Source organism: Pistacia vera, unplaced genomic scaffold (assembly GCF_008641045.1).
Source record: "Pistacia vera cultivar Batoury unplaced genomic scaffold, PisVer_v2 Contig39, whole genome shotgun sequence".
Classification (NCBI taxonomy): Eukaryota; Viridiplantae; Streptophyta; class Magnoliopsida; order Sapindales; family Anacardiaceae; genus Pistacia; species Pistacia vera.
Genome location: NW_022196212.1, coordinates 84,890 through 156,294, shown reverse-complemented (window position 1 = coordinate 156,294; position 71,405 = coordinate 84,890). Strand labels below are relative to the sequence as shown.

The window sequence follows — 71,405 nt, the reverse complement described above, 5'->3', positions numbered from 1 at the left end:
ATCTGAAGTCTTCATCCTCCCCCACACCCCCACCATCCCCCCCCCCCCCCCTCTTCCCCCCACCCCAAAAACCCCCCCCCCCCCCCCCCCCCCCCCCCCCCCCCCCCCCCCCCCCCCCCCCCCCCCCCCCCCCCCCCCCCCCCCCCCCCCCCCCCCCGGCTGCTGCCTTAGCCAAGATAGGGACAACCTCATATAACCAACCGTACATTGTAAAAAAATAGCCCATATCATAATTAAAACACATATAATATAACAAATACAACAAAAAGTTATTAATATTTACCTGCGTTGCCCATGGGAAGCCAAACAAATTGTACGTGCTCGGTCTATTCTTCTTGACAGATTGGCGCTGCTTTAACGCAATGTCTTTTCCTTGTAGGGAGTCCATGGTTAGCTGAAATGATACCCATCCCCACGGATAAGCATTAAAGAAGCCCATGTTGCTTGCAAACTTCACCCAATCTATATTAATGGCTTTTGTTGAGCAGAAGCCATTAGGATCGAATGCACGAACCATACCAGGCACATCTTGAACCTTTTTGAAGAGGTATACCCTCCTTCTTCTAACCTCTCCTCTCAATCGCGTCCCGTAATAGACGCCTTCCCCCCTAAAACCTTTTGAGCCAAGTTATTGGCTGCCCTACTCTTTTTTATTCTCTCTTGCTCTGTCGCATCTGGAAATGGCCCACATCTTAAGCCTATCATTAGGGCATATTCCATCATCCCAAAACGTAGTGGCTTTCCATCCACCATGAACCACATTTCCTTTCTTTTTTTTTTTTTTTTTTTTTGGGGCTTTTTACTGAGCGCAGCAACATATAATGCACTCCTTACCCCCAGAACGCCTTTTTCTAATTTTCTCCAATGTTCACAAAATAACCGAAACAACTCTTTTTGAATCAGTCCATACCCTTCTTTTGTTCCTCTAAAATATCCATTATTCCCATAAAAACTTGCCAACTCGACCTAATTGTCACCCTTACGGAGAAGTACGGTACCTTATCGGTTATAACCTCTAACCCATAATCTTTATAATTTACGCTTCAAAAAATCTGCACAATCAATATAAACTAAATATTAGCAAAAAAAAAAAAAAAAAAAAACCAATAGGTTGCTAATTTGGGGGGTATGGGCTTTGAGGGCATCGGGGAGTGGGTGTTTTTGGCCTCGAAGGAAGCAAATGCAAGCCCTATAGAGGCTATTGTGGTAGGTTCTAAGAGGTTGGAGGGCTGAGGATGGTAGGAGGTGGCAGAATAGGGGATTGGAGGGCTACCCTGCATATTGCAGGGCTTGCACGCACAAGGCACGCTATGAGTGGCCAACCCTACAATATGCAAGGCAGCCCTCCAGCCCCCCTATTCTACCACCTCTTGCCATCCCTAGCCCACCGACCTCTCACAAACAACCTCTCTATAGCCTCTCTTGCCTTCCCTTATCCTCTGGAACCCAAACAAAGCCACTCCCCCAATGTCCGCCAACTGCTCGACAAAACGCCACAACCACCATAACAATAAAATTTTTCTAAGTGTTTTTGCTCTCAATTCTTTCCCATTGTCGGAACTTCACCGGCTTCCTGCGGGCACGACTGGTGTCGAAATCTGATGATCCACCCACCATTGGAAAGAGCATGAAATGCTCTATCATGTTGTGTTGTCACTGCCTTGGTTAACTGCTCCGATCACCATGTTTTTTCTTGAAACTTCAAGAAAACTGTAGTTGTTCTGCTTTCCTACTATTGGAAATTTGCCGGCTTCTTCCGAGCGCGTCCTGCGTTAGAATCCAACGATCCACCCACCATTGAAAACAGCAGGAAATGCTCTATTGTGTTGCATTGTCACTGCCTCTGTTAACTACTCTGATTGCTAGTTATTTGTCGTGAAACTTCATAGAAACTGCAGATCTAGATTTATTTTTCTGGTGGGTTCCTTGACTGGGAATGGCGATGGATGGCGACAATTAACTCCTCTGGGCTTGCTTTTCAATCCCCACAGTTGTTTGCACCTTGTTGACCTCTGGTTCCTAGAAAAACCCTCTGTTTTCTTCCTGGAACTTGCTGTTTGGGTTGGGTTTTCTTGCCCATTTCATGGAATTGATTTTGGTGTTTTCTTCACCAGTTTTTTTGTGTGTTTTTTTTTTTTTTTTTTTTTTTTTTTTGCTATTTTTGTTGCTGCAGATTCCTGGGAAGAGTGGTTTGAATTTGGTGTACTTTGGTTGCCTTTTTGGGGAAGCTTTTATCATGCACTCCAACTGCTCGATAAAAGTCACCTTCCCCACAGCCTTTGGCACCCACGCCTGCTGCTGCCTCACCACTTTTTTTGCCCTCCTAACCACCTTTCCCTTTCCAACACCAAACCTCTTCACCCCTGGCAATTTTTTCACAAATCCCTGTTGTTTTCAACCTTTCAACTCACCTAAATCACACATTTTTTTCTTGCGACCAAGTGTTCGACAAAATGCCCGAACCAAATCCCTCACTCCCAAATAACACCATACCGCATCCAACCCAAGCCAAAACTTTAAACATTACCTCCATCACCTCTCAGCAGCCACAAACTTCCAAAAATTTGGGGAAATCCTTATGGATTGGAGATTTGGAGCCATGGATGGATGACAAGTATTTGTTATCCGGTTTCTCAAATGATGCGATTCAAGGAGCCAAGGTTTTTCATCACAAAAACTCTTCCTTTGGTTTTCTTGAGTTTGAATCTAATGATAATGCAGGTTCATCACTACAATCTTTTAATGGCTTAAAAATTTCAAACTCTAAAAAGCTTTTCAAGCTCAATTGGGCGTCTTCAGAGCCCCAGGAAAAAAAGTCAGTTTCTAAGCCAATTTTAGAAAAGAAAAGTGTGGGTAAGAGCACATCAGAAGTGTCTTCCCCTTGGGCGGATAAGGTTAGAGTGACAGAGGTTGGGTCCTATTTCACCTTTGAAGATGTGGACCTTGATATTAAGGATGACATCTTACATATCCCAGATGATGCTATTGACGACAATGATGTTGAGTGGCTTCGCTGTATTATGGGTTATTTCTTAGGGTATTCTATGCCATTTCATGCTGCCCACTCAATTGCTTTCCGTGCATGGGAAGCTGTGGGTTTGGAGGATGTTATGTCCACTGGTACTGGTTTCTTTATCTTCAGATTTAGGGACTAGGATGCGGTGCATTGAATCCTAGAGAGAGGGTCGTGGATGTTTGGGGGCAAGTCGATTGTTCTACAACAATGGCATGCTTAGTTTTCCTTTGATAAAAGCCGCATATCCAAGGTTTTGGTATGGGCTCGTTTGCATGGGTTGCCTTATCCTTTCTAGTCTCACAAAGGACTTTGCATGGTTTCTTCTATGTTAGGTCGGCCGTTGTCGAGTGATAAGAAAACTTCTGAATAGACCCGTTTAGATTATGCACGGGTATGTGTTGAGATAGATGTAGCCAAGCCTCTCAGGCACCAATTTGAATTTCAATGTCGGTTATCTACTGAACCCATTCAGATTACAGTGGAATATGAGTGGACCCCCAAGATATTCTCCAAGTATTGTGTTTTTGGCCATGTTTGTCACCAACCAGAGGTACCTATTGCACCTATGGCTCAGGGTAAGAGTAAGACAATTATTAGCTTCCAAAAGGCATCGGGAAGTGGTATTGTGGTGCGATCTGAGGACTGTGAGCCTTTAAGACAATCAACTACTATTGATTCGATTAAAGAGAGGGAGAGGGACAGGGAGAGGGAGAGGGAACAGGAGAAGGATGTTTCAGCACCAATTGGGGTTTCAGTCTCGGATGGGGCTACTACCATACATTCTAGTGTAGCTACAGTTGGGGATGTTTCTTTGGCTTTGATCCCGTATGAGCAGATGATAAGAGTGTAATTTATATATTTTTTTTATTCCTTCCATAATATGGTTTTGTTACGTTTTATGCCTAGTTGAGCTGACCAGAGTTTATTTTGTAAGTTTGGCATATTTGGATAGACTTTAGGAAATAATTGAGAAAAGATTAGGAAATTCCAGATTTTCCAGATTTTTTGTTATTCTGACCAGTGCTGCATTTTTCAGGTTTTTCATAGAGTCAGATTTCTTGATTGCAAAAGTGTCCTTCAAAAGAAGTAAAGTAGATGAATCAAGATTTCCAAGAAGGTATTATGGGAAAAAATCTGAGTTCTTTTGGGTTCTCAGTAGTTGTTGTAAAACCGGACTTGGAATCCTAGTCGCAAAAGGATTTCCTAGCTGAGTATTGAATCTTCGAATGGGCCTAACTGGAGCATCAGATATCGAAAGTGGGTGATTCAAAATCCCAGATTCATCTACAAATCCGGGACTACAATTTTTATGAAGTGACCAAGCCTAGAAAAGATCTTTTACATTGCGAGAATCCTGGTGCAAGCTGGAGACGAATTCTGGAATCCATATCTGATAAGATTTTGTCAAATCTGGAAGTCTATCTTTTAGGAAACGTCTAGGAAAGTAATTTCCTTGATTCCTAGGGTAGAATTAAGGAAAAAAATATGTTATTTATTCATGGGTTATTAGGTTAAACGGGGGAGAAAAAGAGACAGCAGTAGTTTTTAGTTTTTTTCCGGTTTTCTTTTACTTTCTACGTCAAGATGTGAGGCTGATCTTTCTTCTTCAGTTCAAGGGGATTTTGAAGCCTAAATTCATGTCATTGGTGTAGCCTAACTTCAGTAACGTTGTTCTTAATCTCTTTTTTATTGGAATTGTTTATGTTATTCTGTTTTAATTGTTTATAATTTTCTATTTGGGTGATTTAGTAATAGCCTGCTGAATTGTTTAATCGAAATTTTATCTGTTAGAATTAGGAATTGTGATCCGTAATTGTCCTTTTTCTATTCAATGAGTAACACATGATGATAGATGATTATGGACAAGTTTTCATTCTGTCATCTTGAATAACATAACCTAAGTTAAATAATCCGAGCTTGCGTGATTGTTGCTTAGATTGATCTATTTTCCTAATTCTTAAGGTTGCCATTGAATTAAACTTAGAGAGCTTATTCTAGGTTGTTCAAGGGTTAGGATCTACTTGAAGAGCTTATTTCAGTAGTGACGATTAAGGGAAAATTCGGGTAACAGAGCTTGTTGTTTCCTAGGGTCAGTAGTTCCATAATAACAAGATAGAATAGTGTTACGGTTAGTTCATGTCCAATGCATGTTTAGGTGGATCTTGAACCGAGAACTAATTGTTTTTAACCTGATATTTTATTCCATTAGAGATTTCTCTGTTTTACTTTAGTTTGCCTTGACTACAACCCCCTTTTCATTATTGTTGTCATGTTTACTGTTTAGGTTTTATTTTATTTCTCTGTTTTTTTCATTGTTTTAGAATTTAGAAATTAATCGAATCATTCCCTGTGGGATCGACCCTTGCTTACCCTATATAGAATTCAGTAGTTAGGTTAGGAAGGTTATTAATTTGGAGCATTCGGCACGCTTCCAAATTTTGGCGTCGTTGCGGGGGAATGTTTGATTTTTTTTATGTTCTATGTTCTTTTGTTATTTCATTTAATCAGTGTTTAGTTGTGTTTTTTTTTATTTGTTTTTTATGATACATGAGTAGTGATGACCATGCAGAGAGTCGGGCTAACGACTTTAACCAAAGGTGCTGCTTGGGAGGCAACCTAAGAATTCATATTTGATTTTCTTTTCCTTTGAATTTAGTTTTTTTAATTTGCTATATTTTTTTTTTATTTGTTTTATTTGCCTGTCTCTACATTTGGGTTTTACATTGGGGACAATGTAAGTTTTAAGTGTGGAGAGAAGTTAGGTTTTAGGTGTGTGTTTATGTTAAAAAAAAAAGAGTTTTTGTTTTTAGGAAGTTTTATGCTTGAAGTCATGTCTTTGAACATCTAGTGATGCATGAAAGAGTAACTTGACTTTGTTATTGAGCATATTCCTTGACTTAGGATGTTAGCAAGATTTCATAAAATAGAGTTAATCATATTTGAATCTTTGTAGTTTTGAAACAATATGTCTTGAGAAGTTGTGCGAACTTGGTGACGAAGCATGATTGAGGAGTGTATAACAACCCTTAAAGAAAAAAAAATTGTTTCTCTTAAGCTAGTCCTAAACTTTGGTTTAAGTAAATAGGGGAAAAAAATCAAAAAGAAAGGTATATGGTGAGTCGAGATGGAGCGTAAAACCCACTCACTCATAAACACAACCATGAAATGAGATGGAGCATAAAATGCACTCATTTTTTTTCAAAACAGAAAAAAAAAAAAAAGAAGAAAAAATTTCTAGTTTGCTACCCAATTTGTAGTAGTAAAGAGAAACAGTTGAGGAAAAAATTGAGAGGTGAGTTGTACATGAATTGGTTGTGATTAGTTCCCTTGTTTGCATTGACTGATTGAGAGTAATTGTGGAAAATGATGAAGAGAGATAAATGTCATTAACTTTATGTTATTTTATTTTGTTGCTTCCTAAGTTAGGTATGAATATGCATGGATTAAATATTGTTGCTTATGCATCATGATGGTGTTCTTGATATGACTTGAGTGTAGTTCGTTTTAGTGTTTGAATTAGTTTGCCCGAGGACGTGCAAAAGCTAAGTGTGGGGGAATTTAATAAGAGTGTAATTTATATATTTTTTTATTCCTTCCATTATATGTTTTTGTTATGTTTTATGCCTAGTTGAGCTGACTAGAGTTTATTTTGTAAGTTTGGCATATTTGGATAGACTTTAGGAAATAATTGAGAAAAGATTAGGAAATTCCAGATTTTCAAGATTTTTCGTTATTCTGACCAGTGCTGCGTTTTTCAGGTTTTTCATGGAGTCAGATTTCTCAATTGCAAAATTGCCCTTCAGAAGAAGTAAAGTAGATGAATCAAGCTTTCCAGGAAGGTATTATAGGCAAAAATACGAGTTCGTTTGGATTCTCAGTAGTTGTTGCAAAACCGGACCTGGAATCCTAGTCGCATAAGGATTTCCTGGCTGAGTATTGAATCTTCGAATGGGTCTAACTGGAGCTTCAGATATTGAAAGTGGGTGATTCAAAAGCCCAGATTCATCTACACATCTGGGATTACAAGTTTTATGAAGTGACCAAGCCCAGAAAAGATCTTTTACATTGCGAGAATCCTGGTGCAATCTGGAGACGAATTCTGGAATCCATATCTGATAAGATTTTGTCAAATCTGGAAGTCTATTTTTTAGTAAACGTCTAGGAAAGTAATTTCCGTGGTTCCTAGGGTAGAATTAAGGAAAAAAATATGTTATTTATTCATGGGTTATTAGCTTAAACGGGGGAGAAAAAGAGACAGCAGTAGTTTTTAGTTTTTTTTCGGTTTTCTTTTACTTTCTACGTCAAGATGTGAGGCTGATCTTTCTTCTTCAGTTCAAGGGGATTTTGAAGCTTAAATTCATGTCATTGGTGTAGCCTAACTTCAGTAACGTTGTTCTTAATCTCTTTTTTATTGGAATTGTTTATGTTATTCTATTTTAATTGTTTATAATTTTCTATTTGATTTAGTAATGGCCTGCTAAATTGTTTAATCGAAATTTTATATGTTAGAATTAGGAATTGTGATCCGTAATTGTCCTTTTTCTATTCAATGAGTAACACATGATGATAGATGATTATGGACAAGTTTTCATTCTGTCATCTTGAATAACATAACCTAAGTTAAATAATCCGAGCTTGCGTGATTGTTGCTTAGATTGATCTATTTTCCTAATTCTTAAAGCTGCCATTGAATTAAACTTAGAGAGCTTATTCTAGGTTGTTCAAGGGTTAGGATCTACTTGAAGAGCTTATTTCAGTAGTGATGATGAAGGGAAAATTCGGGTAACAGAGCTTGTTGTTTCCTAGGGTCAGTAGTTCCATAATAACGAGATAGAATAATGTTACAGTTAGTTCATGTCTAATGCATGTTTAGGTGGGTCTTGACCCGAGAACTGATTGTTTTTAACCTATATTTTATTCCATTAGAGATTTCTCTATTTTACTTTAGTTTGCCTTGACTACAACCCCCTTTTCATTACTGTTGTCATGTTTACTGTTTAGGTTTTATTTTATTTCTCTGTTGTTTTCATTGTTTTAGAATTTAGAAATTAATCGAATCATTCCCTGTGGGATCGACCCTTCCTTACCCTATATTCAATTCAGTAGTTAGGTTAGGAAGGTTATTAATTTGGAGCATTCGGCATGCTTCCAGCAGACTGTCCGTGCCAGTAGAGGTGAATTCACCAACTCTGATTCTGGGTCGGATCCTGACATGCCTTTTCCAATTGAAGATGAGCACGACCGCATTATGGGCTTCACAAACTACATGGAAAACACTCAGGCTTCCTTTTCAAGTTCTAGGAGCAGGCAATCCACTTCCTCCAATAGGTTTGCCTCGCTTGTTCTACATAGTGATGATCTCCAGACGCCAGATGCCACCTTATCTGGATCAGTTTCCCTGCCACCCCTAGTAAAGGGGAAAGGCTAGGGAAAGCGGGGGCCTAGGCCCAAGTGATTGTCTAGCTTGTTTCTTTCCCAATTCCAATGATAAGGAGTTGGAATATTAGAGGCCTTAACGGCTTCTCGAAACAACACACGGTGAGGAATTGGTTTCTGATTCTTCTTTGGGTTTGATTGGCTTGTTGGAGACTAAGGTTGAGCAATCTTATCTAAAGTCGATGGTCTCAGTAGTTTGTCCTTCATGGCAGTTTTTGTCAAATGCGACGGATTCTATTGCCTGGCGAATTCTAGTATGTTGAGATCTTTCTCTTTACTCTGTAAATAACCTTCATTTCTCTCTTCAAGAGGTCACTTGCAGGGTTACTCATATTTCAAAAGGGTCCTCCTTTGGGATTACTTTTGTGTATGGTTCTAATGACCCTGGGCATCGTCGCAACCTGTGGGATTTCCTTAGGGATCAAGCGACGGAGTTTCATTCAGAGGGGTTACCATGGCTTATGTTGGGTGATTTTAATGCCATTTTAGGAGCCTCTGATAGAGTGGGTGGTGATCCTGTGTGGTATGGTTATATGGATGATTTTGGCCACTGTATTCATGATGCTGAGTTGATTGGGGTTCCTTTTACTGTGCTTCGGTATACTTGGCATAACAGTCAGCAGGGCGATGTGATTATTCTATAGAAGCTCGATTGGGTCTTTGCATTGCTTTCTTGGTTCATTGATTGGCCAACCATAGTTTCAGAGTTTCAACCTCGGGATGTCTCAGATCATAGCTCTATGGTTGTCCGGTTTGGCTCTCGTCGTGGCAAGGTACCATCCCCTTTTAAATTTTTAAATTTTTGGGCTGATCATGCAGATTTTATGGATATTGTTCAGATAGTCTGGGACAAGCCAATTGTAGGCAATCCTACGGAGGCTCATCTCTACATGCTAGGGATTCCAGCGATATCTCCAGTAGGGTGATTGAGGCTTGTGCTCAATGGGTGACAACCCAAGCAAATTTGGACTGAGACCCCCTTTCTGCTGAGTGTATCTCTTAGGAGAGGAACCTTGCCAACCGGTATTTCAGTCTTTATCAAGATGAGAAGGCTTTTTTTAAGCAACGATCTCGTGTTCAGTGGTTGAACTTAGGGGATCAAAATACTAAGTTCTTTCATAAGTCGTTGATCCACAGGCAGGTTCGGAATCACATCCACAGTTTGAATGATGGGAATAGTACTCATATTATTGACAGTTAGGGTTTAGGGCGCTTGGCGGTAGGTTTTTTTCAGGATCTTCTAGCTACCCTTACTCAACCTCGGATCGTGGAGGCTTCCAGGTTTTTTTCTAGGCACATTCCTTCTGATATGATTTCTCCCTTGACTGCTGTTATCACTAATGATGAGATTAGGATTGCTTTATTCTCTATCCCGGATGATAAAGCCCCTGGTCTAGATGGATACACTTCTTTATTTTTTAAGCGGGCATGGGACATTATTAATACGGATTTCAGAGACACAGTGAGATATTTCTTTGTTACTAATGAAATACCAAGATGTGTTAATGCTACCACGATTGCTTTGGTCCTTAAGGTGGAGAACCCGAGTCGTATGACTGACTTTAGACCGATATCTTGTTGTAATGTACTATACAAGTGCATTACTAAGGTGATAATGAATTGGTTTAAAGTAGTGCTTTCGGATGTTATTGGGAGTTCTCAGTCGGCTTTTGTCCTGGGTCGAAGGATTTCTGATAATATTCTGCTGACTCAAGAGCTTTTGCAGAATTATCATCTTGAGGGTACTTCATCTCGATGTGCCCTTAAATTTGATATTCGAAAAGCTTTCGATACTGTGAGTTGGGATTTCATCCTTTCGGGGTTACGTACCGTTGGGATTCTCGAGCGTATGGTGAGGTGGATCATGACGTGTATCTCTACACCGTATTTCTCTGTTGCCCTGAACAGAGAGCTTCACGGTTTTTTTAGGTCCTCCCGGGGTGTTCGGCAAAGGGACCCTCTTTCTCCTTACTTATTTATGTTGGCTATGGAGGGGTTAGCTGGTATATCCTTCAAGAAACCTCTCAAAGCCTTAGGTTTCATTATCATTGGAGGTATAGGCTAGCAGCTATTTTCTCATTTGTGTTTTGCGAATGATCTCATGGTGTTTTGTCGAGCAGATACTTCCTCTGTTAGCCTGATAAAATTAGCCTTGGATTCTTTTGCCAAGGTTTCTGGGTTGGTGTCTAATGCAGAGAAGAGCCAGTTGTTTCTTTCTGGAGTTTCAGATGAGGAGCAAGTTGGTTTGCGGTCTATTTTGGGCTTCCAGCTAGGGGTGTTACCGATCAGATATCTAGGGCTTCCTCTGATCTCTACCCATTCTGATTGTAGGCCTCTGTTAGAGAGAATTCTGTCTCGAATTAGGCTATAGACGTCGATATCTTTGACCTATGCAGGCCGACTTCAGTTGATCAAGTCGGTGCTTTTCTCCATACAGGTCTATTGGTCATCCATGTTTCTTTTGCCGACAGCTACAGTGAGATGAATTGAGAGTATTTTGGCCTCGTTTCTCTAGAAGGGTGCTTCTCTGTCCCCTTTGGGTGCCAAGGTTGCATGGTCTTCTGTTTGCTATCCATTAAGAGAGGATGGTCTGGGGATTAAGAGGATCCAAGATTGGAAAAGAGCGGATATTCTTAAGCATGGCTGGAGACTAATTAATGATAGGTCTTCTGTATGGTCCTCTTGGGCCCGTTTGGTTCTCCTCCGTGGCCGATCTTTTTGGCATATTCGAGTTACATCTGGGGCTTCATGGGCTTGGAGGAAGATCTTACTCAGCAAGGATTGGTGTTGGGGTCTTATTATGACTTGTATCGGTGATGGTAGGGACACCTTGTTATGGCGGGATCATTGGTTACCGCAGTGACCTTTGTGTGACTTGCTCCCTTTTAGGATTTTGACTTCTACTGGTTTGCCATGGGATGCTTGGGTTTCGGATATTATTCAAGATGGTTCGTGGGATTTTCCTTTGAGTAGTGTAGAACTTCAGCATATCTGGGACTCTATTACAGTGTAGCCTTCAATGGGTCTTCCTGATCATCTTGTGTAGAAGGGTCACTCGTCTGGATGATTCTCTATTGATTCAGCCTGGAATGTGAACTTGATTCATCATCTCCTGTGGTTTCCAAGGCAGATTCCATGCCACTCTTTCATCATGTGGCTTGCTTCTCTTGGTCGGCTTCACACCATGGATCGGCTCAGCTCTCATGGTGTCATTACATCCTCCTTGTGTGTTTTGTACAGGTCGGCTACAAAGACCCATGACCATTTGTTTTTCATCTATGACTTCTCTAGTTATGTTTGGCGAGAGGTCACTGCAAGGACGCTCTCTACATGGCCTACTCTCTCTTGGCTTCCTTTGCTCCAATGGGCTGGCTTGCATCTTAGATGCAAAGGGGACTTCGGACACCTTCTTTCCTGGTTAGTCCTTTCAGCTACTGTTTATTTCTAATGGTTTGAACCAAATAACCGTGTGTTTCGTCAGCACTGTAGCTCTCGCAGAGATACGGTCTTAGCTATTTGTGATTTAGTCCAAGCCAAGATATTGGGTTTAGCACCCAAGTATGAGATCTCGGCCCAGCTCTGTGTGATATGGCATCTTACTGATTAGCTTTGTGGGGAGCCTGCGCACTCTTTTATGCCGGTTTGTGGCTTTGTGGTTTATGGCATCTTCTTATTTTGTTTTGTGGGGAGCCTGCACACTCTTTTATGCCAATTTGTGGCTTTGTGGGTTTCTTCCATGTGTTTCTTTTGACTGAGTTTTATCAGCCTTTCTCTTGGGGTATGCCCCTCGTATTTGTACATATTTTGTCTACTTTTATAGAAATCTGTACCTTCCCCAAAAAAAAAAAAAAAAAAAAAAAAAAAAAAAAAAAAAAAAAAAAAAAAAAAAAAAAAAAAAACCAAATACATCTCCCCCAAATTTGCACAAATCAATCAAATTTCTCATCCAATTAAAAAAAAAAAAAGTAAAAAACATACCCTTTCTTCACCGGCGTCCTCCTCCTCGCTTGAATTCTCGCCAGTATCCTCCTCTTTAGAACTGTTTTCTGATTCCTCTCTCTGTTCTTGTGCTGCCGTCATCTTCTCTACCTCTGGACCACCTTCACTCATTGGATGATCCACCAGAGCATCTTCTTTGACAACCTTTGAACTACCGCCACCACCAGAGTCTAGGATTTGGAGTGGGGCTGGGTTTTCCTCCTCTTTCTGAATATCAGTCATGATTTTGTGTAAGGAAGCTTTAGGATCGAATATTTGCCAAAATAGGGCACTTTCATTGCCAAAAATGGCAAAGAAATCAAAGGTGTTCGTCGGTCGTTTTTTGGGTATTTGGCTCAATTAAGCGATTTTGAAGGGTAGGGGTCGTTTTTAATTTTCAAAATTTAAACAAACTTTCGTTAATTAAATATTACCCACATATGTTTAAATCCTTTCACTTTAACCCGTTTTACATGTTTAATGAATCCTAAGTGTGCCATGTCAGTTTTTCTAAATTAAAAAAAATTGAAAAATATTTTCAAGGACATTTTTTAAATGCAAACTTGGGAGGTCTAGGGAGTTAAATTTCTTTTAGTCTTTTAAGGTAGCATAGCATATCACTCTCTATTGATATGATTAAACTGAGCATCAACTATTTAAAAGAGGTCTTACACTAGTCGGACTGCATTATCGTTTCATGTATGGCTGGATTTGGAGAATCTTTTTCAATTAAAATGAGCATCAATATGTTAAACTTATATTTTCTCTTTTTCATTTGTTTGATAACTAAAAGAAAGATCAGCTTTTTGGGATCCTTCCTTACGTTAAATCTATGTTTTAAAACCCGGCCCGACCCGGTCGGTTGAACTGGTTAAATCAGGACCAAGGCCTTCACCGAGCCAAATTACCAATTTTACTATTCATCAAAAACCCTAGAAATTAGGACGATGATCAGCGAACAATTGAAGGCTGGGATGTTGGGGATTTGGAAGAGAAAGGGCTGGTGAGTGGAAAGGTGGTGACGAAGTTGATTTCCCATGAGTGAAACAATCGGAAATCACAAAAATAAATCGGCGACAACAACGGGCTATTGTCGATGATTGGTGAGGCAAACAGGGGTGGGGCGAGATGGGTTTTGGTCAGGAGGCCGAGGCAGAGTTTTCAACCATAGAAATAGGCCCTATTTGGCATGGGTTGTCAACGCCGACGATTTAATTTGGAGTGTTTTTGCAAGATTTCAAATCTCTAGGGACTTATAGTAATTTTTAGGGGTGTTTTTACTGGATTCCAAACCTTTATTCATGTTGACGTCACCGGTTTGACTTGCTAGTTAAATCGGTTCAACTGGTCAACTCAACACCCGACCACTGTGCTACGTTTCACCCTAGGTCGGGTTTCAAAACACTGCTTCAAATGACAAATAAAATAGAATCAGACTTATTACCGAAATGTCTTTCTCAATTGTTTTGCAATTATGTTGATGGCGAGAAGACAATATATGTATTATTAATATTGAATGTAATATATAGAAGTTTAGTCATATATTATAATTTTCTATCATAATAACAAATATATATATATTCAAAAGGGTCCTAATTAATTAACAAAACAAAGTCATGTGCACATGAGTTCATTTAAAATTCAAAAGGGGTGTTATCAATACAATTCGATTTAAAATATTCAACTCTTAACTTTATTCTATATTTAATCCTATTTTATTCTATTTTAATGAAGATAAATAAAATTTAGGGGCTATTTGGTTGGGGGTTATCTCCCATTACTACAGTAATATCATCTTATATTATTGATATTTTCATGTTTGATTGTAAACTAATATAAGACCTCGGTAATTCTCTAATACCAATAATAATCATTGTTGGTTATATATGTGGTAATCGGATTACCACCATTTTTTTAAGTAATGAGATTACTTGATAATCTTATTTTTGTTACAATTTTATCCCTTGTTAATAAAATTTTAGATATCCTGAGATTACCTAGTTATCTAAATAATTTACAAGAACACCCTTTATTAATAAAAAGTTTAAATTTTAACAAAAACACTCCCACCTACCCAAGCCATTGCCACCACTTTGTTAGGTAATGAGATTACTTGAAATGCTCTATTACCAAAAAGTAATATTTTCCTCGATCAACTGGGTTTTTGATACTTTACATAGGATTTTGATTATTTTAAAAGGTGTATAATATTTTATAATATTTGTTGGTATGTTTCAAATAAACCAATATATACTCCTCTTAGAGGGTTTTTGACGATCTAGAGAGTATACAATATATTTTGATAATAATCTTCGATACATTTCATATTAAACCAATTGTACATGAGTATCTAATTACAACCCTAAAATTTAGCGTATTCTTATGAGAAAATCAACAAGCAAGAAAATTCTTTAAGAGAACACTTTGAAAATTTCAATTCAATGTGACCTTTCCCCCAATAAAGAAATGCAAACAAAAACCGCACTCCCCTGAAATTATATATATTTCAAAAATAAAAATAATGGTGGCGTTTGGTTCCCTATTATCATCCATATTCCCAATCATATTCTCTAAATAATGTTTGGCACATTATTCCAGAAATATTATCCTATTTTTTAATTACTTTTAGATCTCATAAGGTTGTTAATTTCATTAAATACCCCCTGAAAAAAAGTTTAAAAATTAACAAAAACACCCCCGTGACCCATACTTGCCAGATTCCGGCAACCACCGTCAGTGGTAGCTGGAATCTACCACAACGGTGAATTACCAACCGGAATTGGCCAGTAATTCACCGATCTGGCCTTTTCCAGCCAGATCCACAGTGGATCTGGCCGGAAAAGGCCAGATCTGCCCGTCAACGACGGCCAAAGAAATGGCCATTGTTGACCGAAAACGACGGCCATATCTTTGGCCATCGTTTTAGCCTTTTCCAGTCGTCGCGGCCACAGCAGGCTGTAAATCTGGCCTTTTCTGACCAGATTCTGGTGATGATGGCCGGAATCTGGCACTGTAGGTGGTGGGGGTGTTTTTGTCATTTTATATATCAGGGTCTTTAATTAAATTAGTAAACCTAAGGGCTTTTTCATAAATTTTTAAAGTTTATCTCGTAATACTCCTCTATCCAACAACCCAATACTATCCCCAAAATCTTATCCAAAATAATAAACCAAACGCACTCATAATAAATAGGGCACCGACCTTGGGCTCCACTGCTATTACTATTTGAAATTACATTATTACCCTTAATTGATGGCTTTTAAGGCAACTCAAACTCATGGTTTCAGAAACTAACAATGTCACTCTCATCTTTCTTTTGCTTACTTAAATAGACATATTTCTGAGAATTATAAGTTATATATAGTGTCAATTTCTAAGATCGGGTGAAGAGATTGTCCTGGATTGTCAACCCGAAAACAAAATCAAGGGCAGTTTCACCCTCCTGATTTCAAAAATTAACATTATCATCTTTGATTTCAAGAATGATCGTCATTCATTTCATGATTAATTTTAACACTTAGACTTTAAAAATTAAAATTACATTATTAATTTCTAAAAACCAAAAGGGTAAAGCGTTGTAAAATTCAGATGCTCCATTTGTCTTCCTTGTGGGTGTATTGAGTTCTATCAATGGTGGTGGCAGCAAAGGTGAAGCAATGACCATGTTCAAATCTGCCAATCGCTGCATAGGGAATATGGTCTTTAATATGCAAACCCCTAAATACATGTAATGAAACCACAAAAGAAAAAACAAGAAATTCGTAAAGAGGGTCTCCGAATTGATAGACATGCAAACACATTGTCCTCGCACAAGAATATGACAGAGTAAAATTCTTTCTCTTAGATCCCTTAACACATACACCTATTTTCTTTTTGGAATATATATCAAAAACTATATGATACAATTTAAAGCTTAGAGATGCTATAAGTAATTATGTGACTAATTCTTAGTAATCAAACTGAGGAAAAATAAGTTTAACAAAATGATGCTCATTTTAATAGAAGAAGATTCCCAAAATCCATCCAATGTGAAACAAGAATGCAGTTCGACTAGTGTAAGACCTCTTTAAAGTTTGAAGATACCTTCAACAAATGCAAATACCGAAACCAAATCAACTCATATGTCTCATCTAGTTAGAGTGCAAGTAATATAACCCGCGATGGAACCGGATGCTGCTGTACTTCTTGGACAAATCGCAGTCTCGTCCAAAGAACCTAGGTTAGGCCAAAATGACAATATTGCGATACACAATATAGACCTCTTGTCCCTTGTCAGTTTGCGATCATAATTGTATTTAAAGTACTGAATTACTGGCTAGAGAAAGCTAGTTGATAAATACCAATATTCAAGTAGGATTTCCTTTACAAATTCTTGTGTGCATTGGGCATACCAGAGGACTTGTCTTGCCTTAAAAGATACCAACTTTCTTACAAATTTTGGTACTCCTAGAACCTTTGAAATATATCCTTATACCCCAGCAATTGATAACAAAGCCTAATAACAAACAAATCGTGTAGTCATGGACACTAGTAGAAATAAATATGTGTGAAAATCAAATGAGGACAGGTTAAAGATGGAGATGAAAAGAAGACATATTGACAAGACCTTACATTTAGACCCTTCTCATCACTGACACTAAAGGAAAAATTTTCCTAACTTATCATCTATATCAAAGGGTGACAAGGGATCTGATGTATGGGGATGGGAGTATGAAAAATCTTCTTTAACTAAAGCAAAAAGGGAAAATATATAAAAAACTATTGCCATTACCCTTCGGGACTTCATTGCTGGAGGATTTATTTGAGATGTGCTTGGTAAAAATCTCATCCTCTAGAGAGAGTGCCCTTGGTTTTCTTGAAACACAACCTTTGACTCCTTCTGGGAACTTATCAATGTTATGGTTCGTTTCAGTAGTTTTTGCAGCTAGTTTTGTTTCTCCCTTTGGAGCCCATCTTTTCTCTTCATACCTGTAAAATCCATAGTATAATTAGTAGAAGATGATATTAACCAATGCTGTCTTCAAGTTCATTTGATAAATCATAAGCTTCAGTTGATAATTTACTTAGTGCGGATAAATTTCTCAATTCTACTTCTGTCAAAATTCGGTGGTAGTTCTGCCTCCCAGAACTTGTTCGACTTCTCATTACCTGTAGCTATAGAGCAAACAAGCAAATACAAAACTACATTTTCCAACCATAGATCTACTTGTACCTGGTTTTATGAATGAAGAAGGAGAAGAAGAAAAACGACGAATCAAGCTTTTAAGCACCATTTCAGTAGCGTCGTTTGTGCCTTGTGCATCACTCTCTTACAGACGACGAGTCTCCCTCATTCTTATCATGTTGTCTGACACGTACACTTTTTTTTATGGAGTTCCTTTATTGTTACATTAATCTTGTGGATTGGGTGATTGGTTCTACTTTTGGTTCTTGATTATCTTTTCTGCATTATTATTTCATAATGTTTGTTTCAGTTTTAATGTTCTGCAGTGACTGGCATTTGAAACCTAATTTTTCCTTCTGTTGTGCAGTCAAACATTATTTCCATATTTTCTACTTATATATAATGCCTCATATTGTCACTTAGTACTTGGAGATGTGTTTGCGATTTATATTTGGTACTGCTGAAGGTTGTTCTAAGAATTTGACTTTGTAATATATGATGATTTTAGTTAAATTTCTGTATATTGATTCCCTATTTGATTTGTTCATATTTTTGCTACTTGGTTAAATTTGTGCCTTCTGATAGGAGTTACATCCCCGGGGGAAAAATATCTCCACGTCGCTGCCCTGAAATGTATTTGGAGTAATGTAATGTATTGTTTTTGAGTGTCTACTCCTTAATCAAGCTGTAGTTAGTATCTGAACAACATTGAGAGAAATGGGAAGAGGTGAAGTGAAGTGAGGTGGGAGAAGTTTTAGATTCTGTTTAGATAGTTAAGTGAGCAGAGAAAAGGAGAGTAAAAGAAGATAAATAAATATTGGTAATTGAGACACAAATTCGTAACCTTTGATGTACATATTACACACATCTGTGTTGATTGTTTTCTTTTCTTTAGAGGACAAGCATTGTGTACCACTGCTGTTGTCCTTGGAGAAAAGAGCTTGGCATCTCAGATATCAGAGAAAATAGTAATCTTGGAAAATTTTCGCTGCTTGGTTATTGCTATTGTGGTTTATCCATGCTATCTATTTTATTGAGCAAATGTAACGGTTTAACTATCTTGGTGTAGGTTGTACTCTCAGGTGGAGTTCTCTTTATTGTTTTTGGACTCCGATCCTTCCTTTGATCATTGGAGTCATAAAATCACATTATTCATGGTTAGTCTCTACATAATTTTCAAAATATATTTCTCTAGCCAGATACTGAAATGATGAGAAGGAAAAAGCATTCAGCTTTCGTCGGCTCCATATTCTGGTATATGCAAAATTGCAAGATGTAGGGCAGACTGTATAGTAGTATCTTGTAATTTAGAAGCATTCAAATTTAATACTGAGTTTGTAGTATTGACTATGTATTTGTATTTTAAGTTTATATGAAGATGAAAGATTTTTTTGACTTCCAGTCGCTATTGAAATGGTGGAATTGTATCCCAATTTGTATGTTACTGATACCTTCCAAATCTTACTTTTTATGCTATTGAATTGGTGGAATCTTCTCCCAATCTGTCTCTCGCGTTTTCAATACCATTTTCATCAAAACATAATTGTCTTTCTGGGTTTAAATTATAGTATCTTGAATCCTACATATGATCCTGGTTTAGATTATGCAACTGAATCAAAATAATCAATTATTCAATTCGTTAAAAGTATAATCAGGATTATGGGTATTGGTTCTTGTATTACTTAAAGAAAAAACCTCATCAGTCAACCTATAAAAAACTGTTTTAATGCTTATTTTAACTCCCATTTATTTATTGAATTATACAACAATGACATTATTTGACATAGATATCCAAAAAATCCAAGTTGTTGTCAAGAATGAATTTCATTTGGACAAAATAATGTGTAAATATCTACAAGTCCTTCCTTTGTCACATAACCAAAACATGACACCAAATTTTTCTTCCTGGTTACATTGTACAACAAACACTTAACACAAAACCTACTAAACAATAAGGTATACGGAAATTTCAAGCGTTCTCATCCCAACTGTGTTGGGTTTTTCTTTATCATTTGAGTTACGGAAAAAAGGATGCTCAAGTAGCACCATAGCTGATGGCCGCTCTGCAGGATTTCTTCAAAAGTAGCATTGGAGAAAGCCCTTTCCCTCTAAAGATAATGTTTCTGGTATAGGCAGGGTTTTATGCAAGACCTTGAACATAGCTTGAGGCTGACAAATAGAAGATGAGACAATTAAAGTGATTGGTAGAGAAAAGATCATGTGCAAACCCTTACAGAAAATATAAGGACAAAAATGAGCATTTTTTCTCTTTGATTTTGTAAGTAAATCACCATACCAGAAAAGGTAATACTAGCTTTACAAAGAGGCATACAAAGAGACAAATTCAGCCCTTAAAAGAAGGGAAAGAGAGAGAGAGAGAGAGAGAGAGAGGCAATCATGAATTTTAAGGGTTGGATTTGTCTCTTTTTATGCCTCTTTGTAAGGCTAGTATTACTCTACCAGAAATCAAGCTGTAAGCCCATTCAGTAACATGCAAAAGAAAATCATTAACAAGCAGAATATGCTATCAGGAAAGCAAGATATGAAAAAATGTTTAAAATTCTTAAAGTAGAATCTCCCATGTCATTTAAAAGTTTGTAACTAATTAAATCTGGATGCATTTTGAGCAATTAACTATAGAACTCAGTACTCAGAGTGAAAAATTGTAAAAGAGTTGATTACATGAAAAAATGAGAAACTGTCCAAATTAATTCTTCAATGAAAAGAGAATTCGGACTGCAAAAAGAAAGGAGAAGCAATCAACAGTAGTTGCACCTGCTTATTCAGAGATCCAGTGACCTTATGCATGCTAATGAATATATGTTACAATGCATAATTCATTCTAGAAAAGATCTGCAAATAATAGTGCAGAGAATCAAATATACATAAATAAACATTAACTACAATTAATTTACTAATACAAACATTAACCCTTGAACACGATCTATGAAAAGATAATGTTAGAGAAGCATTCTCTCAAATTACAATAGATCAAACAAAACTAATATTCATTACTACATAGTGTTAAAGAATCTTAAAACTCACATGTTTTGCCGTCCCAAAGTCTGCAAGCTTTACAACACCAGATGCATCAACAAGCAAATTTGCGCCTTTAATATCCCGATAAATCATAATAATGTAGATAAGTATACTCATAGGCCAAAGCAATAAGTTTATAACTAAAAAATGTGCCACTTCTCCAACAAAATCCAAATTCAACAAGCAAGTATGTAAAAACAGTCAAGACAGTAAAGCAAGCAGTCATTCAATTCTTCCAAAACATCATTGATAATTTTACTATCGCCTTTTTACAAGATTAAGAATATTTATGGACTTTAGCAATCTGCAAAGTGTAATCATCAACTATAAACAAAGAAGTTGACTCTAATGCTCTGCTCCTTGTCAAGCACCAATTGTTACCTGTGAATTGTCTTTGTGCTATGCAGGTACGCCAGCCCAGAGAAAATATGTCGGGTGAAATTGCGAACTATGGATTCTGTTATAGCTCCAAAATGGTCACAAACATATTTATTAATAGATCTGGGATGAACATACTCCAAATATATGTAAAAGTGATCATAAACCTGTAGTGGAAACAATATTTTATGAACGAATTATATCTGCACTAATACAAACACAGTCAAATCTAGCGTATTCTATAGGAAGAGCCACACACCACTTCACTTCCATAATACTGTACTATATTTGGATGCTTTAAGTGTTGGAGAACAATAATTTCCTGCAACAATTACCACAAATAGGAATAGTTAGTTTTCAAGAAAAATGGACAAAAAAAAAAAAAACCTATGTCCAACTAATCTGACTGAAGTATGGTGCCTTATGTATCCACAATTAACACAGTTGAAGTGGTGATGAACAAGAATTGGAACTTCTAAACAGCATATCAGATTGGTATTATCCCTGGGGATTTAGCAAAGGGAGTGGTAGATTGGTACTGGTCTTAGGTGCTGAGCCAAAATGAGGAAAAGGGTGACTGAGTTTATGCATGCCGCTTATTTTACTGTGAACACAATGTTCAGGCTTGATTTCAATTGACAATCAACTATTGTGGCCAGAATTCATGTATGAAAAATACAAATTCCAATACCATATTGTTGGAATAGAATACTATTGGCAACAAATATTCTAGGGTACGACAAATAATTCAAATCTGCATATTTCTCAGTAAGTATTATTTTGTAACCAACTAAATTATTTGAGAAAGGACCTGAGATAGTGACCTGCTCCAACCTCCAACTACTTTATACATTCAGCAAACTTAGGGTCATCAAGGATGATATCAACCTCCTTCATTGCACAAAAAGCTCCAGTTTCTCTGGCAGCCCATAAAATAGGAAAAAAGATAAAGATTATATTTTGACTGACCACACTAGAGGTGAATGAAATAACCATAAAAATGTTCATGTAGGGTTTTTATGATACATGTCAATTATATTTTGAGTTGACACTTCAAATAAGTATGTCCCAATGCAATTTAACTAATTCTTGAAATTCTTAGTTATGTTAAGGAAGTTTTACATATTGACCATTTATTAATCATCGTATCGACAATCGAAAATTGATAAAACTATTGATAAGATTATCGACCATCTATTTATCATAGCATCGACACTCGAAGATTGATAAAACTATTGATACAAGAACTTAACTATTTTTTATTTTTTATGAGTTGAAAATTGACCCAAATCAATGATTCAAGAGATCATTTCACATATTAACAAATTTTTCAACAGGCTCCATTGTGTTTGCCAGTTTCCTAGAAACTTCCAACTTCTGAAAGTGTTAATTGAAAAATTAAGCAATTTATTAATTATTAAATATCAAATATATAAATATATCTAAAGAATTTGAGTAAAATCTTTGCTAAAGGGGCATTTAAATGAAACAAAAATGTCTATTTCCCCTAAGATTATCTTGAAATTTCCTTTAGATTAAACAGCAAATGAAAGATAATGTAAAAGAAGCTGTCAAAATGTTTTGTTTGCCTTTTGCAGTCTGTCAGAAAATCCCGAATTTATAATTAGAGGAATCAGAAATCAGATGTCACTTATAGTTTAAGGAACAAAAAAAATCATAAATAATCATTAAAGACATCAACAATTATGATTGAAGGACTCTACATATAAAGATAATGGGAACTTATAAAATTGAAGAGCAAAAGATCAGATCATAGGCTATCAAAAAAGATTCACAAATCGCCTCTTACCCGAGGTACCTATGCTAAGAGAGAACAGATTCGGCAGTGTCAATGAGTGAGGCCAAGCAGGGAGAATAATTTCATTCTTCTTAAAAACAAATGATTCCAGCATGCCCACATACAACATAGTTTTTATAGTCAAGTGCATTAGGCTCTTTTGAGGCAAATTGTGAAATATCTCTGAAGCAATTTCGATCCTTCCAGTTTTACACAACCCATAAATGAGGCTGGCAATTTTAAACTTGTAGTTCTCTAAGTGCAAAACAATTTTGCTAACTCCAGAACACCATTCTTACGTATCCCATCAACCAAAATATTATATGTAACTGAGTCAGGTGCGACATTGTAAAGTTTCATCTCATCAAATAGATTCCGTGCATCTCCAACTTTATTTGATAGAAAAAGACTGGTTGACAAAGTGCCACATATAAACACTGTTTGTTTAATTCCCTTTCAAATCATTTCCTTGTAAAGACTCATAGCATTCTCTAATTTCCAAACCTCTTCGGATCATAAATTCAAACAACCAATTAGCCTCCTTTATCTTTCCCTCCTTGCAAATCCCACTTATCATTGTATCATACATCAGTGAGTTAGGGTGCAAGCCTTGATCCGCCATCTCAACAAACAAGCCTTCAGCCTCCTCCAAATTTCCCACAAAACACCAACCATAAATTAGAGAGTTAAAAACAACCACATCTGGCTTAATTCTCTTCCCCTTCATTTCCAAGACCAATTCTTTTGCCTTATCAACCAATTCATCTTTACAAAGACCATCTATAATACTACAATAAGAAACAATATCAGGCTTAAAGATAACATCCCCTTCACCATTACTAGCACCCATTTCTTCATGCAATCCAACCGCAACGCTAGTATTCCCTGTCTGACACAACCCCTTGATCAAGGTCCTATATGTAATCGCATCAGGCCTGACCCCAAACACAGCCATTTTCTTGAACAACTCCATAGCCTCCAAACTCCTATTCTCTAAACACAAACCTTTAATCAAATAAGTGAAAGTCGCAACATTTGGTCTTAAACCCCGCCTCAAAATCCTTCGAAAAACAACAAAACCATCAGGCTTACAACCCTTACTCTCCATAGAGATTAGTAGCTCCTTTGCTTCATTAGATTAGTAGCTCCTTTGCTTCATTAGATCTATGCAGCAAGCAATAACCATCCATCAAAGTTGTATAAGTAACTATGTTTGGTTGCAAACCTCTTTGAATCATTAATTCTAACAATCCATTAGCTTCCTCCATCTTCCCCTCATTGCAAAGCCCACTTATCATTGTAGTAAACGTCACCACATTAGGCTGCAAACCTCTTTGAATCATCAATTCTAACAATCCATTAGCTTCCTCCATCTTCCCCTCCTTGCAAAGCCCACTTATCATTGTAGTAAACGTCACCACATCAGGCCACAAACCACTTTGAATCATCAATTCTAACAATCCATTAGCTTCCTCCATCTTCCCCTCCTTGCAAAGCCCACTTATCATTGTAGTAAACGTCACCACATTAGGCTGCAAACCTCTTTGAATCATCAATTCCAACAATCCATTAGCTTCCTCCATCTTCCCCTCCTTGCAAAGCCCACTTATCATTGTAGTAAACGTCACCACATCAGGCTGCAACCCTCTTTGATTCATCAATTCAAACAACCCATTAGCTTCCTCCATCTTCCCCACCTTGCAAAGCCCACTTATCATTGTAGTGAACGTCACCACATTAGGCTGCAAACCTCTTTGACTCATCAATTCTAACAATCCATTAGCTTCCTCCATCTTCCCCTCCTTGCAAAGCCCATTTATCATTGTACTAAACGTGACCACATTAGGCAGCAAACCTCGTTGACTCATCAATTCCAACAACCCATTAGCTTCATCCATCTTCCCCACATTGCAAAGCCCACTTATCATTGTATTATATGTCACCACATTAGGCTGCAAACCTCTTTGAATCATTAATTCCAAATACCCATTAGCTTCTTCCAATCTTCCCTTCCTTGCAAAGCCCACTTATCATTGTATTATACGTCCGCAAATCAGGCTGCAAACCTCTTTGAATCATCAATTCTAACCATCCATTAGCTTCCTCTATCTTCCCCACCTTGCAAATCTCACTTATCATTGTATTATATGCCACCACATTAGGCTGCAAACCCCTTTGAATCATTAATTCCAAATACCCATTAGCTTCTTCGATCTTCCTCTCCTTGCAAAGCCCACTTATCATTGTATTATACATCACCACATAGGTTGGAAACCTTGATCCACCATTTCTTCATGTATCCTAAGTGCGATACTCATATTCCTTGTTCGACACAACCCGCTAATCAAAGTCCCATATGTAATCACGTTAGGCCTAACCCCAAACACAACCATTTTCTTTAACAACTCCACAGCCTCCATACTCCTATTCTCCAAACACAAACCTTTAATCAAAGAAGTAAAAGTCACAACATTAGGGCTAGAACCCCACCTCAAAATCCTCCCCAAAACAACAAAACCATCACAAACTCCACCCACATTGCAAAAGTAATTAATCAAAATAGTCAAAGTAATTAAATCTGGCAACAACCCCATTGAATCCACTCGCTTGTAAAACAAAATAACGTCTTCATAAAACTTCTTCTTAGCAAGAGCTCCAAACAATCCGTTGAATGATGAAATTGGTGGTTTGGGCTGCATATGAATCATGTATCCAAAGAAATGTCGTGCTTCATCAAGAGTGACATTACCTTCTTTACAATCATTTTTGAGGAATTTCTCAAGCTGGGTTACTTTAAGCACTAAATCTTGTGGAATAGTTGTAGTCACTTCACCTGGTTTTGTGTATAAAGAAGGAGAAGAAGAAAAACGACAAATCAAGCTTTTGAGCAACATTTCAGTGGCACCATTTGTGGAAGCTAAACATTCATCTTTCGTTTTTATATATTTTTATTTACATTTTTATCTTAATTAAAATTGACATTGGGGACTTAATGGAAACTAGGTGGGGGCTATTTAGCATCACTTTTTAACCATAGTATGTGTACATCTAGCATTTCTCTTATCAATTTATATATATGATTAATTTTTTTTTATTAATATCATTTACACCTTAGAAGAAAATAAGTGAGTGCGTTTCGTCATCACTCTTTAATCTTTATCACTTGAAAAATAGTCTTTGTACATCTAGTATTTTTCTTATCAGTTTATATATATGATTAATTTTTTTTTATTAATATCATTTACACCTTAGAAGAAAATAAGTGAGTGCGTTTCGTCATCACTCTTTAATCTTTATCACTTGAAAAATAGTCTTTGTACATCTAGTATTTTTCTTATCAGTTTATATATATGATTAATTTTTTTTTATTAATATCATTTACACCTTAGAAGAAAATAGGTGAGTGCCTTTGGTTTAGAAAATGTTGTATTACTGAGAATGTTATATTAATAAAATGATAGATTATCTTGAGGGTGCGTTTGGTTCAGAGAATGTTAAATTATTGAGAGTTGTGACTAAAAAGTTAAATTACCTTAAAGATTACTATGAATCTTTAGAAAAATGTGTTTGGTTAGTTGAATAAATTAATGGGTATGTTATACTAATATGTTTGGTTGGGAGAAATAAATTTGTGAATATGTTATTTAAATTACTAAATTACCCTCTTTATAAATATCAATATAATATCATTTTTATTATTAATTTTTGAATAATTTTAATAACCCCCAACATTTCAAATTTAGCTAAAACAACCCCACTTATATAAAACTTTAATTTATAACAAAATCACCCCCACCACCCCAAGCCATTGGCCGCCACCGCCATTCGCTACCGAAAGTCATTTGGAGTTGTCATGAGTAGCCGAGAGGCACTGGGAGGCTCCAATATGGTCGTTTCAAGCCATATTGATGGCCAAAAATGCCATATCATAGTAGATCTAACCATTAACAGCCAAATCTATTCCGGCCAAAATAGATATAGCCGTTAGCGGCCATATTTAATCCAGATATGGCCAATAAAGGCCATGGATCTAGCCATAATAGATCTAGCCATTTCGGCCATCAATATGACTAGAAACAGCCATATTGGAGCCTTCCAGTGATAATGGGCTACTCATGGTGATTTCCAACAGCAGCCGACGGTGGTTAGCTGGCGGCAGGTGGGTAGGGGTGGTGGGTTGGGTGGGTTGCGATTAGTTTTGAATTCAATGGTAATTTTGCCCAAAAAGTTAACTAATTGGGGTTAAATAGTAAACGTTAAATTCATGTAAATTAATTTAAAAATAAGGGTATTATTGTCCTAAAATTTTATTACTAAGGGATATAATTATAACAAAAATAAGATTACCTTGGTAGTCTTACAATACCTAAGAAAATGGAGGTTATCAAATTATCTCCAATATTGCCAACAATAACAATTATTGGTATTGGAAAATTACCGAAATCTTATATTACTTGACAACCAAATGTGGTTATCAAGTAATATAAGATGGCATAACCTCAGTAATCCCATATAATAAATTGCAAAGTTTCTATACATTTTATTTATGATTTATCTCTTCTATTAAGTTTCTTTCTTGAAAAAACATATTATCTCTCCTAAAATTTAAAGAGTCTATTGGATTTGAATAAAAATTTTGTTCTTTATATTTAACAATAAAGCTATGGACACCGATATTTTTGTACCGAAAATGTGTACCGGACTACGTGTCCCCTGACTCACACCAGCAATCCAGACGCGTTATTAAATATTTTTCTAGTGAACAGTCGTCCATCAAATATGGACGGCCGTTCACTTACATGGACTCCCGTCCATATTATATGGACACCTGTCCATAAGTAAAATGGAATAAAATATTTTTATAAAAATTAGGGACGACTGTTCATAGGTTATGGACGGCTGTCCCTAAATATTGAACGGGAGTTCATATTTTAATGGACGCCCGTCCATTAGCAATTTTTTTTTAAAAATTAAAAAAACATTTAGGGATGGCCGTTCATCATTTATGGATGGCCCTCCATTTATTTTGGACAGGTGCCAGCAAATAATGGACGCCCGTCCTTAACCAAAACATGAAAAAAAAAAAAAAAAAAAAACTTTTGGGACGGCCATCCATAACTTATGGATGGGCGTCCGCAAATAAACTTGATTTGTAGTTTGTGTAAGCAATGCTCTCAACTCTGAATTGTCTGTAACTTTAGTGAGCTCAAGATCATATACGTCACAGCAAAGGTAGTTAGCCATGGCAGCAATTAAACTTGATTTTCCAGATCCTGGCACCCCATAAAGCAAATAACCACGTTTCCAAGCGCGTCCAACATTGTGGTAAAACACTTTGCCATTAGAAAACACGGTTAAATCGTCTATTATCTACTTCTTGAGTTAAGGTTCAAGTGCTAAGGTTTGGAAAGTAGAAGGGTGACAAAATGGAACAGAAACCCATCCTGACTCGTAGGAGGCATGGCCATTGTTATTAAAGAGTCTTCTCTCACGAGAGACACGCTCAAAGTTCATAGTAAAAAGTCTTCATCACGTGAGAGGAGAGAAGACTGCCCACGCATGTTGCCTAACTTCTCATCTTCCATAACCTTCTGTAACTCACTCGACGTTGTTTCAAAGCTCATAACCAATGGCTTCTTCTATGTCTTCCTCTGCTTCTTCTTTCTCTACATCTTTTCACGCTTTCGCACAACCCAAAACGCACCCCACTTCTTCTTCCATCTTCCCCTTCATGCAAATCCCCTTCATTTACACCTTAGAAGAAAATAAGTGAGTGTGTTTGGTCATCACTCTTTAATCTTTATCGGTTGAAAAATAGTCTTTGTACATCTAACATTTCTCTTATTAGTTTATATATATGATTAATTTTTTTTTATTAATATCATTTACACCTTAGAAGAAAATAGGTGAGTGCGTTTGGTTTAGGGAATGTTGTATTACTGAGAATGTTATATTAATAAAATGATATATTACCTTGAGGGTGCGTTTGGTTCAAGGAATGTTGGATTACTGAGAATAGTAGATTACTAAAAAGTTAAATTACCTTAAAAATTACTAGGAATCTTTAGGAAAATATGTTTGGTTAGTTGGAATAAATTAGTAGGTATGTTATACTAATATGTTTGGTTGGGAGAAATAAATTTGTGAATATGTTATTTAAATTACTAAATTGCCCTCTTTTTAACTATTAATATAATATTATTTTTATCATTAATTTTTGAATAATTTTTTATAACCCCCAACATTTCAAATTTAGATAAAGCACCCCCGCTTATATAAAACTTTAATTTATAACAAAATCACCCCTACCACCCCAAGCCATTGCTTGCCACTACCATTTGCTGCCGGAAGTCATGTGGAGTCGCTGTGAGTAGCCGAGAGACACTGGGAGGCTCCGATATGATCGTTTCAAGCCATATTGATGGTCGAAAATGTCATATCAGAGTAGATCTAGCCATTCACAGGTCGGAATAGATTTGGCCATTAATGTCATATTTCATCCAGATATGGCCAATAAAGGCTATGGATCTGGCCAGAATAGATCTAGCCATTTCCAGCCAAATCTACTCCGATATGGACATTTTTTGCCATCAATATGGTTAGAAACGGCCATATTAGAGCCTCCCGGTGACAATGGGCTACTCACGGTGATTTCTAAAGCGCGACCGACGGTGGTTTGGCTGGCAGCAGGTGGGTAAGGGTGGTGGGTTGGGTGGGCTGCAATTAGTTTTGAATTCAAGGGTAATTTTGCCCAAAAAGTTAATTAATTGGGATTAAATAGTAAAAGTCAAATTCATGTAAATTAATTTAAAAATAAAGGTATTATTGTCCTAAAATTTTATTAATAAGGGATAGAATCATAACAAAAATAAGATTACCTTGGTAGTCTTACAATACCTAAGAAAATAGAGGTTATCAGATTATCTCCAATATTACCAACAATAACAACTATTGGTATTAGAAGATTATTAGAGTCTTATATTACTTGACAACCAAACGTGGTTATCAAGTAATATAAGATGAGATAACCTCAGTAATCACATATAACCTCCAACCAAATGCCCCCTAAAGATTATTGTAAATGTTTAAGAAAATGTGTTTAGTTAGGTCGGAATAAATTGATAGGTATGTTATATTTGTTAGGTTGGAATAAACTGGTGGGAATGTTATATAGATTACTAAATTGCTTTCTTTTTTAAATATTAATATAATATCATTTTTATTATTTTTTTAATCATTTCTTTTAACGCATTACATTTGAAATTTTGATAAAATATTGCAACCGTATAAAAGTTTAATTTATGACAAAATCACCCCCACCCACCCAAGCCACTGTTGCTACTATCGGCAATCATCAAAACGATGCATGATCGACCGAATCTAGCCAGCCGTACGCCAATCTGGCCGTGGATCTGGCCAGAATTCTCGCCATTTCTAGCCAGATCAGATCCATTCCAGCGTCGTGGGCCAAAAATCTAGCCGCTAATTGCTAAATCCATTGACCTAGCTGAAAACAGCCAGATCAATGCATGACAGGCCATATCTGGCCAATCATGCGCATTTTGACGACTGCCTGCAACCGGCGGTGGTTGCCTAGCAGGCAGCAGTCGTCTTAGGTGGCCTATAATTTGTTTTAAATATAAGGGCATTATTGTCCAAAAACTTAATTAATTAAGAGTAAAATTGTAATGGCAGGTTCATGTAAATTAATTTCAAAATAAGAGCATTTTTGTCTAAAAATTCTATTAATAAGGGATAAATTATAAGAAAATTAATCTTATCATTTAATCATAAAATACCTAAGAAAATATAGGTAATCAGATAACCACTTATATAATCAACAGTAATTATTATTGGTTTTAGAAGATTACCGAAATCTTATATTGCTTGACAACCAAACGTGGTAATCTAAGTAATAAGATTTGGTTTTAGAAGATTATCGGAATTTTATATTGCTTGACAACCAAACGTGATAATCTAAGTAATATAAGATGACATTATCTCAATAACAAGAGTTAACCCCAACCAAATAGCAAATGTTGAAAAGGATGTAAAAATGCATGGAAAATTTTAAATTTTAATAAAGTAATTTATAAAAATGTGGGTACAAAATAATTGATTTGTTTAAAAGCATATTATAGTTTTTTTTTTATTCATTCATACTAATCAAGTAATACACTAAGTTTGTAAATATACCGTCAAAGATACAATAAATCATTATTTTGTTTGTACGTGTCATGGACGGACGAAAGTAAAATGAATACACCTGAATGTATTCGTTAGTAACATGAATACACTTGAATGTATTCGTTATCCACTGATAAAATAAATGAATAATCTTGAATACGATAAAGCATTACCATTCTTCATTTCAAAGTTGTTCCAGTTGCTCTTGACAAACCTGGTATATGAAAAAAGTAAATTTAACGATCATTATTTGCAAATCCTATTAGAGCATCTCCAAATAACTCTTTATATAATCCAACTTTTATCCATAGAAATAAAAGTTCAACAGACTATTTATTCTTTAAATATAAATTAAAGAGTGAGTTTGACTCTTCACATTTAGATAGTCAAATTTCACTCTCTATCCTAATTTTAAATAATAAATTGCAAGTTTCTATGAATTTTATTTATAATATATCTATTCTATTAAGTTTTTTCTTTAAAAAACATATTCTCTCTCTTAAAATTTAAAGAGTATATTAGTTTTGAATAAAAAATTTATTCTTTATATTTAAAAACCAACGATAATGCTAAACTCTTTAAAATAAAGAGCATCATTAGTATACTATTAGTAATAATTCCTATGTATTACCTACCAAAGGTGTTAAATCTTAGAGATTGGTAATAGGCAATATTCACAAGGTTAGATTTATTATGATGGCTTTGAGTGAGAAATCATATTTATGGATAAATGTTTTGGGAGAGTTGGGGTGGGCTTCGTTTTTATAGTTCTAAATTCGACTTGAAGAAGCTGAGACCCATGATTCTTAAGGGAATTGAAAATCGCGCCAAGGACTATCCGGTTGGAGGCATGGTCCCTGTTGCAGTGGAAGTTCTTAAAGCCAGAGCTTTGATGATTCAAGGCATCTCCACCTTTATGAAACTTGTTCCTGTTCAGGCTTGCAAGTAAGCTTAAGTCTATCTAACGAACAACTCTTCATGTTATGTCATGCATTGCGATAATCTCAATGTTTTCAACTGTGGGTGCGGGACCATGATTGTTTTGTTTAACTCTTGGTTGAGACCTTCGAGGTTTAAAGGCTTTGTACATGTAGCTATGGGTGTCTCACCTCCAGGCTGACTTCCATCGCTCATCTGGATCCAGATTCTCCTCCTCCTCATCGTCCCCCTCTACTGCTTCAGTTTCTTCTCGTCAGATCTCGATATCTCCAACAGCTACGTCAGAAACTCCTCCTTAGCTTCTCTTTCCTCCGCCTCTCTCTTCTTCCCTTTTTCCCTTTCTCGAAAGTTAGTGCTCTCTCAGGTAACACTCCAATACTCTTTAGGCTTACACCATCTTCCAATTTTTCTTCTATTTTCTGCCTTTATTTATTTTTTACTTTTTGTGTTTTTGTTTTGGGTTTTGTTGTTTCGGCGTATTTTATATGTTTTTGATTCTAAAACACAATCTGATATAAAATTAATGAAATGGGTTTGCATCAATTCTTGAATTTATTTATTTTCCTGTTTATGAACTCAAACGAACGAACTTTTCTTTGTTCAAATTTGCTCACTTTTAAATTGAACTCAAGAAATCTTGAATTAGGTTAATTTAATTACGTACAACCCAGCTGAATCTATTGAAAACTGAACTCACAAAATGGGTCTCAGGATGATTTTGAGTTGGGTGTTAAAAGTTTTCAAGCTGTATAGCGTGGCCTTTTCAGTGTTAGGGTTGAGCCACCTTTACCTTTAACACGGTCCAATCAGTTCTTCAATTTAACTCCTACAATGGGTTGAATATATATATGTTAGTAACCGGAGAGTCCGAGCCAGCTTGTGCATTCCTCAACTAATCCCCAGAGTCCATTAAATATTTTTTGTAATTGAAAATCTGATTGTTTGTCGGCTTAGTTGGGATTATTTAGACAGTTGAGGGTAGACGTGGGCATCTGATTTGAAACTGTGTACTAGTGTTGTACACCATGTATAATTTGTGAGATATTGAATGTGTGATTTTATTTCGGCTTATTTGGTATTAGACAGTTGTTTGTAGGTGTGTGCATTTGATTGAAACTGTGTACTAGTGTTTTTGAGAAGTGGCGGCCTTGTTCGGAGGTGCAGCTAGATTGGTGCAGTGTTTGTAGATTCAGGGAGTTTGCAGCAGCAGCAGTTTGCAATTTTTTGTGCTTGCCTGGGGATGTTGCATGTTGTTCTGGGTTGGCTGGTTGTGTTTGCTGTTTCTACAGTGCTTTTTCTGTTTGGAATTGCTGCAGCAGATTTTAGCACTTTTTTGTTTGCAAGGAAGTTTTGGAGGGATGAAGGTTTCTCCAGAGTTGCAGCATGTCTCTGCATTTGGTGGAGGTCTGGGAGATTCTTGCAGCGTGTTCGGTGTTGTGTAGTATTGGTGGGTCTTGGCAGTTTCTTGTCCTGGAAATGCAGCCACTTTGCTTCATGTTTGCTAGTGGTTCAGGGCCTGATGTCTGTAGTTTGTGCGGGGAATGAGGTGGGGGGGAAATCCCCACAATTCTAGGATTTTTTCCCTTAGTTCGGGGCAGGGACAGGAATTTCCCGTCATCCCTGTAGTGGGGACAGGACATGGACGGGGAATGGGACATCTGGCCTCGGCCCACCCTGTTGCCCTCCTGACTTGTATGCAGTGTAAGAAACCAAGTGGTTTAATCTGAGTTAAAGCACCCCATGTAGGACACAACATGATAAATTCCTTTGATTCAATGCAAGTTTATGTTTCTATGGATTTTTGCATTGAACCAAATGAGCATCCCCCTAGACCATCAAGAATCCATGGTTGGACTGACTAATATAGTAATATGCGGATCTATCAAGCATATCTTGTTACAACAATATGACAGTTATTGTTGTTTCTGTTAAATATTGTGGCTAAAGAAACTGCTTTGTATTAGAATAAGTTTATTGATAATTTAGTACTCGTTGTGATTTTTTTATCTTTTTCGATTTTCCTGTTTTACAAATAATCTAAGTTTGTTGGCCATTGATTACATTTTCCCATATTAATAAGAGTTTTATTTGCTTATTTGTTCCATAGCTGTAGGTAATGAGAAGTCGAACAAGTTCTGGGAGGCAGAACTACCATCAAATTTTGACAGAAGTAGAATTGAGAAATTTATCCGCACCAAATTATCAACTGAAGCTTATGATTTATCAAATAAACTTGAGGACACGATTGGTTAATATCATCTACTACTAATTATACTATGGATTTTACAGGTATGAAGAGAAAAATGGTCTCCAAAGGGTGAAACAGAACCAGCTGCAAAACCTGCTGAAACAAACCGTAACATTAACAAGTTCCCAGAAGGTGTCAAAGGTGGTGTTTCAAGAAAACCAAGGGCACTTTCTCTTGAGGATGAGATTTTTACTAAGCACATGTCTCAAATAACTCCTCCAGCAATGAAGTTCCAAGGGTAATGGCAATAGTTGTTTATATGTTTTCCCTTTTTGCTTTAGTTAAAGAAAATGTTTACTTCAATTACCAGGAAAGATGTTTGATACTCCATCTCCATACATCAGATCCCTTGTTACCCTTTGATATAGATGATAAGTTAGGCCAATTTTTCCTTTAGTGTCAGTGATGAGAAGGGTCTAAATGTAAGGTCTTGTCAATACGTCTTCTTTTCTTCTCCATCTTTAACCTATCCTCATTTTATTACATGATTTACACGGTTGTTTATCAATTGCTGGGGTATAGGGATATATTTCAAAGGTTCTAGGAGTACCAAAATTTGTAAGAAAGTTGTTATCTTTTAAGGCAAGACATGTCCACTGGTATGCCCAATGCACACAAGAATTTGTGAAGGAAATCTTGCCTGAATATTGGCATCAACTATCTTTCTCTTACTTTATATACCTCGCAAACGGACACGAGGCAAGAGTAGACCTGGGCATTTGGGACCGGTTCCAAAAAACTGGCCCAAAAAACCAATCCTAGGAGGCCTAGTCCCAAACTCGGACCAGGCCCATGGAGGGACCGGTCCCTAGATTGGGCCCTCCTCCAAGGCCCAATCTAGGTTGACAGAAGGAAAAAAATAATCACCAAGCTTAAATGGAACTAACTGGCGATAAAAGACACTTTATCACAATATGTAATATTTCTAATTTCTTCAGTGAATTTTGTGGTTGCAGGAGCAAATTTGTCAGACTCAGGCCATGGAACTAATAGAGATATCCAACTAGTAGTTGCAATAGAAGTCGCTAAGTTTACAAACTGAGTGAAAATTGCATTGATAGCAACGAGAATTGGTGACTTTGCGCATCCTTTCAGATCATAGTAAGCTGGACAATCTTTCAAGATTTCATTTCCAGATTCTTTTGTTTTCCAAATACAAAGAAAACAGAAACACAATCGTCATGTAACATTTTTGCAGCAAAATGTTTTCTTTATTATTGTACATTAATAAATAGAACGCAACATCAATATTAATTTTTAATAATCCCCAACATTTCAAATTTAGCTAAAACGCCCTCACTTATATAAAACTTTAATTTATAAGAAAATCACTCCCACCACTCCAAGCCATTGTCCGCCTCGCCATTTGCCGTCGGAAGTCGTCTGGAGTCGTCGTGAGTAGTCGAGAGACACTGAGAGGCTTCAATATGGTCTTTTCAAGCCATATTGATGGTCGAAAATGCCATATCGGAGTAGATTTGGCCATTAACAGTTAGATCTATTTTGACCATAATAGATCTGGCTATTAATGGTCATATTTCATCCAAATATGGCTGATAAAGGCCATGGATCTGGTCAAAATAGATCTGGTTATTTTTTACTAGATCTACTTAGATATGACCATTTTCGGCCATCAATATAAATTGATAAGTATGTTATATTGGTTAGGTTAGGATAAACTGGTGGGAATGTTATATAAATTATTAAATTGTCTTCCTTTCTAAATATTAATATAATATTATTTTTTAATCATTTCTTTTAATGCCCGACAATTGAAATTTTAATAAAACATTGCAACCATATAAAAGTTTAATTTATGACAAAATCACTCTCACCCACCCAAGCCACTGTCGCTACTATCGACAGTCGTCGGAACGGAAGTAAAATGAATTCACTTGAATGTATTTGTTATCCACTGATAAAATAAATGAATAATCTTGAATACGATGAAGCATTACCAATGTTAATTTCAAAATTGTTCAAGTTGCTTATGACAAATCTGGTATATGAAAAAGGTAAATTTAACGATCATTATTTGCAAATCCTATTATCATAGGAGATATGAATACTATTAGTAATAATTCCTATGTATTACCTATAAAAGGTGTTAAATCTTATAGATTGGTAATAGGCAATTTTATTTATTATGATGGCTTTGAGGAAGAAATCATATTTATGGATAAATGTTTTGAGAGAGTTGGGGTGGGCTTCGTTTTTACATTTCTAAATTCGACTTGAAGAAGCTGAGACCCATGATTCTTAAGAGAATTGAAAATCGCGCCAAGGACTATCTGGTTGGAGGCATGGTCCTTGTTGCAGTGGAAGTTCTTAAAGCCAGGGCTTTAATGATTCAAGGCATCTCCACCTTTATGAAACTTGTTCCTGTTCAGGCTTGCAAGTAAGCTTAAGTCTATCTAACAAACACCTATTGGTGTTATGTCATGTATTGCGATAATCTCAATGTTTTCAACTGTGGGCGTGGGAGCATGATTATTTTGTTTAAATCTTGGTTGAGACCTTTGAGGTTTGAAGGCTTTGTCCCTGTAGCTATGGGTGTCTCACCTCCAGGCTGCCTTCCATCGCTCATCTGGATCCAGATTCTCCTCCTCCTCATCGTTCTCCTCTACTGATCTCGATATCTCCAACAGATACGTCAGAAACTCCTCAGCTTCTCTTTCCTCCGCCCCTCACTTCTTCCCTTTTTCCCTCTCTCGAAAGTTAGTGTTCTCTTAGGTAACACCATATATTCTTTGGGCGTTTGGTTCAGAGAATCTTATATTATCTGAGAATCTTTAGAAAAATATGTTTGGTTAGTTAGTGGGTATATTATATTAATCTGTTTGGTTAGGGAGAATAAATTTGTGGGTATGTTATTTAAATTACTAAATTGTTCCCTTTTCAAATATTAATATATTATTATTTTTATTATTAATTTTTGAATAATTTTTTAATTTTTTTAACTCCCAATATTTCAGATTTAGCTAAAACACCCCCGCTTATATAAAACTTTAATTTATGATGAAATCACCCCCACCCCCTACTGCCACCGCAAACGACGTCGGAAGTCTCTAAAAGTCGTCGTAAGTAGCTTACCGTGACCATGAGGCTCCAATATGGCTGTTTCCGGTTAGATCTGGCTTGATATGGCCGTTTTTTGCCATCAATATGGCCATATCGAAGCCTCCCATTAAATCTCGGTCTTTTTTAGGGACTCCGACGAATTTTCGGTGGCGGTCCGTGGTGGTTGGCCCGCTGTCGACGGTGATGGCTAGGTGGCAGTGGTGGTCTGTAATTTGTTTTAAATATAAGGGCATTATTATCTAAAAATTTAATTAAAACAAGGGTAAAATTGAACTGGTATATTAATGAAAATTTATTTTAAAATAGGGGCATTATTATCCAAAATTTTTATTAATAACGGATAGAGTTGTAACAAAAATAAAATTACTTTGGTAATCTTGAAATACCTAAGAGAATAGAGGTAATCAGATTACCTCCAGTATTACAAATAATAACAACTATAGGTAATGCAAGATTACCGGAATCTTATATTATTTGACAACCAAACATGATAATCAAGTAATATAAAATGATATAACCCCAGTAATCTTCCATTACCTCCAACCAAACCCCCCCTTTAGGTTTACACCATCTTCCGATTTTGCTTCTCTTTTTTGCCTTTATTTATTTATTTATTTTGTACTTTTTGTTTTGGGTTTTGTTGTTTCGGCGTATTTTATATGTTTTTGATTCTAAAACACAATCTTATATAAATTTAATGAAATGGGTTTGCAACAAATCTTGAATTTATTTATTTTTCTGTTTATGAACTCAAATGAACGAACTTTTCTCTGTTTTCAAATTTGCTCACTTTTAAATTGGACTCAGAAATCTTGAATTAGGTTAATTTAATTACGTACAACCCGGCTGAATCTATTGAAAATTGAACTCACAAAATGGGTCTCCGGATGACTTTGAGTTGGGTGTCAGTCTTAGGGTTGAGCCACCTTTACCTTTAACATGGTCCAATTAGTTGTTCAATTTAACTCCTACGATGGGTTGAATATATATATAATATACCGGGGTATCCGGACCAGTTTGCAAGTTCCTTAACTAATCCGAGATCCATTAAATATTTTTTGTGATTGAATATCTGATTGTTTATCGGCTTAGTTGGGATTATTTAGACTGCTGAGGGTAGACGTGGGTATCTGATTTGAAACTGTGTACTAGTGTTGTATAATTTGTGACGTATTGAATGCGTGATTTTATTTCGGCTTATTTGAGATTATTAGACAGTAGTTTGTAGGCTGTCAATTTTAAGCCAGCATTTAAATGAAACAAAAATTTCTATTTTCTCAAAGATTGAAGAGTATGGCATGCAACATTTCAATCAAACCTACTAAAGTATATAATCACCATTAAAAATTTTAGAAAACAAATGATGCCACTGAAACAATTAGGTCTAAACATGCACTGTAAAAGGACTGCAGTATCCACTAATTAAGTAAAACACAGTCAGGCAACTAGGTTTTAGACAAGCTCCATAAAAGAAAATTAATCTTTATATGATGAAGATCTAGCTAGCATGCTTTTGAGTAAAACCTTTGATAAACCAGCATTTAAATGAAACAAAAATTTCTATTTTCTCAAAGATTATCTTAAAAATTCCTTCAGATTAAACAGCAAATGACAGATAAAGGTGTAATCGAGCTGAGCCAAGTATTGGATGGCTTGAGCTCGGCTCAGATGCAACAGTGTCGAGCTTGAGCTTGACAGATAAAAGGTGAGCTTGAGCTCAGCTAAAGATCGGCCTACCCAAGCTCAAGCTTGGCCTCAAGCTAGTGTTGTTCAAACCAATCCCGAGCCCGAGTTAAGGTCAAGGTCAAGCTCGAATAAGCAGGTTTGATGCAGAGTCTGTAGCATTCTCTTTATTATAAGGCACATTGTGTGCAAACTTATGATCACAACCTGCATTATAGCATTATGTATCATTGTCTCGGCTATGGAAGTGTTATATGTAAACACTGTTTGTTTAAGTCCCTTTGAAATCATTTCCTTGCAAAGACTCATAGCATTCTCTGATTCCCAAACCTCTTTGGATCATCAATTCCAACAACCAATCAGCTTCCTCTATCTTCCCCTCCTTGCAAAACCCAGTTATCATTGTATTATACGTCAGTAAATTAGGCTGCAAACCTTGATCTGCCATCTCAACAAACAAGCCTTTAGCCTCCTCCAAATTTCCCACAAAACACCAACCATAAATTAGAGAGTTAAAAACAACAACATCTGGCTTAATTCTCTTCCCCTTCATTTCCAAAAACAATTCTTTTGCCTTATCAACCAACCCATCTTTGCAAAGACCATCTATAATACTACCATAAGAAACAATATCAGGCTTACAGATAACACCCCCTTCACCATTACCAGCAACCATTTCTTCATGCAATCTAAGTGCAACACTAGTGTTCCCTGTCTGACACAACCCCTTAATCAATGTCCAATATGTAATCGTGTCAGGCCTGACCCCAAACACAGCCATTTTCTTGAATAACTCCATAGCCTCCAAACTCCTTTTCTCTAAACACAATACTTTAATCAAAGAAGTGAAAGTCACAACATCTGGTCTTAAACCCCGCCTCAAAATCCTCCCAAAAACAACAAAACCATCAGGCTTACAACCCTTACTCTCCATAGAGATTAGCAGCTCCTTTGCATCATTAAATCTATGCAGCAAGCAATAACCATCAATCAAAGTGTTATAAGTAACTATGTTTGGTTGCAAACCTCTTTGAATCATTAATTCTAAAAATCCATTAGCTTCATCCATCTTCCCCTCCTTGCAAAGCCCACTTATCATTGTATTATACGTCAAAACATCAGGCTGCAAACCTCTTTGAATCATTAATTCCAAATACCCATTAGCTTCTTCTATCTTTCCCTCCTTGCAAAGCCCACTCATCATTGTAGTAAACGTCACCACATCAGGCTGCAAACCTCTTTGAATCATCAATTCTAACAAAACAATCCATTGGCTGCCTCCATCTTCCCCTCCTTGCAAAGCCCACTTATCAGTGAATTATATGTCACCACATCAGGCTGCAAACCCCTTTGAATGATTAACTCAAAATACCCAATAGCTTCCTCCATCTTCCCCTCCTTGCAAATCCCACTTATCATTGTATTATACGTCAACGCATTAGGCTGCAAACCTCTTTGAATCATCAATTCTAACAATCCATTAGCTTCCTCCATCTTCCCCTCCTTGCAAAGCCCACTTATCATTGTATTATACGTCAAAACATCAGGCTGCAAACCCCTTTGAATCATTAATCCCAAATACCCATTAGCTTCTTCTATCTTTCCCTCCTTGAAAAGCCCACTTATCATTGTATTATACGTCAACACATTAGGCTGCAAACCTCTTTGACTCATCAATTCTAACAATCCATTAGCTTCCTCCATCTTCCCCTCGTTGCAAAGCCCATTTATCATTGTACTAAACGTCACCACATTAGGCTGAAAACCTTGATCCATCATCTCTTCGTGTATCCTAAATGCAATGCTGGTATTACCCGTTCTACACAACCCGTTAATCAAGGTCCCATATGTAATCACGTTAGGCCTAACCCCAAACACAACCGTTTTCTTCAGAAACTCCATAGCCTCCGTACCCCTATTCTCTAAACACAAACCTTTAATCAAAGAATTAAAAGTCACAGCATCTGAGTTAAAACCCCGCCTCAAAATCCTCCCCAAAACAACAAAACCATCACAAACTCGACCCACATTACAAAAGCAATTAATCAAAATATTCAAAGTATAAAGATCTGGCAACAACCCCATTGAATCCACTCGCTTGTAAAGCAAAATAACGTCTTCATAAAACTTTTTCTTAGCCAGTGCTCCAAACAACTGGTTGAATGATGAAATTGGTGGTTTTGGTTGCAAATGAATCATGTATTCAAAGAAATATCGTGCTTCATCAAGAGTGACATTACCTTCTTTACAATCATTTTGGAGGAATTTCTCAAGCTGGGTTACTTTAAGTACTAAATCTTGTGGTATGGTTGTAGTCACTTGACCTGGTTTTGTGAATGAAGAAGGAGAAGAAGAAAAACGACGAATCAAGCTTTTGAGCACCATTTCAGTAGCGCCGTTTGTGCCTTGTGGATTATCTGGGGTTCAAACAAACTTCAAACTGGCTTAGTCTTTTTAAGGTAGGGTTTCATCTTTCATCTTTCCTCTTTATATATTTTTTATCTTAATTAAAATTGAAAATAGGTCGGGGCTTAATAGAAAAATTCAAAATGAGCGTCAGAGCTTAATTCCTCTCTTTTTCATTTGTTTAAATTGGGAGAACGGCCCGTTCCCACCCACGATGTTTTGTTAGGAAATTCTATATTTAACAATTGACTGTAAAGATAAAAACACCATTTATTATTTGACTTAATAATTTTATTATTATTTTATATCATGTCAATGAAGTCAATTATCAACATACCCATCTTTAAATATGAAATTATTAATATGCCCTTAACTATATATCAAATTTGTCCCTCTAATTTTTTATTAAAAATAATGTTTTAAATCAATGAAAATCCATTAGATTTTTTAAATTACTAGTTAGTCCTTATAGTTGCTACAATTAAACTGACATTCATATTTAAATTTTGTCAATTTATCTGTAAGCCTGATATTGTTTCTTATGATAGTATTATAGATGGTCTTTGCAAAGATAGGTTGGTTGATAAGGCAAAAGAATTGTTTTTGGAAATGAAGGGGAAGAGAATTGAGGCAGATGTGGTTGTTTTTAACTCTCTAATTTATGGTTGGTGTTTTGTGGGAAATTTGGAGGAGGCTAAAGGCTTGTTTGTTGGGATGGCAGATCAAGGTTTGCAGCCTAATTTACTGACATAATACAATGATAAGTTTATTTTGCAAGGAGGGGAAGCAAATTGGTTGTTGGAATTGATGATCCAAAGAGGTTTGGAAATTAGAGAATGCTATCAGTCTTAACAAGGAAATGATTTCACAGGGAATTAAACAAATAATGTTTACATATAACACTTTGTTAAACAAACAGGAAATCAGTTTGCTCTTAACAGATTTGTGAAATCTTTTTTGACACCCTATGACCTGATCGTAAGTGTCCATTGTCTTCACCTTTATAAGTTTCCATTGTCTTTATATGTAGAGTCCTTCAATCATAAGTGTTGATGTCTTTGATCATTATTTATGATATTTTTGTTACTTAAACATCAAGTGACATCTGATTTCGAATTCCTCTAATTAGTATAAATGCTTGTTTCAGTTATAAATTCAGGATTTTTTGACGGTCTACAAGAGGTAAACAAAACATTTTGACAGCTTCTTTTACAATATCTGTCATTTTCTGTTTAATCTGAAGGAAATTTTAAGATAACCTTAGGGAAATAGACATTTTTGTTTCATTTAAATGCCCCTTTAGCAAAGGTTTTACTCAAATTCTTTAGATATATTTATATATTTTATCTTTAATAATTAATAAATTGTTAAATATTTCAACTAACACTTTCAGAAGTTTTAAGTTTCTAAGAAACTGGCAAACACAATGGACCTTGTTGAAAATTTTGTTAATATGTGAATTGATTTCTTGAATCACTGATTTGGGTCGATTTTCAACTCATTAAAAAATAGTTAAATTCTTGTATCAATAGTTTTATCAATCTTCAATTGTCGATACTATGATTAATAGATGGTCAATATGTAAAACTTCCTTAACATAACAAAGAATTTCAAGAATTATATAAAATGCTTTGGGACATACTTGGCTGAAGTGTCAACTCAAAATATAATTGAAATGTATCACGAAAACCGTATATGAATATTTTTATGGTTTATTTCATTCACCTCTGGTGTGGTCGATTAAATATTAAACATACACGGTTATTAGACAATATGATTCGTCCCTAAAATTATTAAGAACCCTCGAGATTATTAAAAATCCAAGCAGGCGAAATCAATTTTCACTATTCAACACAAACCATTACTAGATCTATAATTTCGTATAGTATAATGTTATACAACCCAAGAGATCCAAGCAATGAATCGAGAAGAATCAAAATGAATAAATTTAACTTGATTCCAATGGCATAACAAAAAGTTTGCTCAGCAGTTAAAAAGGTATTGAAGAGCCTAACAAAATGTAAATAATGATGTTGTGTTCTATTTATTAATGTACAATAATAAAGAAAACATTTGTTGCAAAAATGTTACATGATGACTATGCTGTCTATTTTCTTTGTTTTTGGAAAAAAAAGAACCTGGAAATGAAATCTTGAAAGATTGTTCAACTTACTATGACCTGAAAGGATGTGCAAAGTCACCAATTCTTGTTGATATCAATGCAATTAGTTTGTAAACTTAGTGACTTCTACTGCAATTGCTAGTTGGATATCTCTATTAGTTCCATGACTTGAGTTTGACAAATCTGCTCCTGCAACCAAAAAAATTCACTAAAAAACTCAGAAATATTACATATCGTGAATAAAATGTGCTTTTTATCATGGGTTAGTTTCATTTAAGCTTGGTGATTTTTTTTTTCCTTATATAAATCTAAATTACTTCGTAAATTTTATGGTGCTTCCATCGGTGTCTACTATAGTATCAAGGTGTTTGAAGAATTGGAGAGAAAACGTTGCATGTTTGATGCAAGTAGTTGTCTTATAATCGAAAGTCGCCCAGCGTGAAGGAGGAACAATAGAATGATCCTTGTTCCCATTACTGACATAAAGCAAGTTGTAAAATTCAGATGCTCCATTTGTCTTCCTTGCGGGTGTATTGAGTTTTGTCAATGGTGGTAGAGGTGAAGCAATGACCATGTTCAAATCTGTCGATCGCTGCATAAGGAATATGGTCTTTAATATGCAAACCCCTAAAATAAATGTAATGAAACCACAAAAGAAAAAAACAAAAAATTCGTAAAGAGAGTCTCTGAACTGATAGACATGCGAACACATTGTCCTTGCACAAGAATGTGGCAGAGTAAAATTCTTTCTCTTAGATCCCTTAACACATACACCTATTTTCTTTTTGGAATATATCAAAAACTATATAAAACAGTTTAAAGCTTACAGATACTATAAGTAACAATAAAGCTATGGACACCGGGGTTTTTGCACCGAAAATGTGTACCGGTCTACGTGTCTCCCTGACTCACACCAGCAATCCAGACGCGTGATTAAACAATAAATATTTTTCTAGTGAACAGTCGTCCATCAAATATGGATGGTCGTTCACTTACATGGACTCTCGTCCATATTATATGGACGGAGGTCCATTTACTACGGACACGCGTCCCCATTTAGAGGACGCCTGTCCATAAATAAAATGAAATAATTTTTTTTTATAAAAATTAGGGACGACCATTCATAGGTTATGGACTGCTCTCCCTAAATATTGGATGGGCGTTCATATTTTAATGGACGCCCATCCATCAACAATTCTTTTTAAAAAAATTAAAAAACATTTAGGGACGGCCGTTCATCCGTTATGGACGGCCGTCCATTCATTTTGGACGGGCGCCCGCAAATAAGGGGTTCCCGTCCACAAATTGTGGACTGCCGTCCATCAAATATGGACGGCCGTTCACTTACATGGACTCCCGTCCATAATATATGAATGGGAGTCCATTTACTACGGACGGTCGTCCCCATTTAAAGGACGCACGTCTATAAGTAAAATGGAATAATTTTTTTTCATAAAAAATAGGGACAACGTTCATAGGTTATGGACGGCTGTCCCTAAATATTGGACGGGCGTTCAATTCTTTTTAAAAAATTTAAAAACATTTAGGGACGCTCGTTCATCTGTTATGGACGGCCGTCCATTCATTTTGGATAGGCACCTGCAACTAAGGGACGCCTGTCCTTAACCAAAATATTAGGGGATGCCCGTCCACAATTTTGGTTTTACAAAACTAAAGAAAAAATTTGGACGGCCGTCCATAAATTGTGGACGGCCATCCATAAATCACAGCTTCCCTTCCATCTTTGGTGCACAATACCACCGCAACTTCTCAGAAAATTTTCATGCATGACTTAATTATGCCATCTTAGATGGAAGCTGATTGTTTGGTTCCAGCAACCTTTGCTAGCTTTGACTGATACTCCTTATAGTACTGAATTACTGGCTAGTTGATAAATACCAACATTCAAGCAGGATTTCCTTCACAAATTCTTGTGTGCATTGGGCTTGTCTTGCCTTAAAAGATACCAACTTTCTTACAAATTTTGGTACTCCTAGAACCTTTGAAATATATCCCTATACCCCAGCAATTGATAACAAAGCCTAATAACAAACAAACCGTGTAATCATGGACACACGTAGAAATAAATATGTGTGAAAATCAAATGAGGACAAGTTAAAGATGGAGATGAAAAGAAGACATATTGACAAGACCTTACATTTAGACCCTTCTCATCGCTATTCACTGACACTAAAGGAAAAATTGGCCTACCTTATCATCCATATCAAAGGGTGACAAGGGATCTGATGTATGGGGATGGAGTATGAAACATCTTTCCTGGTAATTGAAGTCAACATTTTCTTTAACTAAAGCAAAAAGGGAAAACATATAAACAACTATTGCCATTACCCTTTGGGACTTCATTGCCGGAGGAGTTATTTGAGACATGTGCTCAGTAAAAATCTCATCCTCTAGAGAGAGTGCCCTTGGTTTTCTTGAGACACCACCTTTGACACCTTCTGGGAACTTGTCAATGTTATGGTTCGTTTCAGCAGTTTTGGCAGCTGGTTCTGTTTCTCCCTTTGGAGCCCATCTTTTCTCTTCATACCTGTAAAATCCATAGTATAATTAGTAGAAGATGATATTAACCAATGTTGTCTTCAAGTTCATTTGATAAATCATAAGCTTCAGTTGATAATTTACTTAGTGCGGATAAATTGCTCAATTCTACTTCTGTCAAAATTCGGTGGTAGTTCTGCCTCCCAGAACTTGTTCAATTTCTCATTACCTGTAGCTATAGAACAAATAAGCAAATATAAAACTAAATTTTCCATAATCATAGATCTACTTGCACCTGGTTTTGTGAATGAAGAAGGAGAAGAAGAAAAACGACGAATCAAGCTTTTGAGCACCATTTCAGTAGTGTCTTTTGTGCCTTGTGCATCTCTCCCTTACAGACGACGAGTCTCCCTTATTCTTATCTTCTTGTCTGACACGTACACTTTTTTTTATGGAGTTCCTTTAATGTTACATTAATCTTGTGCATTGGGTGATTGGTTCTACTTTTGGTTCTTGATTATCTTTTCTGCATTATTATTTCGCAATGTTTTGTCTCAGTTTTAATGTTCTGCAGTGACTGGCATTTGAAACATAATTTTTCCTTCTCTTGTGAAGTCAAACATTATTTACATATTTTCTACTTATATATAATGCGTCCTATTGTCACTTAGTACTTGGAGATGTGTTTGCGATTTATATTTGGTACTGCTGAAGGTTGTTCTAAGAATTTGACTTTGTAATATATGATGATTTTAGTTAAATTTCTGTATATGGATTCCCTATTTGATTTGTTCATATTTTTGCTGCTTGGTTAAATTTGTGCCTTCTGATAGGAGTTACATCCCCGGGGGAAAAATATCTCCACGTCGCTGCCCTGAAATGTATTTGGAGTAATGTAATGTCTTGTTTTTGATTGTCTACTCCTTAATCAAGCTGTAGTTAGTATCTGAACAACATTGAGAGAAATGAGAAGAGGTGATGTGAACTGAAGTGAAGTGAGGTGGGAGAAGTTTTAGATTCTGTTTGGATAGTTAAGTGAGCAGAGAAAAGGAGAGTAAAAGAAGATAAATAAATATTGGTAATTGAGACACAAATTCGTAACCTTTGATGTACATATTACACACATCTGTGCTGATTGTTTTCTTTTCTTTAGAGGACAAGCATTGTGTACCACTACTGTTGTCCTTGGAGAAAAGAGTGATTGACTGATCTTGCAGGCACTAAATATGTGCCACATGCACCATTCTATAATGAATATATCAACATTTTTGTTTCATGCGATATGTCAATAATTAATGATTGTCATCCAACTCCGATGGATTAAAATAAATCAAAGGCTAAGAATTTGTCTCAAATTTGTGTTAAAAATGAAAGAGTTGGGTAGTGGATTATTTTTGTTCTAAAATGAGATTTTGCGCTGTAGAGGGAAAAAAATGGTGAACATCTGCGATTTGTCCTACTGCTATCTATGGGCCTAGTGAAAAGAGGCAGTTTCCAAGGATAGTGTTCGTGGTGAAGTTGCTTTTAGTGCCTTTCAGAATTGGTGAAGCGAATGTGAAACAAGACTGGATTTATGTGGATAACCTATTGGCAAGGATGGCACTTTTGGATGACATTCTAAAACATCATTGATAATTTTACTGTCACCTTTTTACAAGATTAACAATATATATGGACTTTAGCAATCTGCTAAGTGTAATCATAAACTATTAACAAAGAAGTTAACTCTAATGCTCTCCTCCATGTCAAGCACCAATTGTTACCTGTGAATTGTCTTTGTGCTATGTAGGTAAGCCAGCCCAGAGAGAATGTGTCAGGTGAAATTGCGAACTATAGATTCTGTTATAGCTCCAAAATGGTCACAAACATATTTATTAGTAGATTTGGGATGAGCATACTCCATATATATGTAAAAGTGATCACAAACCTGCAGTGGTAACAATGTTTTCTGAATGAATTATATCTACACTAATACAAACACAGTCAAATCTAGTGTATTCTATAGGAAGAACCACACACCACTATACTATATTTGGATGCCCTAAGTGTTGGAGAACTATAATTTCCTACAACAATTACCGAGTCCTTCCTTTGTCACATAACCAAAACATGACACCAAATTTTTCTTCCTGGTTACATTGTACAACAAACACTTAACACAAAACCTACTAAACAATAAGGTATACGGAAATTTCAAGCGTTCTCATCCCAACTGTGTTGGGGTTTTTTTATCATTTGAGTTACGGAAAAAGGATGCTCAAGTAGCACCACAGCTGATGGCCGCTCTGCAGGATTTCTTCAAAAGTAGCATTGGAGAAAACCCTTTCCCTCTGAAGATAATGTTTCTGGTATAGGCAGGGTTTTATGCAAGACCTTGAACATAGCTTGAGGCTGACAAATAGAAGATGAGACAATTAAAGTGAGTGGTAGAGAAAAGATCATGTGCAAACCCTTACAGAAAATATAAGGACAAGAAATGAGCATTTTTTCTCTCTGATTTTGTAAGTAAATCACCATACCAGAAATTAAGCTGTAAGCCCATTCAGTAACATGCAAAAGAAAATCATTAGCAAGCCGAATATGCTATCAGGAAAACAAGATACAAAAAAATGTTTAAAATTTTTAAAGTAGAATCTCCCATGTCATTTAAAAGTTTGTAACTAATTATCTGGATGCATTTTGAGCAATTAACTATAGAACTCAGTACTCAGAGTGAAAAATTGTAAAAGAGTTGATGACATGAAAAAATGAGAACCTGTCCAAATTAATTCTTCAATGAAAAGAGAATCCGGATTGCAAAAAGAAAGGAGAAGCAATCAACAGCAGTTGCACCTGCTTATTCAAAGATCCAGTGACCTTATGCATGCTAATGAACATATGTTACAATGCATAATTCAATCTAGAAAAGATCTCTAAAATAATAGTGCAGAGAATCCAATATACATTAATAAACATTAACTACAATTAATTTACTAATACAAACATTAACCCTTGAACACGATCTATGAAAAGATAATGTTAGAGAAGCATACTCTCAAATTACAATAGATCAAACAAAACTAATATTCATTACTACATAGTGTTAAAGAATCTCAAAACTCACATGTTTTGCCATCCCAAAGTCTGCAAGCTTTACAACACCAGATGCATCAACAAGCAAATTTGCACCTTTAATATCCCGATAAATCATAATAATGAAGATAAGTATACTCATAGACCAAAGCAATAAGTTTATAACCAAAAAATGTGCCACTTCTCCAACAAAATCCAAATTCAACAAGCAAGTATGTAAAAACAGTAAAGACAGTAAAGCAAGGAGTCATTCAATTCTTCCCAAACATCATTGATAATTTTACTGTCGCCTTTTTACAAGATTAAGAATATATATGGTCTTTAGCAATCTGCAAAGTGTAATCATAAACTATTAACAAAGAAGTTGACCCTAATGCTCTGCTCCCTGTCAAGCACCAATTGTTACCTGTGAATTGTCTTTGTAATATGCAGGTAAGCCAGCCCAGAGAAAATATGTCAGGTGAAATTTCGAACTATAGATTCTGTTATAGCTCCAAAATGGTCACAAACATATTTATTAATAGATATGGGATGAACATACTCCAAATATATGTAAAAGTGATCATAAACCTGCAATGGAAACAATGTTTTCTGAACGAATTATATCTGCACTAATACAAACACAGTCAAATCTAGCGTATTCTATAGGAAGAGCCACACACCACATCACTTCCATAATACTGTACTATATTTGGATGCTTAAAGTGTTGGAGAACTATAATTTCCTGCAACAATTACCACAAATAGGAATAGTTAGTTTTCAAGACAAATGGACCAAAAAAAAAAGAAAACCTATGTCCAACTAATATGACTGAAGTATGGTGCCTTATGTATCCACAATTAACACAGTTGAAGTGGTGATGAACAAGAATTGGAACTTCTAAACAACATATCAGATTGGTATTATCCCTGGGGCTTTAGCAAACGGAGTGGTAGATTGGTACTGGTCTTAGGTGTTGAGCCAAAATGAGGAAAAGGGTGACTGAGTTTTTGCATGCCTCTTATTTTATTGTGAACACCATGTTCAGGTTTGATTTCAATTGACAATCAACTATTGTGGCCAGAATTCATGTATGACAAATACAAATTCCAATACCATATTTTGGAATAGAATACTATTGGCAACAAATATGATGAAATGTGGAATGCTGAGGATATCCATGCTGGAATCAAGCAGTGATTGATTTGATTGATTGTAATATTTTGTAATTAAGAGTTTATTGTTTTTCCTTTACAGTATTTCCTTTCCTTATTGTATTCAAAGCCACTGTATAAATTGACCAATGTACACTACAGAATACATAATACAAAAATACAAATTTCTCTCCTCTGCTTGATATTCTTTGGCCCTCATTTCTGCCCTCTTTATCAAGCTTTCTTTTAGGCATATTTCGGCAGTCTTCTATCGCTTTTGCCACCTTCAATCTCAAAGTCTGACATGGTATCAGAGCTAACCTTTGCTTCCGCTACAATCCTCTCCAAACCACTATTTTCCTAAACCTGCAAAACAAGCAACAGAATTAGTTTTTTTTTTTTTTCATCACAAATGGACCCAACCTCAATACCAGACTCAACATCCATAGCCACAAATGAAGGCCCACACAACCAAATTCCACCAGGCCCAAACACCACACTGGTCCAAATCCTCGACCAGGCCCAAACACCCACACTGATCCAAATCCTCCACCAGAGCCCAACCAACAACCCGGATCCAGTTTTCAACCTGGCCCATTCCCATTCGGGTTTATGGGTCAAAGCCCTAACCCAATGGGTCAAAATCCCTACCCGGTTTTCCAAATTCTTCCAGCCGCCACCGACCGACAGGAACTAGGGGATGCCCTTTTCTCGCCGGTTTCCGATGGATCAAAACTGGTACTCGTCAAACAGCCATTGGTCGGATCTCAAAACTACGCCACTTGGGCCAGAGATTTTCGGCGTGCTCTGGTAACAAAAAACAAAGAAGGGTTCATCGATAGAACCCTTCTCTAACCCACTGAACAGCATCTAATCTATCACTGGATTCGATGCAACACCCTTGTTCTTGCCTGGATCAGCAACTCCCTGACCCAGGCGATTGCTGCCGGCTTGCCTCAGACAGAAAACACTCATGAGATGTGGACGAACATCCGCGAGATGTACAGCCAACTCGATCTAGCAAAGCTTTTCACTTTGCGTAAAAACCTCCTGGAAATCAAACAACACAATTTTCTAGTCACGGTTTATTTCAATCGCCTTTCAACGATTTGGAATGAGCTCGATGATGTTGAAGAACCGATTGAAGGCCATCCACGATTCTTCACCAAATCAGACACGTGAAAGACCAAAACAGGTTAATATAATTTTTACTTGGTTTAAATGATAGTTTTCTGGCTTTTCGAATGCAGATATTGGCTACGTCCCCTGTGCCATCTCTCCGGCACACCTATCAACTAGCCGTCCAAGACGAAAGCCAAAGATTGGCTTCGTCTGACTCCCAATCCAGAACTGAAGCGGCTGCCTTCTCTGTCCATTCCCAACGGCGGCAGAATGGACCATCTAAAACGAACAATGGACATGACAAAGGGAGGCTAGAGCACAATGCTGGTGAACACAATAATTTATATGGGGGAATCAACAGCCCATATGTGATCCCCTCATCCAACGGCTCAAGTCCAACTAGGCTTAATAATCGTTTGGGCCCAAATTTGGTTCCCAGCCCAAACTCCAGAAATAGCCACATTTTTTCAGCTGGCCCAAACTCAGGCAGTAATCCGGCCCAGTTCACAAATTTTAATTCTTCCCAAGGGTCATTCAAGTCCAACAAAAATCGTTATTGCGATTTTTGCAAACGGAGGAACCACACAAGAGCAACTTATTGGAAACTCCATGGCCACAACTAAAATCAACGATCTGGATCTGCCACCGCCAATCAAGTAAGTCACCCTGTCAATTCTGAGAGTACCGCTACGATCCCTATGTTTAGCCAAGAACAATATCGTCAGATTCTGCAACTGCTCAATCAAAGTCCGCAGCCCAATTCCACATCCTATGCAGGTATATCCTTTTGTTCCAATATTACAAAAGAGAATTTTTGGATAATTGATTCAAGGGCCAGTGACCACATTGTTTGCGATCCCAAGCATTTTTCAAAAACATTTCCCATACCACACACATCAGTCCGCATGCTAAATGGGACACATGCACCAGCTACCCAATTAGGAACTGTTCGTCTAAATAAACATTTAATTCTACATAATGTCTTGTTTGTCCCTGCTTTCCGGTTCAATCTCATCTCTATTTCGAAACTTTGTCAAGATAATGTCTGTCTCTTAAAATTTTTTCCTAACAAATGTGAATTTCGAGACCGTTTGACTGGGAAACTGATGGGCTTGGGTAAAGTTCACCAAGGCCTTTATTACTGGATAGGTGCTCCTAATGCTAAAACTTCAATGTCTTGTAACAGTTTTTTAACATTAATAAAACTTCTTTTATTTTGCATCAACGCCTGGGTCATAGTGCATCTATTCCACAACCCAATTGTCCCATTTGCCCTCTTGCAAAACAGTCTCGCACAAAATTCCCCAAACACACGCCTTCCACAAACCGTATTTTTTCCTTAATTCATATGGACATATGGGGTCCATATCACACAGCCAATCGCGATGGCTCTAGATATTTTCTTACTATTGTAGATGATTACTCTCGGGGAACCTGGGTCTTACTCATGCACTCTAAAACCCAGACACTCACTCATATCAAACATTTCTTGTCTATGGTCAAAACCCAATTTGATGTTTCAGTTCAACGAGTCCGGACAGATAATGCTAGGGATTTCTTCAACACCCAATGTTCGGAATTTTTTTCCTCTCTTGGTATTATCCATGAAAGCTCCTGTGTCTATACCCCTCAATAGAATGACATTGTTGAATGGAAACATCGACATCTTTTAGAGGTCGCCCGTGCCCTTAAACACCAAGCCCATATCCCTACTACCCTTTTGGGGCGAATGTGTGGTCACGGTCACATACCTGATCAATAGAATGCCGAGTCGGACTCTAGATGGTAAGACACCTTATGAGGTACTTTTAGGTAAACCACCTACAGTGGATCATCTCCGAGTATTTGGGTGTCTATGCTACTCTACAAATTTAAAGAGGAATGATAAATTTTCTCCTCGGGCTATTCCCTGTGTTTTTATGGGTTACCCAATGCATCAAAAAGGTTATCGCCTATATGATCTCACCGCAGAGAACTTCTCGGTTTCTAGGGATGTGGTTTTTCATGAAGATTCTTTTCCTTTTTTAGACAGGTCTCCTTCTGACGACTCCAGCAGTCTTCCATTCTTTTCGAAGATACTTCCACGGCAGACTTGTTCAGCCCCTATTATACCATGCATCCCATTCCAAACATGGGACCCTCCCAGTCCACCTCTCAACCAGTTTCTGCAGAGACATAGCTTCCTGGTCCTTCTCCTGCTTCACCTCCAGAGAACCAGATTTCTAATCCACCTCCCCTGGACAATACACCCATTGTTCCTGCCCCCCCTCAGAGACGTTCCACAAGGGTCACTCCCTGTTTGGACAGATGACTATGTCTGTCCTACCCTTCAGCCTACCACAGGTACTACTTACCCTACTTCCAACTATGTTACTTATGATCGACTGTCCCCTGCCCACAGGATTTGCATTAGTTAGATTTCTGCACACCAAGAACCATCATGTTACTCTGAAGTTGTTTCCCATTCACATTGGCGTCAGGCCATGGCCAATGAGCTCAGTGCCCTCTCTCAGAATCACACCTGGGATCTTGTTCCTCGTCCCTCTCATAGGAAACCCATTGGTTGCAAATGGGTTTACAAGGTCAAGCACCATGCTGATGGCTCCATTGAGCGTTACAAGGCTCGTCTCGTTGCCAAAGGTTTCACCCAGAGAGAAGGTTTTGATTACCAAGACACATTTTCTCCCGTAGCCAAGCATGTCACTATTTGGACCTTCTTGTCCATTGCTGCCCTCCGTGATTGGTCCCTTCACCAAATGGATGTCCATAATGCCTTTCTCCATGGAGATCTTCATGAAGAAATTTATATGGACCCTCCTCCCGGACTTCGTAGACAAGGGGAGAATATGGTATGTCGTCTACGCAAGTCCTTATATGGTTTGAAGCAAGCATCACGGCAATGGAACGCAAAGTTGGCTCTAACTAATATAGGATTCACTCAATCCAAGCATGACTACTCTCTCTTCACATGGCACAATGGTACCACTGTCATTGCTCTTATTATTTATGTTGATGATATCTTAATCACTGGCAACGATGAGAGTAGCATTTGCACCCTAAAAAAACATCTCAACAAACATTTCTGTATAAAAGATCTGGGGTACCAAAATATTTCTTGGGCATTAAGATTGCACGATCCCCAGCAGGTATTTCTCTAAGTCAACGGAAATATGTTTTAGAACTTGTATCCGACTCTGGTTTATCAGCATGCAAACCCAACATCATTCCTGTGGAACAAAACATCAAACTCACATCACAGCAATATGATCGTGAGACAGCCTCTTCAGAAAATGACCCTCTGTTACAAGATCCAACTCCCTACCATAGACTCGTAGGAAGACTTATCTATCTTACCATGACAAAGCCTAACATAAGTTATGCAGTCCACATACTAAGTCAATTCATGCATCAACCCAAACAATCCCATATGGACGCAGCAATCAAGGTGCTTAAATATTTAAAAGGATGTCCTGGATTAGGACTTCTCTTACCTCGAGATGGGAATTTCGACATCATAGCTTACTGCGATTCAGATTAGGGTACTTGTCCCATGACCAGAAAGTCTCTTACAGGATTTTGCATTAAAATTGGAGGATCTCTTATATCATGGAAAACAAAAAGGCAATCAACAATATCCCTTTCTTCAGCTGAAGTAGAATATAGAGCAATGGCAAAAACAACTTGTGAGATTGTCTGGATTCTTGGATTAGTCAAAGACTTGGGAGTAGAAACAGGAAAACCAATCACTTTGTACTGCGATAACAAAGCTGCTATTGATATCGCGGCAAATCCAGTTTTCCATGAAAGAACTAAACACATAGAAATTGACTGTCATTTTGTCAGGGAGAAAATTCAGGAAGGGATTATCAAGACTAGGCATATACGAACATCAGAACAACCAGCAGACATATTCACGAAGCCTTTGTGTAGTCGTCAGCATTCTTATTTATTATGCAAGCTTGGGGTTTTCGATATCTACAAACCACCAACTTGATGGGGAGTGATGAAATGTGAAATGCTAAGGATATCCATGTTGGAATCAAGCAGTGATTGATTTGATTGACTGTAATATTTTGTAATTAAGAGTTTATTGTTTTTCCTTTACAGTATTATTTCCTTTCCTTATTGTATTCAAAGCCACTGTATAAATTGGCCAATGTACACTACAGAATACATAATACAAAAATACAAATTTCTCTCCTTTGCTTGATATTCTTTGGCCCTCATTTCTGCCCTCTTTATCAAGCTTTCTTGTAGGCATACTTTGGCAGTCTTCTGTCGCTTTTGCCACCTTCAATCTCAAACTCTGACAAAATATTCTAAGGTACAACAAATAATTCAAATCTGCATATTTCTCAGTAAGTATTATTTTGTAACCAACTAAATTGTTTGAGAAAGGACCTGAGATAGTGACCTGCTCCAGCCTCCAACTACTTTATACATTCAGCAGATTTAGGGTCATCAAGGATGATATCAACCTCCTTCATTGCACAAAAAGCTCCAGTTTCTCTGGCAGCCCATAAAATAGGAAAAAAGATAAAGATTATATTTTGACCGACCACACCAAAGGTGAATGAAATAAACCATAAAAATGTTCATGTAGGGTTTTCGTGATACATTTCAATTATATTTTGAGTTGACACTTCAACCAAGTATGTCCCAATGCAATTTAACTGATTCTTGAAATTCTTAGTTATGTTAAGGAAGTTTTATATATTGACCATCTATTAATCATCATATTGACTATCGAAAATTGATAAAACTATTGATAATATTAACGACTATCTATTTATCATAGTATCGACACTCGAAGATTGATAAAACTATTGATACAAGAACTTAACTATTTTTTATTTTTTATGAGTTGAAAATTGACCCAAATCAATGATTCAAGAGATCATTTCACATATTAACAAATTTTTCAATAGACTCCATTGTGTTTGCCGGTTTCCTAGAAACTTCCAACTTCTGAAAGTGTAATTGAAAAATTAAGCAATTTATTAATTATTAAATATAAAATATATAAATATATCTAAAGAATTTGAGTAAAATCTTTGCTAATGGGGCATTTAAATGAAACAAAAATGTCTATTTCCCCTAAGATTATCTTAAAATTTCTTTTAGATTAAACAGCGAATGAAAGATAATGTAAAAGAAGCTGTCAAATGTTTTGTTTGCCTTTTGCAGTCTGTGAAAAAATCATGAATTTATAATTAGAGGAATCAGAAATCAGATGTCACTTGAAGTTTAAGTAACAAAAAAAATCATAAATAATAATCAAAGACATCAACAATTATGATTGAAGGACTCTATATATAAAGATAATAGGAACTTATAAAATTGAAGAGCAAAAGATCAGATCATAGGCTGTCAAAAAAGATTCACAAATCGCCTCTTACCCGGGGTACCTATGCTAAGAGAGAACAGATTCGGCAGTGTCAATGAGTGAGGCCAAGCAGAGAGAATAATTTCATTCTTCTTAAAAACAGATGATTCCAGCATGCCCACATACAACATAGTTTTTATAGTCAAGTGCAGTAGGCTCTTTTGAGGCAAATTGTGAAATATCTCCAAAGCAATTTCGATCCTTCCATTTTTACACAACCCATAAATGAGGCTGGCAATTTTAAACTTGTAGTTCTCTAAGTGCAAAACAATTTTGCTAACTCTAGAACACCATTCTTACTTATCCCATCAACCAAAATACTATATGTAACTGAATCAGGTGTGACATTGTAAAGTTTCATCTCATCAAATAGATTCCGTGCATCTCCAACTTTAGTTGATAGAAAAAGACTGGTTGACAAAGTGCCATATATAAACACTGTTTATTTAATTCCCTTTCAAATCATTTCCTTGTAAAGACTCATAGAATTCTCTAATTTCCAAACCTCTTTGGATCATAAATTTCAACAACCAATTAGCCTCCTCTATCTTTCCCTCCTTGCAAAACCCATTTATCATTGTATTATACATCAGTAAGTTAGGGTGCAAACCTTGATCCGCCATCTCAACAAACAAGCCTTTAGCCTCCTCCAAATTTCCCACAAAACACCAACCATAAATTAGAGAGTTAAAAACAACCACATCTGGCTTAATTCTCCTCCCCTTCATTTCCAAGACCAATTCTTTTGCCTTATCAACCAACCCATCTTTGCAAAGACCATCTATAATACTACCATAAGAAACAATATCAGGCTTAAAGATAACACTCCCTTCACCATTACTAGCACCCATTTCTTCATGCAATCCAAGCGCAACACTAGTATTCCCTGTCTGACACAACCCCTTAATCAAGGTCCTATACGTAATAGTGTCAGGCCTGACCCCAAACACAGCCATTTTCTTGAACAACTCCATAGCTTCCAAACTCCTATTCTCTAAACACAAACCTTTAATCAAACAAGTGAAAGTCACAACATTTGGTCTTAAACCCCGCCTCAAAATCCTCCCAAAAACAACAAAACCATCAGGCTTACAACCGTTACTCTCCATAGAGATTAGCAGCTCCTTTGCTTCATTAGATCTATGCAGCAAGCAATAACCATCCATCAAAGTTGTATAAGTAACTATGTTTGGTTGCAAACCTCTTTGAATAATTAATTCTAACAATCCATTAGCTTCCTCCATCTTCCCCTCATTGCAAAGCCCACTTATCATTGTATTAAACGTCACCACATTAGGCTGCAAACCTCTTTGAATCATCAATCCCAACAATCCATTAGCTTCCTCCATCTTCCCCTCATTGCAAAGCCCACTTATCATTGTAGTAAACGTCACCACATTAGGCTGCAAACCTCTTTGAATCATCAATTCTAACAATCCATTAGCTTCCTCCATCTTCCCCTCCTTGCAAAGCCCACTTATCATTGTAGTAAATGTCACCACATCAGGCTGCAAACCTCTTTGAATAATCAATTCTAACAATCCATTAGCTTCCTCCATCTTTCCCTCTTCGCAAAGCCCACTTATCATTGAATTATACGTCACAACATTAGGCTGCAAACCTCTTTGAATCATTAATTCCAAATACCCATTAGTTTCCTCCATCTTCCCCTCCTTGCAAAGCCCACTTATCATTGTATTATACGTAACCACACTAGGCTGCAAACCTCTTTGACTCATCAATTCTAACAATCCATTAGCTTCCTCTATCTTCCCCTCCTTGCAAAGCCCATTTATCATTATACTAAACGTGACCACATTAGGCGGCAAACCTCGTTGACTCATCAATTCCAACAACCCATTAGCTTCCTCCATCTTCCCCTCCTTGCAAAGCCAATTTATCATTGTAGTAAATGTCACCACATTAGGCTCCAACCCTCTTTGACTCATCAATTCCAACAACCCATTAGCTTCCTCCATCTTCCCCACATTGCAGAGCCCACTTATCATTGTATTATCCGTCACCACATTAGGCTGCAAACCTCTTTGAATCATTAATTCCAAATACCCCTTAGCTTCTTCCATCTTCCCCTCCTTGCAAAGCCCATTTATGATTGTATTATACATCCGCACATCAGGCTGCAAACCTCTTTGAATCATCAATTCTAACCAGCCATTAGCTTCCTCCATTTTCCCCACCTTGCAAATCTCACTTATCATTGTATTATACGCCACCACATTAGGCTGCAAACCCCTTTGAATCATTAATTCGAAATACCCATTAGCTTCTTCCATCTTCCCCTCCTTGCAAAGCCCACTTATCATTGTATTACACATCACCACCTTAGGTTGGAAACCTTGCTCCCCCATTTCTTCATGTATCCTAAGTGCAATACTCGTATTCCTTGTTCGACACAACCCATTAATCAAAGTCTCATACGTAATCACGTTAGGCCTAACCCCAAACACAACCATTTGCTTGAACAACTCCACAGCCTCCATACTCCTATTCTCCAAACACAAACCTTTAATCACAGAAGTAAAAGTCACAACATTAGGGCTAGAACCCCACCTCAAAATCCTCCCAAAAACAACAAAACCATCACAAACTCGACCCACATTACAAAAGCAATTAATCAAAATAGTCAAAGTAAAAAGATCTGGCAACAACCCCATTGAATCCGCTCGCTTGTAAAGCAAAATAACATCTTCATAAAACTTTTTCTTAGCCAGTGCTCCAATGATGAAATTGGTGGTTTGGGTTGCATATGAATCATGTATCTAAAGAAATATCGTGCTTCATCAAGAGTGGCATTACCTTCTTTACAATCATTTTGGAGGAATTTCTCAAGCTGGGTTACTTTAAGTACTAAATCTTGTGGTATGGTTGTAGTCACTTTACCTGGTTTTGTGAATGAAGAAGGAGAAGAAGAAAAACGACGAATCAAGCTTTTGAGCACCATTTCAGTAGCGCCGTTTGTGCCTTGTGAATAGCTGGGGTTCAAACTTCAAACTGGCTTGTCTTTTAAGGTAGGGTATTTGTCTTAATTAAAATTGAAATGGGGCAGTGAATACGTTAAGCTTAATTTTTCTCTTTGTCACTATTCCTCTCTTTTTCATTTCTTTAAATTTTGTTAAAAGTGTGCGGCAATATTTTTTCCCATATCTAAGAACAATCATACGCCTTTTGTACTTTAATTACCATTATGATGGCGAACAGACTCGGGGCAAGAGGTTTATATTGTATATGAAAATAATGTCATTTTGTCTTAGACTAGCTTCTTTGGACGAGTCGGCAATCCGTCCAAGAATACAATAGCGTCTGGTTCTATTGGCGTAATATGACTTGCACTCTAACTAACAGAAAATATGAGTTGATTTGGTGTTGATAATTGCATCTGTTGAAGGTGTCTTCAAACTTCATAGAGTAAACACCTATTGGATGGTCGAGTTGTAACAACTGCTGTAAACTAGTACAATGCATGCATAATTATATAGAAATGGGCCCAAAACTTTTTTTTTTTTTTTTTTATATGTAATAAGCTTTTATACACAAAGACATTATTTACAAAATGCCATTGCACAAGACAAACAAGGAAACAGTGTAGCTATTGCTCCTCGCTTGCCGACGCCCCTCCGACTGCATCATCACCTAAATCCTGCATCCACAAATGAAAATGTGGTGAACACAAAATAATGCTCAGTAAGTAAACCCTTACTATCTACCCGTATGTATTTCTCTTAATTCTTTCCTCACACTTCTTTCTATTGTTTTCTACTACGTTATGGCCTCATCTTACCGGAGGTACGGCCGGATGGTGTTCACACAGCACCATCTCACTCTTCATGACTGTCGGGTGGAGTTCACACAGCACCAACCCGCTCTTAGTGCCTACCGAGTGGGGATCACGAAGCACCTACCCGTCCCTCATGACTTTCAGGTGACATCACAAAGCATCAACCCGTTTCTAATAACTGACCGGAGTGACGATCACAAAGCATCAACCCGTTTCTAATAACTAACCGGGTGACGATCACAAAGCATCAACCCATTTCTAGCTCTTTTCATTCACTCTACCCTTAAAGTAGTTGCATACACAAAGTTTTCTAGTCTTTCTTAAACCACTTCTCAATGCACGATTAATACCTATGGATGGTTCATTTTCACTAATGCACTTATGAAATGCCAACATGCATGTTGCAAGAATTAAGGTTCACTACTAATACTCAAACCTCTATTAGGCACTTCATCAAACAACTCAAGTGCATAACAGACTCTACTATAATAATAATTCTATGTCTTTCTCTAACCATCCAAATTGGGAGAAAACTCCCTCACATAGCCATAATTCCTGCCAAAGATAACACTTCCAAGAAAAATTTCTCAATATCCTTCAATTCCACTCAAACTAGCTTTCCAACCCACATCTCACTTCTCATAATTGAAATGTAGAACAACCACAAAGCAATATAATCTCCATTTGAGACTCAATACATAGCATATAACATGTATACAACATACTACATATTGCTATTAAAACCCTAATCAAGAAAATTCTTAAATCTCCACTTGGGTTGGGATTTACTTACCTTGATATGGAGAGATCTCACTAGCTCTTCCCTTCTCTTGGTTTGCTTGATTTTTCTCTACTCTTTAAACAAATGAACCAAAGACCTCAATATTCAAATATACATAAATCTCACAAAGCTTCACATCCAAAGCAAGAATCCTTACCTTAGGATAACTTAGAGTGATTTCCTACCCCAAATCACTCCAAAAGCCCTCTTAAAAACCTTGAACAAATGAAAGAGAAATTGAGAGGAAGTAAGAAAAGAGAGTGGCGATGGAGAAGAAGAATGAAGGGTTTGCAATGACTTAATTCTTTTTAACACACTTTATGCACAAGCCTTCCCATTTTGCCCTTACTCTTCCTTGGGAATTCCATCTATATCATTTGATTCATTACAAACACACCCCCATATTAACAAATGCTCCAAGAAATTTCCTTACATTTGACTCCCCACTTTTCCTGCTAATTAGGGGTAGAATGGTCAAAATACCCTTAGGGAAGAAAATATCTAAAACTTAACAAACATTTTGGTCAGCCTGTCGCCGCGACGAAGAAGCTTCTGTCGTTGCGGCGAAACTGTCCAGCAGCTTCCCCGCGGGCTTCAACACCTATTCGCCGTGACGAAGATTCTTCTTCGCCCCGGCGAAGCCTGGAACGCTAAACCTCTTCTATTTTCAACCAATTTCAAAGCAAGTGTTCAACATATCACTCAATCAAAGGTCAACCAAACAATAATACTAATAAACCAACTTAAATAAGAGCAAAAGAAAAAACATTAGTTACGTACCTCAAATAGGGCGTTGCACGAGTCGTCAACTAGAACTCTTTGGTGCCTTACTCAATAGATCTCTCGAGTTCAAGAGGTTTAAGGCTTTGTACCTGTAGCTATGGGTGTCTCACCTCCAGGCTGACTTCCATCGCTCATCTGGATCCAGATTCTCCTCCTCCTCATCGTCCTCCTCTACTGCTTCAGCTTCTTCTCGTCAGATCTCGATATCTCCAACAGCTACGTCAGAAACTCCTCCTTAGCTTCTCTTTCCTCTGCCTCTCACTTCTTCCCTTTTTCCCTTTCTCGAAAGTTAGTGCTCTCTCAGGTAACACTCTAATACTCTTTAGGTTTACACCATCTTCCGATTTTGCTTCTATTTTCTGCCTTTATTTATTTTTTACTTTTTGTGTTTTTGTTTTGGGTTTTGTTGTTTGGGCGTATTTTATTCTAAAACACAATCTGATATAAATTTAATGAAATGGGTTTGTATCAATTCTTGAATTTATTTATTTTCCTGTTTATGAACTCAAACGAACGAACTTTTCTCTGTTCAAATTTGCTCACTTTTAAATTGAACTCAAGAAATCTTGAATTAGGTTAATTTAATTACGTACAACCCAGCTGAATCTATTGAAAATTGAACTCACAAAATGGGTCTCAGGATGATTTTGAGTTGAGTGTTAAGAGTTTTCAAGCTGTATAGCGTGGCCTTTTTCAGTCTTAGGGTTGAGCCACCTTTACCTTTAACATAGTCCAATCAGTTCTTCAATTTAACTCCTACAATGGGTTGAATATATATACATTGGTAACTGGGGTGCATTAAATATTTTTTGTAATTGAAAATCTGATTTTTTGTCGGCTTAGTTGGGATTATTTAGACAGTTGAGGGTAGACGTGGGCAACTGATTTGAAACTGTGTAATAGTGTTGTACACCATGTATAATTTGTGAGATATTGAATGTGTGATTTTATTTCGACTTATTTGGGATTACTAGACAGTTGTTTGTAGGTGTGTGCATTTGATTGAAACTGTGTACTAGTGTTTTTAGTAAGTGGTGGCCTTGTTCGGAGGTGCAGCTAGATTACTGCAGTGTTTGTAGATCCAGGGAGTTTGCAGCAGCAGCAGTTTGCAATTTTTTGTGCTTGCCTGGGGATGTTGCATGTTGTTCTGGGTTGGCTGTTTGTGTTTGCTGTTTCTACAGTCCTTTTTCTGTTGGAATTGCTACAGCAGATTTTTGCACTTTTTTGTTTGCAAGGAAGTTTTGGAGGGACGAAGGTTTCTCCAGAGTTGCAGCTTATCTACTGCATTTGGTGGAGGTCTGGGAGATTCTTGCAGCATGTTCGGTGTTATGTAGCATTGGTGGGTCTTGGCAGTTTCTTTTCCTGGAAATTCAGCCACTTTGCTGCATGTTTGCTATTGGTACAGGGCCTGATGTCTTTAGTTTGTGCGGGGAATGAGGTGGGGGGAAATCCCCACAATTTGGGGATTTTTCCCCTTGTCAGCGACTGGAATTCCCCATCATCCCTGTTGTGGGGATAGGACATGGACGGGGAATGGGACATCTAGCCTTGCCCCGCCCTGTTGCCATCCCAACTTGTATGCAGTGTAAGAAACCAAACGGTTTAATGTGAGTTAAAGCACCCCATGTAGGACACAACATGATAAATTCCTTTGATTCAATGCAAGTTTATGTTTCTATGGATTATTGCATCGAACCAAATGAGCATCCCCCTAGACCATCAAGAATCCATGGTTGGACTGACTAATATAGTAATATGGGGATCCACTAAGCATATCTTGTTACAACAAGATGATAGTTATTGTTGTTTCTGTTAAATATTCTGGCTAAAGAAACTGCTTTGTATTAGAATAAGTTTATTGATGATTTGGTACTCGTGATTGTTTTATCTTTTTTGATTTTCCTGTTTTACAAATAATCTAATTTTGTTGGCCATTGATTACATTTTCCCATATTAATAAGAGTTTTTATTTGCTTATTTCTTCCATACCTATAGGTAATGAGAAGTCGAACAAGTTCTGGGAGGCAAAACTACCACCAAATTTTGACAGAAGTAGAATTGAGAAATTTATCCGCACCAAATTATCAACTGAAGCTTATGATTTATCAAATAAACTTGAGGACACGATTGGTTAATATCATCTACTACTAATTATACTATGGATTTTACAGGTATGAAGAGAAAAGATGGTCTCCAAAGGGTGAAACAAAACCAGCTGCAAAACCTGCTGAAACGAATCGTAACATTAACAAGTTCCCATAAGGTGTCAAAGGTGGTGTTTCAAGAAAACCAAGGGCACTTTCTCTTGAGGATGAGATTTTTACTGAGCACGTCTCAAATAACTCCTCCAGCAGTGAAGTTCCGAAGGGTAATGGCAATAGTTGTTTATACGTTTTCCCTTTTTGCTTTAGTTAAAGACAATGTTGACTTCAATTACCAGGAAAGATGTTTCACACTCCATCTCCATACACCAGATCCCTTGTCACCCTTTGATATAGATGATAAGTTAGGCCAATTTTTCTTTTAGTGTCAGTGATGAGCAGAGTCTAAATGTACTCTTTTCTTCTCCATCTTTATCCTATCCTCATTTTGATTACATGATTTACACGTTTGTTTATTATTAGGCTTTTGTTATCAATTGATGGGGTATAGGGATATATTTCAAAGGTTCTAGGAGTACCAAAATTTGTAAGAAAGTTGTTATCTTTTAAGGCAAGACATGTCCACTGGTATGCCCAATGCACACAAGAATTTGTGAAGGAAATCGTGCCTGAATATTGGCATCAACTATCTTTCTCTTACTTTATATACCGTTATAATCGTAAACGGACACGAGGCAAGAGTAGACCTGGGCATTTGGGACCGATCCTAAAAAACTGGCCCAAAAAACCAATCCTAGGAGGCCTAGTCCCAAACCCAGACCAGGCCCATGGAGGAGGGACTAGTCCCTAGATTGGGCCCATGGAGGAGGGACCAGGCCCAATCTAGGTTGATAGAAGGGAAAAAAAATCACCAAGCTTAAATGGAACTAACCGGCGATAAAAGACACTTTATCACAATATGTAATATTTCTAATTTCTTCAGCGAATTTTGTGGTTGCAGGAGCAGATTTGTCAGACTTAGGCCATGGAACCAATAGATATCCAACTAGCATTTGCAATAGAAGTCGCTAAGTTTACAAACTGAGTGAAAATTACATTGATATCAACAAGAATTGGTGGCTTTGCACATCCTTTCAGATCATAGTAATTGAACAATCTTTCAAGATTTCATTTCTAGATTCTTTTGTTTTCCAAAAACAAAGAAAACAGAAAGCACAATCGTCATGTAACATTTTTGCAGCAAAATGTTTTCTTTATTATTGTACATTAATAAATAGAACGCAACATCATTATTTACATTTTGTGAGGCTCTTCAATACCTCTTCAACTGCTGATCAAAAACTTTTTGTTATGCCATTGGGTTGTATAACATTATATTATAGGAAATTAGAGATCTGGTAACTGTCTGTGTCAAATAGTGAAAAAATAATTTCGCTTGTTTGGATTTTTAATAATATCAAGGGTTCTTAATACTTTTAGGTAGGGCTGGAAAAAAAAAACCGAACCGAACCGAAAAACCGGTTTTTCAAATCAATCGGTTCGGTTTTCAAAAATAATTAAACCGAATTTTCGGTTCGGTTAACGGTTTAAGGATAATATTAAACCGGTTAACCGAACCGGTTTTGAAAAAAATAAAAACATAAAAAAATCCCTTATTTTTTCCCCCCCTTTTTCTTGGTATTAGCTACGCAGACCTCCAGTCTGCTACTCTGCGCATTTTCTTGGGTTTGGTTCTCACGCAAATACTTTTTTTTCCTTTCACTATTTTCTTTCTTCTTCTTCTTTCTCCTTTTACTTCTTTCTCTGTCTTTTTTCAGTTTTTCTTCGCATTTTCGTCTTCTTCTCTTCCTCTCCTTCACCAACTTTTTTATCTTTCTTCGTCTTCTTTCTCCTTTCACTGCTTTCTCTTTCTTTTTTCAATTATTCTTCACATTTTCGTCTTCTTCTCTTCCTCTCCTTCACCAATTTCTCTTTCTTTTTCGTCTTCTTCTCTTCTTCTCCTTCTCCACTTTTCCTTTTCTTTTTCGTCTTCTTCTCCTGTCACTTTTCTGTTTTTNGCCCAAAAAACCAATCCTAGGAGGCCTAGTCCCAAACCCGGACTAGGCCCATGGAGGAGGGACTGGTCCCTAGATTGGGCCCATGGAGGAGGGACCAGGCCCAATCTAGAACGCAACATCATTATTTACATTTTGTGAGGCTCTTCAATACCTCTTCAACTGCTGATCAAAAACTTTTTGTTATGTCATTGGGTTGTATGACATTATACTATACGAAATTATAGATCTGGTAACGGTTTGTGTCGAATAGTGAAAAAATAATTTCGCGTGTTTGGATTTTTAATAATCGCAGGGGTTCTTAATACTTTTAGGGATAATTCATATTGTCTAATTACCGTGTGTGTTTAATATTTAATCGACCACACCAAAGGTGAATGAAATAAACCATAAAAATGTTCATATAGGGTTTTCGTGATACATTTCAATTATATTTTGAGTTGACTTCAACCAAGTATGTCCCACAGCATTTTAACTAATTCTTGAAATTCTTTGTTAAGGAATATTTATATATTGACCATCTATTAATCATAGTATCAGCAATCGAAGATTGATATTCGATTGTCAAAACTGCTAATAACATTGTCAATCATCTATTAATCATAGTATCAACACTCGAAGATTGATAAAACTTTTGATACAAGAACTTAACTAATTTTTTTTTTTTTTTTAATGAGTTGAAAATCGACCCATTCAAGAGATTATTTCACATATTAACAAATTTTTCAACAGGCTCTATTGTGTTTGCCAGTTTCTTAGAAACTTCAAACTTCTGAAAGTGTTAATTAAAAAAATTAAGCAATTTATTAATTATTAAAGATAAAATATCTAAATATATCTAAAAAATTTGAGTGAAACCTTTCCTAAAGGGGCATTTAAATGAAACAAAAATGTCTATTTCCCCAACGATTATCTTAAAATTTTCTTCAGATTAAACATCAAATGACAGATATTGTAAAAGAAGCTGTCAAAATGTTTTGTTTGCCTCTTGCAGTCTGTCAGAAAATCCTGAATTTATAATAATTAGAGGAATCAGAAATCAGATGTCACTTGAAGTTTAAGTAACAAAAAAATCATAAATAATCATCACAGACATGGACACTTATGATTGAAGAACTCTACATATAAAGATAATGGGAACTCATAAAATTGAAGAGCAGAAGACCAGATCATAGGGTGTCAAAAAAGATTCACAAATCGACACTTACCCGAGGTACCTGTGTTAAGAGAGAACAGATTCGGCAGTGTCAATGAATGAGGCCAAGCAGAGTGAATAATTTTATTCTTCTTATAAACAAATGATTCCAGCATGCCCACATACAACATAGTTTTCATAGTCAAGTGCAAATATTAAACTTTCAATCCTTCCATTTTTATTTTTTACACAACCCATAACCATAAATGAGGCTGTCAAAGATTTAAATACAAATATTAAACCTTCATTTTATTTGAAAGTACAAAACAATTTAGCTGCCTCCTGAACATAGCCATTCCTGCATAGCCCGTCTACCAAATTATTATATGTAACCGAATCAGGTGCTACATTATAAACTTTCATCTCATCAAATAGATTCAGTGCATCTCCAACTTTATTTGATAGAAAAAGACTGTTTGTTGAATTCCCTTTCTAATCATTTCATTGTAAAGACTCATAGCATTCTCTAATTTCCAAACCTCTTTGGATCATCAATTCCAACAACCAATTAGCCTCCTCTATCTTCCCCTCCTTGCAAAACCCACTTATCATTGTATTATACATCAGTAAGTTAGGGTGCAAACCTTGATCCGCCATCTCAACAAACAAGCCTTTAGCCTCCTCCAAATTTCTCAGAAAACACGAACCATAAATTAGAGAGGTATAAACAACCACATCTGGCTTAATTCCCTTACCCTTCATTTCCAAAAACAATTTTTTTGCCTTATCTACCAACCCATCTTTACAAAGACCGTCGATAATACTACCATAAGAAACAATAGCTGGTTTACAAATAACATCCCCTTCACCATTACCAACAACCATTTCTTCATGCAATCTAAGTGCAACACTCGTGTTCCCAGACCGACACAACCCGTTAATCAAAATCTCAAACGTAATCACGTTAGGCCTAACCCCAAACACAGCCATTTTCTTGAAAAACTCCGTAGCCTCCAAACTCCTATTGTCTAAACACAAACCTTTAATCAAAGAAATAAAAGTCACAACATCTGGTCTTAAACCCAGCCTCAAAATCCTCCCAAAAACAACAAAACCATCAGGCTTACAACCCTTATTCTCCATAGAGATTAGCAGCTCCTTGGCATCATTAGATCTATGCAGCAAACAATAACCATCAATCAAAGTGTTATAAGTAACTATGTCTGGTTGCAAACCCCTTTGAATCATTAATCCCAAATACCCATTAGCTTCTTCTATCTTTCCCTCCTTGAAAAGCCCACTTATCATTGTAGTAAACGTCACCACATCAGGCTGCAAACCTCTTTGAATCATCAATTCTAACAATCCATTAGCCTCCTCCATCTTCCCCTCCTTGCAAAGTCCACTTATCATTGTAGTAAACGTCACCACATCAGGCTGCAAACCTCTCTGAATCATCAATTCTAACAATCCATTAGCTTCCTCCATCTTCCCCTCCTTGCAAAGCCCACTTATCATTGTATTATACGTCAACACATTAGGCTGCAAACCTCTTTGACTCATCAATTCTAACAATCCATTAGCTTCCTCCATCTTCCCCTCCTTGCAAAGCCCATTTATCATTGTACTAAACGTCACCACATTAGGCTGAAAACCTTGATCCATCATCTCTTCGTGTATCCTAAATGCAATGCTGGTATTACCCGTTCTACACAACCCGTTAATCAAGGTCCCATATGTAATCACGTTAGGCCTAACCCCAAACACAACCGTTTTCTTCAGAAACTCCATAGCCTCCGTACCCCTATTCTCTAAACACAAACCTTTAATCAAAGAATTAAAAGTCACAGCATCTGGGTTAAAACCCCGCCTCAAAATCCTCCCCAAAACAACAAAACCATCACAAACTCGACCCACATTACAAAAGCAATTGATCAAAATATTCAAAGTATAAAGATCTGGCAACAACCCCATCGAACCCACTCGCTTGTAAAGCAAAATAACATCTTCATAAAACTTTTTCTTAGCCAGTGCTCCAAACAACTGGTTGAATGATGAAATTGGTGGTTTTGGTTGCAAATGAATCATGTATTCAAAGAAATATCGTGCTTCATCAAGAGTGACATTACCTTCTTTACAATCATTTTGGAGGAATTTCTCAAGCTGGGTTACTTTAAGTACTAAATCTTGTGGTATGGTTGTAGTCACTTGACCTGGTTTTGTGAATGAAGAAGGAGAAGAAGAAAAACGACGAATCAAGCTTTTGAGCACCATTTCAGTAGCGCCGTTTGTGCCTTGTAGATTATCTGGGCTCAAACTGGCTTAGTCTTTTTCAGGTAGGGTTTGCTAAACATTCGTCTTTCCTCTTTATATATTTTTTAATTTTTATTTACTTTTTTATCTTAATTAAAATTGATAGAAAAATTCAAAATGAGCGTCAATATGTTTCGCACCCGAAGGTTTGACAAAATGACACTTTCTTACCAACGTTGTGAATTGTTAGGAAATTCTATTACTATTTGACTATAAATACGAAAAACACCATTTATTATTTGACTTAATAATTTTAATATTATTTTATGTCATGTCAATAACATCAATTACCAATATACCCCTCTTTAAATATGAAATTATTAATATGTCCTTAACTATATATCAAATTTGTCCCTCCAATTTTTTATTAAAAATAATGTTTTAAATCAATGAAAATCTATTAGATTTTAAAATTACTAGTTTATCCTTATAGTTGTCACAATTAAACTGACATTGAAATTTGAAACTGACATTTATATTTAAATTTTGTCAATTTAAACCCAAATAAAATTAAGTGCACATATATATATATAAGAAATTTTGTCAATTCAAACCCAATAAGAACAGGGAATTCAATACAAAGAAAACAACTTTTCCAGTTTCTCATTCATTTCTTAAAATCCAAGTTTTGCTTTCACCCTCCCGCTTTCTAGCTCCCTCAAGTTTGTTTTTCCTTTGCTCTTTGGATCTTCAAAACCTTCTTCATAATCTTTTGCTCTTCCACCAAGAAACCTTGAGTTTGATGTATTATTTTCAGCCAAAGTTACCATCTTCAGTACCTCTGCAACTGCCTTAGGAGGGTAATCTCCATTTAATTTTGCGTCAACGCATTGCTTCACCTTATCTTCACTGAATTTTTGAGTTGCCTGAAACAATCCAGAATTGCATACAAAATAGCTTGATTGAGGCTTTCATCACATGCCAAATAAATGACTAGAAGCAATAAGCGAAATTCACCACCTACCCACTTTCATCACATAACTTCAGCCAAAAAGCATTATACGAAGTAGGTAAAATCTAATAGAGAATGTCATGAAAGATATGTTCAACGTCTATGATAGACAGCCTTCGTGAATAGACCTCTAGAACCCAAATGGGGATTCCAACTTTACATAATCAAAGCAACCATAAGAATTCTATGACATTAAAAGCAATATATCACTCAGCAATTTACCTTCATAAGAATTCTACGATCAGTGAAAGTGGTCCACAGGCACAGGAGAAGACGGCGGCACAACAATAGAGAGAAGAATCGCAAAACGGTTCTGAAGAGGAGGAGGCAAGCGAGAATTCAAGCCAGGAGGCCGCCGAGAATTCAGGCGACGAGGAGGAGGCCGGCAAGAATGCAGGCGAAGAGGAGGCCGGCGAAGAAAGGGTACGTATTTGTTTTGGGAGTATTGCTCTGTACTGTCACTTAAGCGATCATTTGTATCGCTTAAGCAATTAATCTCTTTTACTCATGGTCGCTTAAGCGATTCCAGATCGCTTAAGCGATCTTGTCCGAGGCAAATCAACATCTGCCCAGATCTAAGATTCTTTTGTATTGCTTAAGCGATTCATCTTTACTCTTGGTCGCTTAAACAATTCCAGATCGCTTAAGCGATCTTTTCCAAGGCAGAATCATCTGCCCAGATCTAAGATCACTTAAGCGATCCTTTTTATCGCTTAAGCAATTGATTCAGTTTACTCTTGGTCACTTAAGCGATTTCAGATCGCTTAAGCAATCTTGTCTGAGGCAGAATCATCTGCCTAG

At 36.8% G+C, this 71,405-nt stretch overlaps 7 protein-coding genes and 1 long non-coding RNA gene across 9 annotated transcripts; 2 read left to right on the top strand and 6 right to left on the bottom strand.

Moving 5' to 3' along the window:
* Positions 1 to 15,803: 15,803 nt before the first annotated feature.
* LOC116140984 lies at positions 15,804 to 17,703 on the bottom strand. The gene is made up of 5 exons (XM_031426552.1): positions 17,643 to 17,703; positions 17,494 to 17,584; positions 17,202 to 17,398; positions 15,972 to 16,147; positions 15,804 to 15,872 (listed from the first exon to the last, which is right to left on the bottom strand). The coding sequence occupies exons 1-5, from the start codon at positions 17,701 to 17,703 to the stop codon at positions 15,804 to 15,806; spliced, it is 594 nt and encodes a 197-aa protein (XP_031282412.1).
* A 5,551-nt stretch (positions 17,704 to 23,254) lies between these two features.
* LOC116140983 (putative pentatricopeptide repeat-containing protein At1g12700, mitochondrial) lies at positions 23,255 to 23,917 on the bottom strand. The gene has a single exon (XM_031426549.1). The coding sequence runs from the start codon at positions 23,915 to 23,917 to the stop codon at positions 23,255 to 23,257; it is 663 nt and encodes a 220-aa protein (XP_031282409.1).
* A 7,877-nt stretch (positions 23,918 to 31,794) lies between these two features.
* On the top strand, positions 31,795 to 35,361 carry LOC116141034. Of its 2 annotated transcripts, none has more exons than XR_004129724.1 (3): positions 31,795 to 32,299; positions 34,043 to 34,421; positions 35,140 to 35,361. It is a non-coding gene; the product is annotated as an uncharacterized LOC116141034 (long non-coding RNA). The 2 variants fall into 2 exon arrangements; XR_004129723.1 differs by having other exon boundaries at positions 34,049 to 34,421; positions 35,140 to 35,360.
* A 3,837-nt stretch (positions 35,362 to 39,198) lies between these two features.
* On the bottom strand, positions 39,199 to 40,197 carry LOC116141032 (pentatricopeptide repeat-containing protein At1g62670, mitochondrial-like). Its single transcript, XM_031426594.1, has one exon. It carries the CDS (start codon positions 40,194 to 40,196, stop codon positions 39,219 to 39,221), a length of 978 nt encoding a protein of 325 aa, XP_031282454.1. The 5' UTR covers position 40,197; the 3' UTR covers positions 39,199 to 39,218.
* A 4-nt stretch (positions 40,198 to 40,201) lies between these two features.
* Positions 40,202 to 41,332, bottom strand: LOC116140982 (pentatricopeptide repeat-containing protein At1g12300, mitochondrial-like). Its single transcript, XM_031426548.1, has 2 exons — positions 40,697 to 41,332; positions 40,202 to 40,345 (listed from the first exon to the last, which is right to left on the bottom strand). Exons 1-2 carry the CDS (start codon positions 41,330 to 41,332, stop codon positions 40,202 to 40,204), a joined length of 780 nt encoding a protein of 259 aa, XP_031282408.1.
* Positions 41,333 to 57,134: 15,802 nt separating this feature from the next.
* Positions 57,135 to 59,363, bottom strand: LOC116140980 (pentatricopeptide repeat-containing protein At3g22470, mitochondrial-like). The gene is made up of 3 exons (XM_031426547.1): positions 58,887 to 59,363; positions 58,228 to 58,361; positions 57,135 to 57,828 (listed from the first exon to the last, which is right to left on the bottom strand). The coding sequence occupies exons 1-3, from the start codon at positions 59,361 to 59,363 to the stop codon at positions 57,135 to 57,137; spliced, it is 1,305 nt and encodes a 434-aa protein (XP_031282407.1).
* Positions 59,364 to 59,462: 99 nt separating this feature from the next.
* Positions 59,463 to 64,653, top strand: LOC116140979. The gene is made up of 4 exons (XM_031426546.1): positions 59,463 to 59,666; positions 62,079 to 62,352; positions 63,259 to 63,387; positions 64,220 to 64,653. Exons 1-4 carry the CDS (start codon positions 59,463 to 59,465, stop codon positions 64,573 to 64,575), a joined length of 963 nt encoding a protein of 320 aa, XP_031282406.1. The 3' UTR covers positions 64,576 to 64,653.
* A 2,844-nt stretch (positions 64,654 to 67,497) lies between these two features.
* Positions 67,498 to 69,621, bottom strand: LOC116140978 (putative pentatricopeptide repeat-containing protein At1g12700, mitochondrial). Its single transcript, XM_031426545.1, has 2 exons — positions 68,924 to 69,621; positions 67,498 to 68,791 (listed from the first exon to the last, which is right to left on the bottom strand). The coding sequence occupies exons 1-2, from the start codon at positions 69,611 to 69,613 to the stop codon at positions 67,841 to 67,843; spliced, it is 1,641 nt and encodes a 546-aa protein (XP_031282405.1). The 5' UTR covers positions 69,614 to 69,621; the 3' UTR covers positions 67,498 to 67,840.
* Positions 69,622 to 71,405: the final 1,784 nt, after the last annotated feature.

Bases quoted from the DNA above. Each gene is read 5' to 3' on its own strand.
- LOC116140979 (XM_031426546.1), top strand. From the start codon at position 59,463: ATGTATCTAAAGAAATATCGTGCTTCATCAAGAGTGGCATTACCTTCT. The intron at 59,667-62,078 runs GTGCCTTGTGAA...GTCGTCAACTAG, and splicing joins CCATTTCAGTAGCGCCGTTT to AACTCTTTGGTGCCTTACTC. The intron at 62,353-63,258 runs GTAACACTCTAA...TTGCTACAGCAG, and splicing joins GAAAGTTAGTGCTCTCTCAG to ATTTTTGCACTTTTTTGTTT.
- LOC116141032 (XM_031426594.1), bottom strand. From the start codon at position 40,196: ATGATTCAAAGAGGTTTGCAGCCTGATGTGGTGACGTTTACTACAATG.
- LOC116140984 (XM_031426552.1), bottom strand. From the start codon at position 17,703: ATGGTGCTTAAAAGCTTGATTCGTCGTTTTTCTTCTTCTCCTTCTTCA. The intron at 17,399-17,493 runs GTAAATTATCAA...TGGATTTTACAG, and splicing joins GAGAAATTTATCCGCACTAA to GTATGAAGAGAAAAGATGGG. The intron at 16,148-17,201 runs GTAATGGCAATA...ACATGTATTTAG, and splicing joins CAGCAATGAAGTCCCGAAGG to GGGTTTGCATATTAAAGACC.
- LOC116140980 (XM_031426547.1), bottom strand. From the start codon at position 59,363: ATGGGGTTGTTGCCAGATCTTTTTACTTTGACTATTTTGATTAATTGC. The intron at 58,362-58,886 runs GTGGGGAAAATG...GGGCTTTGCAAG, and splicing joins TGATAAGTGAGATTTGCAAG to GAGGGGAAGATGGAGGAAAC. The intron at 57,829-58,227 runs GTTAGAATTGAT...CTTGCTGCATAG, and splicing joins ATGGAGGAAGCTAATGGATT to ATCTAATGAAGCAAAGGAGC.
- LOC116140983 (XM_031426549.1), bottom strand. From the start codon at position 23,917: ATGGAGAGTAAGGGTTGTAAGCCTGATGGTTTTGTTGTTTTTCGAAGG.
- LOC116140978 (XM_031426545.1), bottom strand. From the start codon at position 69,613: ATGGTGCTCAAAAGCTTGATTCGTCGTTTTTCTTCTTCTCCTTCTTCA. The intron at 68,792-68,923 runs GCTAATGGATTG...GAATTGATGATT, and splicing joins AGGAGGGGAAGATGGAGGAA to CAGAGAGGTTTGCAGCCTGA.
- LOC116140982 (XM_031426548.1), bottom strand. From the start codon at position 41,332: ATGGTGCTCAAAAGCTTGATTCGTCGTTTTTCTTCTTCTCCTTCTTCA. The intron at 40,346-40,696 runs GTGACGTTTAGT...GGGATTTGCAAG, and splicing joins AAGGTTTTCAGCCTAATGTG to GAGGGGAAGATGGAGGAAGC.